Genomic DNA, 72,089 nt, shown 5'->3' with positions numbered 1-72,089 from the left:
CGCACTTCAACCCCTGCCGCCACCCCAGACGCAACAACAACGCTGTGCGCGGCAGCCACTTTCCACCGTAGCCAATTAAACTGAAAGGCGATTGGCGCAAAAGTCGCATAATTAATCTGATTACACGAGCTCTAATACGAGTAAATATGCGACCATTTATGCGTGGTGTGTGTGTGTGTGCGCGTGTGTTTGGTCATATCAATAAAGATTGAGCCGATTAGCAAATTCGTGGCAATATTATTATAGCCTCAGCCATTTCGAAATCTCGCCGTTGTGTTAATATTATGCCAAACATCCATCCGTATGAGCCAAATTGCCAATTCTAATTATGTATGAGACTCATATGCGCATATGAAGTGCATGAGTATGTGTGCGTGCCTCCTGAGTTTATTGATTTCATTGGCAGCGTTCGAATGGCTTATGATTTGCTGAATATTGGACTAGTTTTTACACTCATATGAGTATATATGTACATATTTGTATATATATATGTATATACATGTATGTATATGTGTATAATTATAAGTACATGCTTGTATGATTGTATGTGTGTACATATTATTAATTAAGCGAATATAGTGTGTTGCTGATTTTCCTCCTAACCTAAATTAATTATGGACTAGGCAAGCGAGAATTATTTAGAAACGCTGACGAAGATTGATAAAATAATTTAATGAATTAAATTAAGTGAATTTATTAAATATTCTAATGAAAAAACATTTTGATTAAATTTATTTGACTAAAACTATCCACTTTTCCTCTCTTCCTCTTTACTAGCGTAGACAGCGCTTACGCGTTTACAGCCGAGTTAACAACAGCGCGCCTGTCGTTTGTTCTTTTCGCTATTTGGCACCAATTCGAGGTCCCACGTACAGCCAGGATCTTCTCCACTTGATCTTACCAACGGCGTGGAGGCCTTCCTCTTCCTCTGCTTCCACCGACGAGTACTGAATCGAAAACCTTCAAAGCTGGAGTGCCCTCTTCCATCCGGACAACATGACCTAGCGAGCGCAGCCGCTGTCTCTTGTTTCTCTGAACTATAATAATGTCGCCGTATATCTCGTAAAACTCATCTTTTCATCGACTGCGTATTTGCCCTTGTCATTGTGCAAATGACCATAAATCTTCCGCGAAACTCGCATACTCCTAACATCGACTCATAAGAAGTTGCGCTTGTCCAAGCTGCCGCACCATTTAGAAGAACGGGAATGATGAGGGACTTTTAGAGTTTAGTTTTTGTTCGTCGCGCGAGGACTTTACGTTAGGCTATGTTAATCTGGTAAACCAATGAGGCATACATAGACTAGTTTTAGACCTTTGCGATACCAGATGGAGCTCAATTATTAGGTCCATGACAAGTAGTCATCGCCACCAGACAGTGACCAGTTAGTATTCTGATCATATCCCTACAGTCTCTTCTATCGAATGCCAATAGAAGTTTTGGGTATTTCCGATCCACTTTTCACGTGACTTTTGCAGTTTTGCACCTAGATAGCTCGTCTCATCAGCTTCTGAGAACTTTACTTTTCAATCCCCTACTCAGTCTAAAGTAGCACCTGTTGACAATAATGATTCTGCGTTGGATTTCAAGGCTGATGTTGTTGTTGGTGTTAATTCTGGTTCTAAGATAGACGAAATTATTGACTGTCCACACTGACGTGTGAGCGAAGTCGCGAACTTTGCCGCCGTATTTGAATATTTCGGCCGGCAATCCCTGCCTATTTGTTGTTCTTCTGGCAGTTAATTCCTCTTAATAGTTGGACAATAGTACATGTATTCCATCATAATCGATTGGTGAATCGGGTTTTCCATCTCCTGATGTTACACCTTCTCTGCCATTCAGCTGACTGGAGAAGTATTTCCTCCATTAATTCTGTGTTATCTGGACATCAACCCCTAAGTCACCTCTGTGGTTTCAACAAGAGTATGCTTCGCTCTTGAAACCTTCCTGCGTATGCAATCTTCCGCTATTACGTATATGCGATCGTATTCAATTCTGGGTTTTCTGCGGTGCTAAGGTTGCAGCTCTTCAGCCCTTTAAGAGCTCATAAAAGCATAATTCCTTTTGATCAATACTAATTTGCATAGAAATTTAATTTCTATACCCACCAGCTCGGTGGGATATCTGAAAGCGTGAGCTCACAGCTGTTTAAGCCTTAATCTCGCAACCGTGGGGCAATGAAGAAGAAAGATGTTGAGGCAATTTCTTCCTTTATAGATCTGCAATGGTGTCCGGTTAGCTTCTCAACTCTTCAGCATGAACGTCCTTAGGGCAATGGTCTGTTGGAACAGCCACAACCTGGGGAGAAGCTAACCTTATTGAAGGCAAATATTGATATTTGAGCAAAAGCGATCATGGACTAGAGCTAGCCAAGATCATGAGAAGTGCAGCTATTCAGTGGTAGAACACGCGAGGAGAGCTGAACACACTATTTGTCGGAATCGCCGATATCGGTCAACTATAGCATAAAGCTGCCATACAAACTGACCGATGAAACTCAAGATATAGATATCTTTATATACCTCTATGTTAGAAAAAATGCACCTGTGAAGGGTATTATATCTTCGGTACAACCAAACTCAGTTCTTATCTTGTTTTTCTCAATTCGTTTGAGTTTTATAGTTTTAAACGTCCATTCCCAAAGATTCGCTATTATTTGCTTAGCTTTTAAAATTGTTCTAGCACCAAGCAATGCAAATATGCTTTAAATTAATTAACTTTTCGCTTACGAATAGCGCAGCTTTAAGCGGATTAATTAATATTAACACATGAACCCCGCCCACTCATGGCTGTAGCGTGAACTCATGTTCCGCGTCGACAATAAGCTGTGAAATATGAGTTTGCCGTACAAACAATTAACACTAATGGGGGACAATGAAATTTCATGTGTGCGCAGACGACGGAGGACGAGTGGCGTCAAATCCACGACACATAACCATTTGTCAATACAATTGGATTGGCTGCCCGACAAGATGAAGACAAATACAAAGCGCGCCACACGCCCGCCCCCCCCTGGCAGGCGCTTAATAGCAAATCTAGCGCGGGCACGCTATGTACTCGTAATATTAACTGTACAAACACACACACACATGGACACAAGTATGTGTGCTTGCGCAGCGATCTGCATAAATCTATGTCGAACAGTTGGAATCAATGCAAATGGAACAGCGATAAACATTATGAATTACATATTAAAAACGTCACGCCACAGCTGCGCGCATCACAATCCACAATCGATGCAATCGAAATGGAAATGAGCTATGAAATGTCACAAATCCACTGGCACACACACAAACAAAGGCACAAACATACTGTGGAAGTGGCTGGTTGATAGCGTGGCATGGCGGGCGTGCGGCGGTGGCACTAAGCCGTGAAGCTTAGCGCCATTATGCGCGGCTGTCAATTGCAGGTGGCGCAGATAATATTCAAAGGATATGCAAGCGTAAGGACATAGCCGTACTTAGGCGCACAGAAGTCAATCAGCCATTAGAACTGCGCTCAAATGTGCGTTGGTTGGTTGGCGGCAACGGGGAGGGGGAGTGTTTGCATGCAAATTGACGCATTTAATGGCGTGTACGCCTAACCAGGCGCGCAATTGCAATTTTACGCTGTCAATTTGCATGGCTACATGTGGGTGTGTGTGAGTGCGCGATTGAGTTGCAAAAATCCGATTGGAGTCGCCAAAATCCGAAATAGCTAAAATTGTTTTTAATTTTGAATTCGCATTAAAGTGTGTCGAATGCGCCTAATGGCTCGAGGCAATGCCAATTGTATGCGCGGTTAACGCGACTTTGGCGAAATTTCGGTGTTAAGATAATCTCCGCTAATTCTTACATATGTAGAAATATTCATTTGAGGTTTATAAAGGGTGAACCATTTCGAGGTGCTCTACTTTTTCAAAGAAAAAACACAGAAACTTCAAATTTACTGGGGAATGTTTATTATCATTCGAAAGCACATTCCTTGGCATTTATGTTTTGAAGATTATCTCCCTCAAATATTGGCCGCGGTTACGCCTCATATGGTCCATCCGTTGAGTTCAATTTTGGATGACTCGTTCGAGCATGTCGACAACTCATTTGGGCACGCGTAACGTTTTGCTCCAAGGCCTGAATCGAAGCGGAATTATCCTCATAGACTTTAGACTTTACATATCCGCTTAGGAAAAAGTCTAACGGTGTGATATCACATGGTGGGATGGATGGTTGCCAATCGAACGGCCCAAAACGTGAAATTATCTGCTCAACGAACTGTTCTCTCAATAAATCCATTGATTGACATGATGTGTGTTAAGTGGCGCCGTCTTGTTGAAACCAAATGTCGCCACGAGCTTTAATTTCAAGAATCAAATAGTCGGTTGTCATGACGCGATAACGGTCGCCATTGACGGTTATGTTTTCACGGGCATCATTTTTGAATAAATATGGAACGATGATTGCACCGGCCCGCAAACCATATGTGCGCTGGTTTTTCTGGATGAAATGGTAGCTTTTGAATGTTTTCAGGTTGTTTTTAGTCCCAAATGCGGAAATTTTGCTTCATTACATACCCATTGAGCCAGAAATGGGCCTCATCGCTGAACGAAATTTGGATCCAAAACATCGGATCTTCTTGGAACTTTTCAAGAGCCCGAACAAAAGCGCCAAGTCGTTCCATACGTCAGTCCGAGTTGCTGCGAATGGCCCCGAATCGACTCTCCACGGTCTTCGTATACACTCTCCGCTACGGCTGCTTTATTTTCTTCATTGCGTGCTGGACGTAGTCTGTTCGGTCAAATATTATCTAGTAATGAATTTTGGGTCTCAAGAACTCTTTACAGAATGCAAATTTTCGTAATAAAATTGAGCGATTCGTAAACGTTGTTCAGACGTAAGTCTTTAAATGATGAAATACCAAACAATACTGAACAAAAATAACATGACAGCTTGACACGACTCACGCGTGATCTGTCAATAATCGGCTGTTGAAAAGAGTACCTCTACTTGGATCACCCTTTACGTATTTCACTTTTTATTCAATTTGCTCCCTTCCCCTTTGCTTTCTTGTTTCCTTAACTATAAGCAGCAATAATTCAGCGCGTCGGGCTGAGTTATATAACCTTGACGTTATTTTATAGTTTTCTACTTTTTTCTCACCACTATTTTTTTTTATTTTTTTATGAATATCATTTTGGCTACGATTTATCCGCGTCACAGCACAAATGGTAACATGCCTTTCTTGCAGTTGTTGTTGTTCCTGCGCGTCGATTTCCATACGCAATCTAAATAGCGCTATAAATCAGTCGACTGGCAGCCGATTGGTTGGGCGGGCTTGTGGATGCGCCAGATTCGGCAGATTCGCGAAAACAATGCATGAATTATAGACACAGGTTTTTCTCCACGGACGCAAATTCGGCGGCACACGCGTATGAGGCGGTAGAGCAGCGCTACAGGTGCCGCTGAGGTAGTTGGCGAATGAGTCCAGTTGTAAAAAAACCTGATTCTCTTCCACCCTAGCTGCCCAATTTGTCTAAGTTGGAGTATGGAATATATTTCTTTTCATCCGGCTGAAGGCTGGGCATTCGCATAGATATTATGCCAGCGACTCATCATCCTCCATGCATCTTCTGCATCTTGCCGAATCCACTTTTGCCATTTTCTGAAGTTTTCTCAATTTTCGGAAGGTGGGATCTTAAGGTTAGATGCCCTGTGATAACTCCTACAATGTTCGTAAGATCTCTTTTGCCTAAAAGTATGACATGTGGTATGCCCATCAAATGCAGTTCAGTGTTAATACTAGGCTTGGCACTGCAGTGAATGTCCACATAATAGTGTTTAACTCAGGTTTTCCATGTTCCAGTTTCTCTACGTTTATAGTTCAGATATCGTGATGAAGAGTGCGTGAGGGCCGAAGCTCGATTATACTCCGTTGCAAAGTAGGAAGGTTCTTCACTTAAAACCTTTTTAGCATGCCTGTAATGCTCGAAACTATTTTCTATGAAAATTTGTTGTGAAACCGAGGTAACAAATTTTATTTTTTATACGGAAACTTGGACCAAATACTTATTTACATGTTCCCCCTCACTCCACCTCAATTTATTTATGTTTCCTTTGATTATGTAGATTATTTTATTTGCCAAAATTACGCTCCACATCAACGCTGAATACCCACATGAATAACCTCATCATCGTATGTGGAAACAAGTAACACCAAAACCCACTCCCCAACACCATGTACATTGGTTGCGGTATCGCATGATTTCATCATCGTTTTGTATGATTTATTTGAACTGCTGCCATACGTCGACTCGACGCTGATAACTACCCAGGCCTTCGGTACAAAAATGTTACGGTTGGAGCAGCGCATGAGTTACTAGCCAGCCGTCTTCAGCCACCACCACATTCATATCCGCACGCAAAGAATTCAATTTACCATCACTATCCGCCTCAACTCACCACTTTGAGCTGGCGCTAGCTATATTGGTGCCGTTGGAGCATGTGGTATGGCGACGGACCAATGAGCCAGCCAGCGGCTCAAACCACCAGTGCCAGCGTTCGTAGGCACCAGTAGACGTACGACTTACAGCTTTCAGAGATAAGCATTTCCATATTCCATGCAACAACAGTATGTAAATTTCCTTATGAAATGCCACAGCAACCGAAATATATTCCGTAAGAAAGCAAAGAAATCAACGCGACCAACTTTGAAGGTACTGTTATGCCATTGTGTGGGGAAAAAATATTGAAAGTTATATAAATCATAAACGAAAAATTGAATTGTGAATAAGAGTATGCGTGCTGGTACTTTTTTTGGACCGAAGAGAAATGCAAAGCGAGCGAAATGAAAAATTGTGACAGGCCACGGCGATTAAACGGAGAATCATTGGCGCTATTTGTGGAGAGCAGTGAAACATTTACAGGTTTTTATGATTTTTAAATACATACATATAAAGATATAGTTTTATGAGTTATGTTAAATATTGCTCAAAAGTAGTGGAGGCAACAAGAGTGTCTTCAATATTAAGATGTATCTCTATAGTTTTGGAGAAAATAGCGCTAAGCTCACACCTGTACTGAGTAGGAATCGCCGAAGTAAATACTTTAACTACTCATCCATGATCCAGTTTATGTTAGGTTAGGTTACGAGGTCGATCCCTACACGGGTCTCACGTGTACGGCTTATAACGCCCGTTTGCCAAAAACTTCTATACATATACTGGATAATAAGACACTTACAAATCGATAATGCCTTGAACCGTTCAGAAATTATTGCCGAAGGTAAGACTACCGAGTTGTTTCAGCCTTAGTAGTGCAAAGACTGGACAATGGAGGAGAAAGTGCCTAAATTTTTTCACATTATGCTCCTCCATACAACATTCACTACAAGCGTCAGTTAAAGGAGGTGAGAATTTCGACGTGTCCTTGTTCGGACCTCTTCATATTCCCAGCTTCCCTGAGCCTTAGAGTACACTTCGCAGTCATACACCTGCCGGCAATGTCCACGTGTACTAAATGGCATTAACTGCTATTGCTGGTGAGGTCCGTAGTGCACCGGAGATGCCGATAAAAGTCTTTGGAAGCGCTCAAGCGTTTTGGCAAGCGTAGCCTTTTTGAGCGTCTTCCACCAGAGGAATACACAATAGAACATTATTAGCTTGACTACGGTTTCGTAGAGTCAAAACCAGACCTTTTTGAGTGCCACTTCAGGCAAGTGACCGCCGCGGCCAGTAGTCTCCTTGGAGCGTACAGGGTTATGCTAAATGATTTGCGACCTGTGAAAACTCTTAATGAACCTTGATCTAGGTTCCGACTCCGATTATGATTTCAATACTGAAGCTTTTGGACTTGGTTAAATCCTGTGCTGGCGGTCAGAAGAAATGGCTGGCGGTTTAATGCCGAGACTGTCTCCGTCTCGTCAAAACCCTGGCAGACCTCGGAGCACGTTCCTCTCCCGTCATATTCTGTCCTTGAAATGGTCGGCTTTGAACACATTGCTCCATAAGGACGTATGACAACACGCGCCTTGGCCCTTTAAAAGAGATGACCTTGGAATCTTGTGATCATTAAATGCCACTGACTCCATAAACATGAGTAGTAAAAACAACTAAAAGGGATGTGGGTGAAAGTAAGACGGAACCGATATGGAAATCGGTCAGTGTCGCGGGTGGCAATAGCGGGCCCACTGCCTGGGTGACGAAATCGTCCTTCACGAATAGCAATGAAGAAACTTGCTGTTGAAAGCGCGGTCACCAGCTAAGGTTGGTAAGACAGTCAGCAGAAGCCGCCCGCTTGGATGCATAGGTAGGGTTGAGGTACAAAGCGGATTCGCCTGCATCTTTGCAAGGCTCATGGTAGGTTCAGAGCAGGTAGTAGGTAGGCGACAACAAAAAGGAAGTTAAAGTAGGGTCGTCGTATGTCAGCAAAGATAATAGCGAATTGGCGTGTGCTTCCTCAAAGAAGAAACGCCGGATTTGCTTTAAACGGTGCGGTCCGAACTATTATTATAAACCGAGTAAACGCCATATAGTTCCCATATGACTGAAGCGGTATTTATAACCTATAAATATGGAAGAAAACTGCTATTTATTAAAGATCTTCGAAGCGAAGAAAATTAGGTAGGTTGTCTAGCTAATGTAGTGTATACATGAATTACATACCCTTTCCGAATATTTGTAGTATCGGGTTGATAAATCAACAAATCACGTTTCATTCTGTTTTTTAATAGATCTTCGTAATCCGCTTAGGTATCAAATAATCAAGTAGACCACAAGCCCAGCAATCCTCATATGGAAGACTGAAAAAATCTCGAGCTTCCAGCCATCTGTTGAAGGTCTTTTATTAATTAATTATTGCCCGGAACGACCGGGATTTGGTTATTAAAAACTGCAATGACAACCGTTTAACGAGTTTCCGGCGCTACCGTGTGCAACTCAACTACCCCTAATTATATTGCCACAATTCATTTTCATTTTATTTCTACTTTTACGCCGCTTTCGAAATCTTTGTGATCGGTTAATGATGAACACGAAATGATCTGCATTCGTAAAACGCTAGAAATGGTAAGAAATGACAACTGCGCATGCGCGTCGGACTTTCTTGACTTCCTATTGTTGTTGCAGTTGTTTTGTTATCTTTCAAAGTGTTTGATTTGCAAAAGTCAATTGGGAAATTAATTTACGAAACAAACAATGAAATCCTTCCAGTTTACCTAAAGGATATGCGCCTCAGCATTGTTGAATGCCATTGCCAGGGAATGAGCTTGGCTGTTTTTGCGACAACGTTCGTTGATGAGGGACTGACAGTGCATGAAAGGCAATTTGTGCCAGCTAATTCGCATTGTTGCCGATGTCATTAGGGGAGGAGAACGCTGCCAAATATGGTTAAGGAGGAAGATTCATAAATTTCATGGTGGAATATAAAGGATAATTGAGTTTGATGACTAATTAAGGGTGGGAATCGAATATGCACTCAGCGAAAATTCGTCTAATATTCGAGGATTTTGAGTGTGCGCTCAAAACTAGTCAAGGATGGAATGATCACATGAACAATAGCACTAAACTTTTCTATATTAGACTTGAATTGATGCCTGGATACAGTGGAATCGCCGAAAACGGTAAAGCCGTGGACCTTACTAGGGAGAGAACCCTTATCTCATCGATGGAAAGCGAGTCGGTTGTCTGATGTCGTCTTGCGTTCTAGCGTGGGGGCTATGAACCTCCAATGACCTCGATAAACGCTCACCAACAATCAGAACTTGTGTGACTAAGAGATCCTTTTGGCCCGGAATGAAGATTAAGAGGGAGTGGACGCCGAAACCTATTGCTCGGGGTTGGATCTCAGGCGATTCTTCAAGGCTATTGTATACTGCAGTATCTTCCAAGCGGAAAACTTTGCGCCCGAAAATGTGGCTGAGATAGCTATAAGGTGTGGAAGCTGAAATATTTTGTTCAGAGCTGAATCTCAGGCGATCCTTCAAACTCTGGCATATTTCAGTACTTTCCAGGCGAAAGTTTTGCGAGTTCGAAGCAGGATCTCAGGCGATCCTTCAAGGCTCCGGTATACTGCAGTATCTACCATTCGGAAGTCTTTGCGGCCAGAAATGTTGCTGAAATAGCTAACTACGTTAAAGGTATGGGAGTCGAAATCCTTTGTTTGGAGCTGGATCTCAGGCGATCCTTTAAGCTTCCGGTTTTTGAGGTCAGGAAAGTGGCTGAGATAACTAACAACGCAGGAAACAGCTTAGAGAGGATCAACATATACGTCGACAGAGAGCCGGCAATCAAGGCAATAATCTCACATCGCATTCCGTAAAAGAATTTCCTTAGAAGCAGTAGATGTAGCGCTCCAAGAAAGCGACTGCTTACCACTATAGCATATACAAAGTGAACAAGACACCTTAATGCAATTGGCATGCTTTTTATCTGAGGGAAGATGATTCTTTTATTTTTCCTTGACGTCCTAACTCACATTTATTTACAGTGTACTCTCAAAAAAATTGTCTGTTTTCATCCTTTTGTCACCAAATAGAATTAACTGCATTTTCATTAAGCACACACTTTCCACCTTTCATAGCTGAACAGTCCCATTTGGATAGTAGTTAAACGCCAACTGCTGCTCACTTCAGGCAGCCTGGCACAGGATCTACATAATTATGACAAACTCGAACGTCAGTCATGCAATCTAATTAGTTGTTGGTGATCCATCAAAATATGCAGCTACTGCTGCTACTGTCACCAAATCGGTCGGTGTTTGCCAGCGCATCTAGTTTGCCAAAGCCATCCAGCCGCGCTCTAGTTAACATTTGCCGAATTCCTACTCTGTCTCTGAGGGTACTCCAGAGCCTCCTTTCACTTTTTGCAGCGCGTACCACGATTGCGCGTGTGACTTTGTAGCCGGTTTCAGCCGAACGCAGTGCACATACATAATTGAACCAGATTGCTCGCTTCGCTGCGCAGTTGGTCTTTTATTTCCGCATATTTCACATTTTTCGACAAACAATTGGCTTTTATTGCCTGCATGAAGCACAAAAGATCGACTCGCGAGTGTGTGAATGTCGCTATAATGATATGGAGGGTAGGGCGGACAGTGTTGGACGACCTTCTGCTGGCTTTGTTGCTGCGTCTGCGCGCGCTCTACTATTCCGGCTCCCCTTAATTGGCTTTATCCCTGCTAATTTCGCACCTCAATGACTTTTTGTGCAGGAATGAGTGAATGGAGGACACACACTCACATATGTATATAAATATCACTGTTATGCACTGAGTTAGTGCCTCGACAATCGGCTTTTGTGTTATCCTTAAGCGCCTAACTGCGATAGCTGCGATTCATATGTATGTATATGCATGTGTCTGCTTCTTTTGTATGTGTGTATATGTCGGCTTGTGATGTATGTGACTTTAAAAGTGAAGTCTGTATATCAATTCACCATTCCTGACACGGCGCTACAAAACGACTGCTAATTTGCAGCTCTCCTCGTAAGTGTCCTTCTCATCCCTTGCACTCTGCTTTTTATTATTTTCCACATTTTGAATTGCTGCTCAATTATTTAACTGATATTATTGTAATTAATTTTGTTGCAAATGATTTGAGTAATTGATATTTTATTTATCTTTTGTTGGCATCTTTCGCATTACATTCGGGATAGCATAGCTGCTCGGTTAGGTGCCTGAATCGGTGTCGCCGTTTGGGGTGGCCGAGTGTTGATGAGAAAACAGACATTTTGCTGATTCCAATTTCGATTGCGACTGTTTGTTGACTTTGTGGATTAATTGTGTTAGGAATTATGAACTTTTTGTTTGTCTTTTGGATTTTGATATACCGTTATAGCAGCTGTTCTGCTTTACTTTTAAAAATTAGATTTTTTTGTTACACATTTCGATGATAACCTTCTGGATTCCAAGCGAAAAATGACCTGACTGGGGGTACCTTACCTTGCCAGCTAATCAGCTTTTTCAGTTGCTAGTCTTTCCGCCGTGGTCTGGCTCCTGTACAAGCTTTAGCATAAGGGGACTCTCAAACGCTGCTCAAGCAAAAATTTTACACAAATGGAGTTTAGGAAAGCTTGACAGGCCTACAGTCGGATATAAAATTTCAATATTCATGGTATTTTGCACCATAATCAAATGTACCTGAAAAGCTGTGTAAAAAAAGGATGCTCTGAGGTATGTACGTAGTTTCCAAGAAGAAATAATTCCTTATAATTTAATGCTGTGACCAAGAATTGAGCTTTATTATAAAAATGATTACAGGCAAGTGACCGCCGCGGCTGGCAGCAATTGTGATCAGCAATACCGCGTCGAATATGCTCCTCTAAGGCGTCAATCGTGTCTGGCTTCACATAACCACACAATCTTGGAACCCACGCCACAGGCCCACAGCGTGAGATATCAACGTTTTTTCTAAAAGAACTTTCACCGACGGAAAGGGTTGGAGAACATTTTTCTACTAACAAAACTCAGAAAAATATATATTTGGCATTCATTTGAGTTCATTTAGCGATAATAATAAGAATTTATGTATCTACATACATATATGGATCCTTAATATGCGCATTTAAAGTAGTGACATGTACGGTATCTGGCCATAAAAACATGAAAAATATAATGTCAAAGCCAAATGAAGCGTAAAACATTTTGCAAATCTTCTTTGTTCAACATTTTCAGCATTGTCATATAAGCAAAGTAGCAAAAAATTCGCATTCATGCAACATACTTATATGGATGTAGCTGTGTATGTATGCTTGTGCTTCTACATATACATAAGTATATGGTATCAGTATGAGTGCATTGGCATACAAATTCGAACATCTGCAATTAATCCTCATATGAGCAACGCGTCACAAAGGCAAAGGTAAAGAGCAGCAATTTTCCAACTTTCATAAACAGCACGGACAAACATATATGAATGTATAAATGCATGTATGTATAGGATATAAACGACGCAAATAATTTGCCCTTATTTGCTGCCGAACACGCATCAATTGTAGAGAAAGCAATAAAAAGTGTCGCACATATGAAAATCAATTGAATTTTATGCATTCGCTTTGTGCTTGTTTCACGCTATTTGCTGCCGATTATGCGTTCTACTTTGGGGTGCATTTTTTGCGTTTAAATGCGGAAAATTTGCAAGAATAAAAATTGAGGAAAAACAAAAAAAAAACGTTAACTTTGGCTATAATACCCTACAGAGCTTCAATTTTTCTTAGAATAACTTGATTTTGAGCGTTCAGTTTGTACGGCAGCTATATGCTAACGTGGTCTGATCTGAACAATTTCTTCCGAGATTGTACCGTTACTTTCGGCAATAATTCATGAAAAATTTTGTGAAGGACGAGTTCACTTATATATAAACGGAAAAACTTCGTGGCCTGCTTCATATGTATGCCTTGTTTAGGGTATAAAAATGTAGAAAATTTAAGTGAATGTGAAGCATCCATATTTGTGTGTTATTAAATTGACTAAGACGACCATAAAATGCTAACTATAAACACGCATACGCACATACATATATGTATATACATAGACACAGATATGCATGCACACATGAGAGAACTTATAACTTATAGGGCAGCAATATATTAATTTCGTATAAATAATGTTATTGATAAATTCGCAAGTGTACAAGAAAGTTTATGCAAAATTAAATACACTTACATATAAAACACTATTTGTACACACACACTCATACACACAACCAAGTATTTAGTGGATTTTTAGTGGACTGTGCTCGGGGTATTTACAGCGCCAGCGTGTCTAATATAATGAACTGTCCGTTTGCCACCGTTTAACCAACAAAACAGCGAGTATCGCATCACTTACAGACGCAATTAAAAGAGATCTCACTACTCAGCTGCCGACCTACCTAGCGACACAACTACAAATACACGCACCCCGCTCCCTTTACGTGCCTTTGCCATTGTCGTTGGCAGCAATCATTTTTATGAGTTTGCCATTCGAACGAAAACTGCAACTGGAACGCAATAATTCGGCGAATGTGCCATCATTGTCTTTGTTCCAGTCACCGCTGTGTCATTTACTCCTATTTGTGCTTGTATGTGTGTATGTGTGTGTGTTTATATGGGGCGTTAATACTCGAGTATTTTATGCATGAATGTTTGCATGCTTCTACGTCTGTGTGTGTGTGTTCACCCAAACCCAACCCAAACGGCATTGCATGTCCAGAAATATCACAGCCCAACCCATTAAATTAAAAGTCCATAAAGTAAATGGTTTTAATGTCATTGCTTATTATCGTTGCTCGTTTAGTTTTTCCCAAATGAGGCATAAGCACTTACTTTTGTGCAACTGTGTGTGTTTAAGCGTGTTTATATGAGTATATCTGTAAGTGCAGAAGCATTTCTACGTCCCAGATCCAATTGAGGGACCATATATTTCTAGATGAAAGCATTTTATGTAAGCTCCTGCATGATATTCTTTAAACTAATTTTAAGGATCAAAGGTATAAGGACTAAGTCAGAATAAGAAGATCTTTTACGAGATTTGGACGCCAGGCCACACCGGAATAGTAGATAACTAATTATAAGACTGATGAGTGGGGAAGGAAATGCACTTTAGCCTCACTATCAGTCGAAATGGGTCGGAGTTCATATCTATTTTTACGTTTTAATAATGGATATCTGAGCCTTATTGACATAATTGCCTAGCAGACTCGACATTTTGACTAACCATGGAGCGGCTATGCACTACGTTTACTCTTGTGGACAATGTGCATACCCAGAGATGTAGTACAGTGTGCAGCGAAGACGCTATTGCTGCTCCGCCTAGAAGAGTAGAAGACGAATACTCGAATGAGTTCATCCGCCATCGGTCTCTGGAATTGGAGCTGTGTCCATCCACGTTATGGAAGACTATGCGGAAGGATTGTGAGCTTACAAAATTCCAAATCGATTAAGAATTAAAGCCAAAGCCAAGCCATCCACGTTCATCCATCGATTCATACGAATATATTGTTCAGCGCGGAAGCTCACTCTTGGTTGAATGAGCAAATCGTCGCATTTTCAGTGATGATAATGTCAAGCCATTGTTGAACCGACATCCTAGAAAGTCACTGTTTAGTGCGTTCTATGGCCAAGAGGAACCCTCCGTTCATATTTTTCTATTATGGCAGTTACAGTTTAATGACTTTTTCATGCCTGATTTGGAGGAAGTTGATGTGGACGACCTTTGGTTCTAACAAGACGGCGGTACATGCCATGCAGCCAACGAAACAATCAATTTATTGCAGGAAGCTTTTGTTGAGCGCATTATCTCGCTTCGCGGGTATGTGTTGTGGCCGCCAAGATTCTGAGGTTCAACACCGCCACTTGTCTGCGCAGATACGACGAGATGACAGCGCGTTATGATATACAAGTATTATGATATACGGCCCCAATTGCAGAAAAATGTAATCGACAACTGCCTCTCAGCAGGAAATTATTCGAGCAAGCCGTGGACATCGTCGGAAGGTGTATGGCTGTAAAAGTTGTTACCAGACTTATAGAATCTTAAAAGAACACGTATCTGAACACTCGGACGCTTAGACTTCATATCGGAATACTTGGATCATGAAGTCGTTAAACCGAACTCTGGCGGCAGTGAGCTTTACGGATTGGTTGGGGTGATGGTTGGTGGTATCACCTCCAACCTCAGACTTCCAGACTATTGCAGTATCTTCCAAGTCAAGGTTGCAGACATTAAGGTAGCAGCTGATCTACTGCTCTGGCGTGCAGCTTCCTTCAGAGAAGTGTCTATTGCCTCAGATAGCAGAGCGGCGATACAAGCCTTGAACTCATTAACAGTACATTTATGGTTGGTCGAGGAGTGCCTCACCTCGCTATCAATAGCATCGAGTGGCTTTGTGATAAGACTGGTATGGGTGCCAGGCCATAGCGGAATCGCAAAAATTGCTGATGAGCTGATAAGGAAAGGCACGTTAGAATCACTATCGATAGAATGGGAGCGGGACGGAGCTTCCGCATCCTCTTGTGTTCTACTACTAGATAGCTGGTGTTCGCGGAAGCTTCAGATGATATAATATTTGGCAGTACAGGTTCGAATTAAGAGATTTGGTCGTAAGAGGGCAGCGTATAATGCCTGATTCCCTGCTACACCCACTAAACACATACCACAACCTTTGCGTCTATCGATTCTGGTTTGACCACGAAAATTAGTTATCTGACCTTTTATTTACCATATAACCCGTAAGTCTACATAAATTCATGTATACAAATACATTTTTCTATGCCCGATCGCCTGATAACCTCCATGCTTCATATAAATACCTTAGAATTGAGCCTTTATTTGTGAAGATAGCAATATAGAAATGTGTATATATGTGTTTCCTTGTGTGTATATGTATATATGTACATACATATATAGGAGTCAAACAAATACCAAACGAGATCTCTTGAAAATACGCAGCAAAATAATAACGGTAAAAAAGAGTTATTAAAAACTGCATAAAACAAATACAAATACTTGCAGAACAGGAAAAGTATGCAACAACTATAAAAATATAAAAACAACAACGCGCCAGCAAGCACATGAAATAACAATAACAGCAACAAAGCAACACGAAAACATATAAAATGTTCAAATCATCAAACAATAAACTCAAAATGGACTCCATCGTCGCCGATGTTGTTGCCATTGTTGTTGTTATAGCCGTTGCACCAGTGTGTGTTTGCTACTACTAACTACTACCACAACCACGGCTGGCTGTTGTTGCTTACACATGAAAATGAAATTGTTGTTGTGCGTTTATTGCCTGTGGCTTTTGTTGTTGCTATTGTTGTTGTGTAAATTTTATGCTCATTTTCAAGCACAAACGGACGCACATGCCCCTTCCAACTAAAAATTATGCCATTAAAGCAACAATATGCTTACAAACAACAACAACAACGAACTGAAGCATGCGCAGCAGAACCTGCTCAATTGCCACAAAGCCTCGCTACGCTGCTGGCTAAAAGACTCTTAACCAAACAAGCCATAGGAATGCAGTGGCAATGGAACAGCGCTGAGACCTGCGCATTTCAAGCAGCAACAACAAATTGATTTTGTGCGTTTTTTAGCGCAAAATGTTTTCCATCTTTCAAGTGTGGCCATGTCGTTTGCCACGTAGGCGTGGCCCCGCTCACTCACTCAACTCACTTGAGTCGGCACGCCACTCTGGCACCGAGGAGTCACTCAAGCTGTGCAGCAGTGTGTTTTGCGTCTGTTGCTGCGACTGCAGTCGGCTGGTTGTTTATGATTGTGTGGCCAGCGGTTGCGTAGACTCTTCTTGTTTGCTTGCTAGCTGTGCGCCCCGCTGTTTCTCAATCCACTGCCGTGGTGGTGTGGTGAATTATTTTATGGCCTTCTGGTTACTCCAAACAGTTCATGGCTGCCGGCGATTTCCTTGGTAGTTATGGACTCGCTGCGGCTGTGTGGTCGGGGGTCTTTGGAGTGTTTCATTTTGAACTTATTGTCAGCACTTTTAATGCCACTTGTCTCTCTATGAAGTGGCAGGGGACATGGAATGTTCGACATGCATACATATGGACATAATAATTATAGTCATACAAGTTTTATAGATATTGGTAATGGATGAGTGTTTGGAGTATGGATAAGTAATGCTAAGGTACGTTGTTTGCCATTCTATTTGTATGTGTGTGTATTTACAATATTGTAGCTGTAATCTTATAGATGCTGTTTTTTAATAAGGATTATTTATTTTTACTACTACAACTACAAATAAGGAAGAGCTAAGTTCGGGTGTAGCCGACATTTTTTACTCTTGCTATACTAACCAAATGTTCCTTGGGTTTCATTAAGGGGTTACATAGGTTTACGGGTTTCAAAAAATCGAAATTGCCTCTAGAATATTGTCCTATGTTTTCAACTTGATCCGAGTAATAGTTTCGGAGATACAGTCTTGAGAACTTATGCACTCGAGGCTAGCTAAGTTAAGCACTGTCTTTAAACGCTTTTTTCTCGAAACTGTATTTTTGAAGTCGGTTGACGAGATTTCTCGAGAACTACTAAACCGACAATCTTGAAATGTTACACAGATCTTTGAGATACAATTCTTAAGGACTTGGACGAAAGATTTTTTTTAGGTTACAACTATTTAAAAAAAAAAATGTCGCGAAATTTTCATTGAAATTTTAATTTTTTTTTGTAAAAAATCCAAAACTCAAATTTTCGGTTTTTTTTCCTTCGTCCAAGTAGTGAGTTAAGGTTATAACAAAAATACGTATTTTTTCAGTTTAGATGATCCTGTAAGGAGTTATTCTGCCAGCGCGGGCGCATCTTTTTTTCGAGGAGTCACTGGAAATGGCGGCGCAATGGTCGAGTTTAAAATATTTTTTCCAAAAATTTCAGAATTTCTTTGTTAATAGTGTATATTTGTAACAATAAAAAATTTTAATAAAATATATTAGTTTTTATATGAGAAAACGTTGTTGAAAAAATGCTGTTTTTTACCCAAGGAAATTCATGTAACCCCTTAAGGTACCTCACATGCAATCGCCAATCAAATGAAGTAAAGTCAATGAGATGTTCGAAAAGCCTGATATTAGTTCTATGGTACGGATGTAAAGTTTTAAGTCTTTGTCGCATTTAGTAATTGATTTCTCGCAATTTTAGTAGTTTTTAACAGTACCCTTATATGGGGAGTGGACGTGGTTATCTTTCGGTTTCAACCATTTTTACAGTGTCGGTAGGGGTGCTTAAAGGATTTATCCTGAATGAGAAAACTTAGAGTTCTATATCTTATTTTAGTGCTTAGTTATGGACTCTATAAATTTTCGGTTAATGCTGTTTTGTGGGCGTGGCACTGGTTCGATTAATCCCATCTACGAACTCCACCTAACTTTTTGCCAAGGAATATGTACAGTTGCAGAAGGATACATATCTTCATTTTTAATAAAATTAAATCTTGCATAAAGGACTGCCGGACGGACAGACAGTCACCCGGATTTCAAATCGTTTCATAGTTCTGATTATTTTATTATACATATTGCTACAGAGTAAAATATGTAGTTTTAAACTAATTTACTCCGCAGCAGCATTTCACGCTGTGGCAACATGTTGCAGGAGTATACAAACAAAGAGTATAGTGAAGTATTGTTGTTTCATATAACAATAAAATATTTTCTTGATTGCCTAATGAAATTTTTAAACTCAAAAAATCTGCATTACCACAACTCATTGCTTTAAAATAATTATTAATCGATATTCACTGGTTATTGAAGATAAGAGGCTAACATCAATGTATACAAAGTAATGTAGCTATTGAACTTCTAATGTATGTTGATTATTACTAAACGTAAATTTAGATGAATTAATAGTCAAAATGTACGAAAAAAAGAAAAACTTAACTTCGATTGCACCGAAACTATAATATCATTTAAGAATACAAAAGTTTCTATACAAGAACTTGATTTTAATATTTCAATTTGTATGGCAGCTATATGCTATAGTTAACCGATCTGAAACATTTCTTCAGCTATTGTAGTGTTGCTCTGGGTAATAAGCTATGTTAAATTTCGTGCAGTTATCTCGTGAAATAAAAAAGTTTTCCATACAAAGATTGAATTTTGAACATTCAGTTTGTATGACAGCTATATGCTATAGTAGTCCAATCTAAATAATTTGCGTTTCTTTCTGAAATAATTTCTTGAAGATATCTCTTCAAATAAACAAGTTTTCTATACAAAAACTCGATTTTGATCGTACAGTTTGTATGGCAGCTATATACTATAATATTCCGATATTAGCGCTTCCGACAAATGAGCAACTTCTTGGGAATGTACACAAAATTTCAGATCGATATCTCCAAAACTACGGCTCTCCGACGTCTACTTTAGCGGCAGACTGAATATATCAATGCACAAAAATAGGGGTTATCTGAGAATTTTAAGCCTATAGCTGATATACTGTTATTTATTATTGATTATTGTTGTTTCGTACAAAATTTTGATCTGTATTTTATTTAAAAAATTTATCCTGCTTAAATTTGATGTTCGGGTCGGCAACAAGATTACTGCTCATATTAAATGGTTGGTTGCTTTCTAAGCTTTCAAAGTACAGAATCATGACAATTTACTACTTGGTTCAATAATATAGGCACAACTAGGCAAACATAAAACATTGATTATGCTCTTGAAATGTAATAAAACGCTGATAGCATAATAAAATACAAATAAACCAAAAGTGTACGAAAACAGGCGATTTCGCCAATGACAGACAAACATAAAATCGAATGCCATAAAAATCCGTTTTATAAAATACAATCATATAGTGGCAGAATGAACGAGCTGCGACAAAGAAACACACTTCCAGAGAAGCATAGACAGCGCGGCGAACAAATAGACAGAGCGACGAACAAGCACAATCTAATCCTTGGACGAGTGCTCACTTAAAACAGCAGCAGCAACTAACAGCACGCAGTGCTTTGCAAACACACATGCACAAACATATGCACACATATACCAGTTTAAGGACATAGCGAGTTGTTGTAACTCTGTTTGGACTTGGCTATCTGCGCCACTTTATCCGAATCTATGGCATCCATACTCAATATTTCAAAAGTTATCCACCCCGAACGAGTTAAAAGCAGGCAAAGCAGCGGCCCGACTGCCAATAGCCAATGTACGAGCCAACGGTGGGGCTAACAGCTATTACAACAGTGGTAGTAAGTGGTAGTAGCCAGGCAACAACAAGAACAACAACACAAAGTTTTATAGCTATTGTTCGAACATTTGGCGCAGCATAGAAGATGGCGTCAAAAGCGCCCTAAAAGCGCTGTGCATACTTGCTCACACACACATATATACATACATATATGTATATACAAACTCACACATGTAAACCAGCGCCGATAAATTGTAGCAGTAAGTAAGGCGTTTGTGGCTCAAACAGACTACAACTACAGCTAAGCTTCGCTGCTGCTATGTATGCATACATATATGTGTGTGTGTTTGTGTGTTTGCGTGCCTCAAAGTGCTTTGGCGAGTATATGAAGTGGCTCTGCAGCCACTCCTGCTGCCGTTATTATGCCGCTATAGTTGCTGTAGTTGTTGTTGGCTGCGCCACAGACTATCAAACGCTTTATGAACGTGCGCGTACAAGCTGCCAGCCATGAACCATGATGTTTTGCTCATTTTTATCATTTATTGATTTCGAATTTGCAGTTTCTTCACCGCCAACCAATTTTCCGTCCCCAACTCTCGAAGTGCTACAAACTGGCAGCGTCAGTTAATACAAAAATCTCATTGACTCACAATTACATGTACATATGTATGTATACATGTATGTATTTATACATGTATGTCTGTATGTATTCGCAGCAGTTACACGCGTTCTATTTGCTGTTGATGAGTGTTGCAATCATTGCTGTTGTTGTCGTTATTGCTGTAAATGTTGTTATTAAATGGCATGCCGTGCTGTCTCATCAACAACTAGCAACATTGAAGCGTGCAGCAGCAGCAGAAGACGAAAACACTGCTGAAGTATCTACATACATGTACATATGTATGTATGTACGCGAAACACACTTGAAATCTAATTTGACGCACTAAGCAGTGCTGCGCCAGCAGTTCGAAGGACTGAAGAGGCGGGCTTGGAAGCCGCTCAGCCTATTTTGGCTGCAATTTCCGCTAGGCCCGCGTAGCCAGCGCTTGTACCGGTTGCCAGAGCATATTTACACATACAAACATTTGTATATACATACATACATACCCACCTCTGCATATGCCTCCTGCAAAATATGTATGTACATATGTGCCTATGTATGCCGGCAATCGCTTGTCATTGTCAGATAAATTCAGCTCAATCGCTTCGAAAGTGTAGTAAATGCTAGCAGCGGGAATTTACGATGCAAATTCCACTTCACTTCCGCAAACTTTTTGCCGCGCGACGCTCGTCGGCCCTTGCCTAACCTAACACTGACTGGCTGTCTATCGACAAAGCTAATAGACTCACTACCAAATTTAGTCGCTATATTCGAAGCTATACTTAGTATTGTTAAGGTTCTTGCTTTGTTGTTTTGCTGAGGTGGCGTAGAGCAACGAGCGCGTTACAAGTGTATGAATTGTCTTTTAGTACAACTTTTTGATACCCTGAACGGGGTATACTTATTAAGTTTTCCATGATGATCAAAATCATGTCCTTATAGGTAAAACGTTTTTATTTGACAAGCTATCTTCACAAAATTTGGCATGGTTTACTCTTCAATGCAACACTATAATATCTGAAGAAATTATTCAAATCGGTTCACTATAGCATATAGCTGCCATACAAACTAAACGTTCAAAATCAAGTGCTTGTAAGGAAACTTCAACCTGTGTAGGGTATTATTGTTTCAGCTATTTGTATTTAACTTTTTTTTTTTCTTGTTTTCTATCCATTTTGACACTCAAGTTGGTAATATGTAGGCATTTTGCGCTTTCATTTGTAGTTTTTATTTGGATTATCGATTTTGTTGTATTTTGTCACACACAGATTTCGATATTCGGCAAATGCGGTAATTTACATTCATTTCTCTTGAATTGTTATCGAAGCGAATTTATATTGCCTTGTATTGTTTAATAATTTTCATGAGCGCTAAGTAGTTTGGGATTTTATGTTGGGCACTCGAGAATTCTCTCATATATTATATGCATACCAATAAGAGTCAAAGAAAGAGTTTGTCTTAGCAAGATTCTTGTTAGGATCGGCTTCTACGCCGAAACTATGGTAAGTCGGGAACTTTTTCATTGATCTGTTATGTAGTCTCATTAAGAGCGCAGAATAGGCTGGATATAACAATGAAACGTGATAAAAAGATATAAAGTTCCTACGCCGAAAGAGCTGTACACTTACCTACCTACCTATAAAAATGCCTTTAGGTTATCAGAAAGTTTGACTGGACTTTAGGTCGCTTGAATATAAAAAAAAAAATTTAATTCCTTCCTCTAAATGTATCTACTGTCACCTAAAATGCAAAATAATGCAACATCGCTTTTCATAAGTTCACAGGCAAAGGAAAAACGTTATAATAGAAAACACTCATATTCAAAAAAAAATTTGAGTTTTGGTTATAAAATGGTTATATATTGGTTATATTCGAATTATATACTAGTTATATCTGACAGCGGCGATGTTTTTGATTATACGTAGTTTGGCATTTCACGTGACCATGTCTATGTAATTTGTGTTCCTTAGACGTCTTCACAAAATTTTTATGCAACTACCAAATCCGCTTAGCATATTTCAGTATTGTTCCTTCTTCTGCATATTCGCATGCATGTTTGTATAATCTTTTGACTTTGCGATGATCCATACAGATTAGTGTCAACAGTGAATGCAAATGAACAATAAAACAATTAAAAGCAATTAATCAACGTTTTTCGCATGAACTCACACTAAAATAACAAATACCAAGGCGCACAGACACACACGCACGCATCCAGGCAGACAAAGTGCCAAAAACTAACTAATCCAAATTAAACCCAAACGAGGCACAACAGCAAGACAACCAGCTGAGCTGACAAATCACACAAAAGTGGCACACAGACACACGGAGATAGTAATACAACAAACACATACACGTATAAGAATCTGAAAAACCAAAATAAAATAAATTCTCAAATCGGAACTGCATTTTGTGGCAGTTAATTGGAATTCGCAACCAACAACACTTATACACATACATACATACACAGGTAAGCGGACCGAAGCTAAGCTGCGCTGAGTTTTGGTAAATTTCTGTTGTTGGCTACTCACCAGCGACTTGCTGACTGTTCACAATCCTCATTGATGGCTTCAATGACTTCAACAGCATTGTTATGTCTGTATATGTATATGTTTGTGCACAATTGTATTATTGTGCGCTGCAAATCTCTCGGGAGGCACGCACGCACGCATTTCGCAGAGCACTCGCACCTTTGTCGAGCTGCGCTGAGTGGCGAGCGAGCGAGTGACGCAGCTGGCCAAAGCGAGTATTGGCAATTTTCGGACGGATTTACAAGCGGCTGTGAATTGCATTTGTTTGCCAGCAACTCATTTGTTTTGCGCATTTCTCCAGTTCATTACATGCTCGCACTGACAACGTGTTTATGTGCTCCTGCTTGGCGTCCTGCTGCGCCGCATGTGTCCAGGAAGAAGGAAGCACAGGAAATGCGTATTAGAAAACATTTCAAACACACACGCTATTAAACTATAATGCACACATATGTACATTTTGTTAGAATTTATGTGCTCTAAGGCTTACACGGTGAAGATGACCAAATGAAAATTGTGCAAAATCATTGGAAGAGCACGTCGCCGCAGTTAAAATGCGCCTAGTGAAAAGATTACACGATCTTAGCGCATTATAAGCGATTTGTTATGGTTTTACATGGAGTAACTTTCATGTATATTTATAGATATGTTTTTTGTATGTACAAGTATGTATGTGAATTTGTGTGCTCTGCGCAGGCGCAACGTGCTCTACAATTTGAAGAATTGGATTAATTGCTTTCTAAATGACTTTTCAATTTCAAATGAATGAGAGCATGCTCGATATTTAATGTGTTCGATTTTTTAAGGGCAATTATGTACATACATATACTAGATCGGAGTAATATGACATATAGTAGCTGCCATACAAATGAACGCTCAAAAACATGTCTTTGTATGGGAAACTTTTTTACTTGAAGAGCTATCATAACGAAATTTAGCATGAATTATTTTCTAAATCAACTTCATGATCTCTGAAGAAATTGCTCAAATCGGACAACTATAGCATATAGCTGTCATACAAACTGAACGTTCAAAAACATGTTCTTGTATGAAAACTTTTTCACTTGAAAAGTTATCTTAACGAAATTTGGCACAAAATATTTTCGAAAGTAACAACACGATCTCCGCAGAAATTATTCAAATCGGACAACTATAGGATATAGCTACCATACAAACTGAACGTTCAAAAACATATCCTTGTATGGAAAACTTTTTTAATTCAAGAGCTATCTCACTGAAATTTAGCATTAATTCTTTTCTAAGGCAACAACAATCTCTGAAGAAATTATTCAAATCAGACAACTATAGCATATAACTGCCATACAAACTGACCATCAAATCAAGTTCTTGTATGGAAAAAATCTTCTTTTAATTAAAAGATTTCTATAGAGACTTGACAAGAATGCAAAGTTGCATAATTTCTCGAACACATTAGTACTTACAGGTCCTCGGAATACCTGTTCCAACAATTAAACACCGGAAATCTGCTTTGGTAAAGTCAAAAGGATTAAGACAAAAAGTAAAGAAAAAATGCCACACAAAAGCAACCAAAGGCAAGTTAATCCTTAGAAGACAACAAACACAAAAGCGGAGCAAGGCAACAGTCAAGTCAATAAGGTGCAAGGGGATTTCCCAAACAGTTGAGCGAGCAGCGAGTGCGTAAGTCGCGCACACCAGCCGAAGATTGATTGAATGTCAATCAAGTGAGGCAATGAGATAGTCAAAGCGCAATGAATGAATGGATTTCAGGCGTTCAATGAATATGCTGAGCATAATGGATGAAATGATGTGGAATGAATGAATGTATGGACATATACATATGTACGAATATGTATGTATGTATATATGCAGTTTTAGAAAAGTATGAATGAACCCACAATGCCTTCTTATACATATGTACATACGTATATGTATATGATGTTGAACAATAATTTTGTAGAAGAATTGTTCAATACTTACAGGCATATGTATATAAATGTATACATACATATTTATAATATTCTGGTACCAGTCACTACAGACACTTTGGAGTCACTTTAATAATCAACAGCAGCAACAAGTATCCATGCAATAATAACTGAAATAACAACAATAATCAAATCGTAATAACAAGACACATAATCATCAAACTATTAATGCGCATGACGTACGGTTACGCCTGTCAAACGGCAGCTATGTCAAAAGTCGCAGAGTGAAAAGGTCTGAAAGTCGCTTATTATTGTGCCACCAAAGTCGTTTGAAAGCATTTATTACTCAGTAGAAACACAAAAACAATTAAAAACGTTGTAGAAATAAAGTTCGAATACATGTGTAGAAATGAAAGCCTCAATATAATTTTAGTGTTGTGAAAGACGTCGGAAGGCATGCGCTGCTTAGCTGAATAAGTATTTCTTTGGCTAGTGAGAAAATATTACTTATACATACATATCTCTTTTATCATAGCAAAAATAATAATTTTTGTAGTTAAAAAATTTCGGGATCCCGTAATAATTTTAATTGGATCTCGAATTTTTAGCTAGTGAGGAAATTTTTCTCATACATATCTACTTCATCTTAGCAAACATAGTAACTTTTGCAGTTGAAAATTTTTCGGGATCCCGTTATTATTATATTTTTATCCCGCAATTTCCGGATTAACTAATTGGCATTATAGAGCAAATACACAAAATTCATACATATGTAAATAAAACATATATTTATACAGTACAATTTTATCAAAAAATTTAATTTTTGAACTGAAAATATTTCGGGATCCCGAAGTCATTATTTTTGATTTCGGCATTGAATACTAACGCATACTGAAATAAAAACAGAAAATGATACTACGTCTTCTAAACAAAAAAAATTAATTTTTGAGCTGAAAAAGTTTCGGAATCCCGAGAAAAAAATATTGTACAATCGGGATCGATGTACGGGATCCCGAAGTCATTATTTTTTAATCCCGAAATTTCGGGACTAAATAATTGACACTGTAGCGCAAATCTTAGTAAGTTTACAAGTAGATACATATTCATAACAGTATATTATTTGTCAAGCTTAAGTCAGCTGCTGTCAGTAAGCAAATGTTTAAGCTACCTTGGCAGCTTCGTAATTATTTAAGGAAAAAAACAACAACTATTTTTTATATAAATTCGTAGTATTTTAGTGTTAGTGAAAAGTTATTGGCTAATGATTTGAACCAAACCACTGAAAGGGCTTAGGCTACTTATATACATTGTTGCTGTTGCTGCCATAATGCCACCGCTGTAGGTACCTGTTGTTAACACTGACGAGCGAGCGCGCACATTTGATGGACATTAATCATGCCAACGTTGAACAATGGCCGAAAATGCTAATGGTGGCTGCTGCGCGTATTTGTTTTTGTAGTTTTTTTTACTTTTTAAAATGTTTGCTTAATGCCATCAACACGAGAAATGGGCAAATATTCGTTGCAGACAACACCTCAGACCCGGTGTCTTTTCTTTCCGCCCGCTAATGTTTTCATTGCTTCCAACTACTGTTTAATGAATCTCAATACGCATGCCATTAGCGTGTTTGTGGTAATTGAGGCCGATCGCCGATGAGCATGTTCCGCTGTGAGTGACTAATGCGTGGGTAGATACAAGTACACATTTACATAAGTACACAGATCTGTAAATAGCTATGCGTTCTGAGAGAGCAGTTAAACTTTTATTATGAACGAGTTACTAGAAGCTAATATATAAGTATATGTAAATATATTTCCACCTAACTTATAACCCTTCATATCGGTTATCAATTTCAGCATCAAAATCATGCACCTGTTGATGGTTTGAAGGCACACACCATACGCCCTCCTACCTTTTGGGATTAGAGACAATTTATATCTATATACATTTGCCTGCGTTTAAGCCAATTGTCAAAGCACTTTTGCGAGTCTAATCGAAGTATCTCTGAAACATACGTTCTGAATGCATCAACCGTTCTCTTATTTTATTTTTTCGTATAGGAATAAAAAGAAGTCATTCGGTGCCAAGTCGGGGTCCATACGGAGGTTGACTCATCAAATCCATGCTTTGGATGCTCAAAATTGCAGTTGTTCAGTCGATATGTGAGCTCCAGCATTGTCACGTTGAAGAGTGATCCATCTTCGGCGGCTGATTCTACCGATTTCTTGTAAGACCACTCAGAATTTACTTGGAAGTGCTTATTCACGTAAAAATGTTTGCGATTTAATTTAAGTTTTTGGTCGAGATGAATATTTTAAGTAACTGTAAACAGATGAAGATTTTAAGTTGCTGTAAACATCTCAAATAACGCTTATATGCCAAAACTTTCTGAATACGTATAATAATATAAATGTCAAATTTAACGATAAAGTTGTGAGTTGCCTGTTGCAACACTACGGTTGCCAGATTCCATAATAGATTTCAAAACTCTAAAGTGTCTCTGAAATGCAGAGAGATGTGATCTCTTTAATCAACATTTTGGTGACCGAACTTTTCTTGCATTGTGTGCACATTATCTACCATTATTTTCTGCAAAATATGGCAGAAACCGATGAAGGCACGTAACTAGTGAGTGAGGTCTTGAAAGTGTACTATCATTACTTGTTGCTGAATATATCAATAACTCTCCGCAACATTTCGTGCTTTTAATTGTACATTTTGCTAAGCAAGTTTGTTTAATAAAATAATTTGCTCACATTTGTATATGTGTATTGATTTATTTATTTATATTTACGTGTATTCGCATTAAATACATAATTTTCAGTTTTGTATATCGATTAAATTTTAATTTAATTACTTTAAGTAGTTATACATACGCATAAATTTAATTAAGTATTATAATACATAAAAGACAAGTTAAGTTCCTTAGAATAGCTATCAAAGATGAAATAAAGCCATATACATACATACTTATAAGGAATAATAATCAAAATATGTAAAAGAGAATGGGAGAGAGAGAGAGAGTGCAGGAAGTTTTGAAAGTTTTTGTTGATGCAGTTTCTTAGATATCGATCTGAAATTTTGCACACGTTCATTGCTTGCCAAGAAGCTGCTCATTTGTCGGAACTGCCGGGATCAGATCACTATAGCATATAGCTGCTATAAAAACTGTACGATCGGAATTGAGTGCTTGTATGGACAACTTTTGTATTTATGGAGATATCGTCACGAAATTTGGTGTGAGGTATATTCCAAAGTAGGGGTATCCGGAGAAATTATTCAGATCGAACAACTACAGCATATAGCTGCCATATAAATTGTACTATCGGAATCGAATGTTTGAATGGAAAGCATTTTGAATTGACGAGATATCATCACTAACCAGTCAAAATCGAGATAAATATCATTTTATATCGCATTATGCTAGAAGAACTGCAACTGTGCAGGGTATTATAGCCTCGCTAAAGCTGCTTTGATCTGACTATGCACTTAACCTTATGTGTACCGTAATTTAGTGTAGTTGTGTATCGAAAATCATTGAAATTTGTAAAAATAAGCGTTGCACTCGCTGCCAAACTGCGTTGGTAGCGAATTTCTCTCAAAGTAACATTGTTTAACCCTATGATTTGCCTTAACATATTTACTAACTGCTAAGCTGCATTGCCGCCATTTATTAAATTTATTTCAATTCTTTAATTTTTAATTTTTTTATTTAAAAATTAATTTTTTTAATTTTTTTTTTGTAATTTAAAAATAATTTTTTTTAATTAAATTTTTTTTAATTTCCAACTCAATTAAATTTTAATTGCTATCATATTTATGCTTAATTTTGCTATACAAATACACAATTTACATATTAAAAAAGTAGTTTAAGAGTACGCACACATATTTACAATTCAAAAAAGATGCTTAAAAACTGCTAATTTACACTTAATTATGTAATGAAAAAATCTAAGCCTTAAAAAAAATTTAAATAAAAAAAAATTAAAAAACAAAATCAAAGATTTGCTTGAAAACTACTAATTTACACTTAATAATGTAATGGAAAAATCTAAAAATTAAAAAAAAAAATTAATTAAAATTAAAGATTTGCATAAAAAATGCAAATTTACACTTAATTATGTAATGGAAAAACCTAAAAATTAAGAAAACTTAAAAAAAAAATTAATTTAAAAAATAAAAAAAAAATTTTTTAAATAAAATTAAAAATATGCTTAAAAACTGCTAATTTACACTTAATTATGTATTACAAAAATTAAAAAATAATAATTAAAAAAAATTAAAAACAAAATAATTAAAAAAAATTAATAAAAGAGAAAATTAAAAAAAATAAAATTAAAATTAAAGGTTTGCTTAAAAACTGCTAATTTACACTTAATTAAGTATTAGAAAAATTTTAAAATAAAAAAAAATTAAATAAAAAAAATATATTAAACAAATAATAAAATTTATATTAAAGATTAGCTTAAAAACTGTTAATTTACACTTAATTATGTGATAGAATCTAAAAATTAAAATGAAATTTCTTTTTTGCTTTATATTTGTAACTATTTCAGTGTAGACTAACTTAGTGAGCCTTCAGAAGACTGCTTTAAAACTCAGAGATTTGCTGCTATCACCATTTGGCGCCGTTAAGTAAACGTTAGGAAAATAATTAAACCGTTTTTTCATTAACTATTACAGTGTTATATCTAATTTATTTATATATTAGTGGAGTGGCCTTCCACGTGCGGTGCTGTTTACCAAAAGTGCCGCAGCAACACTTGGAAGTCTTCCCCGCTGCCGCATTTAACGGTAATTATCACCCATGCGACAACGTTTACTCTGCGCCGGATTCTCGCCCATGTCCAAGCTCTCGTTGTCGCTGTCCATTGTCTCGCTGCAGTCGCCATCGGGCTCGCCACCGCCCATAATATCCTGTTTCCGCTTGGCGGTGGCCATTTCCGCAGCATGTTTCTTGCGCCATTTGGTGCGCCGATTCTGGAACCAAACCTGCAAGCATAACATTAAGCAAGAAATTAGTAAAAGTTGAGTGAAAAAGTAGATTTGTTGTTGTTGGCATTTAATTTTCACTTAATTACGGCATATGTGTAAGGGGTCAGCGGTATTTTACAAAACTCGGTAGGCAAATACTTAAACTTTTCTATGTGTGCAATTAATTAAAAGTGGGTTTACTGGCATTTATTGCGCGTCTAAGTGACGGCTCAACCTTTTCGAAGTCGAAATTGCAACTTTAATGCTTAAACTCGTTGATGACTCGGCTGAGTTTCGTGCCCGACGCCGTCGCTCGTTGGTAACATGTGTAAAGTCATTAAGTCGCTGTCGGCATTAAGGCGTTCACAGACAATGGTGTTTACCTAATACGGCATAGAAATCCAAGCAGCTGCTAGGGCACGCATGTAGCGCGGCACAAGTGGCACACAGTTGGCCTTGTGGCAGGCATAGTCGCCACCCCATAAGCAGCATCATCAACGCCGGTTAACCCTCAATTAAGAGAAAATAAAGCACCAAACGCACGGCAGACGCTACGAGAAGCGGGGGTGGTGAGTGCTGAAGGCGACGTGCAGCAGTATGCGGCAGAGTGCGAGGGCGTAGAGTGTGGGCTTGGCGCAAACCATGACTAACGAATTTGGTGCGGCAAGTGAAGCTACATTTTGCAAGCGGAAACATGTAAGCAAGCAGCGGCACAAAAATCACTGTCATGCTTAATAGTGTGGCATGCAACATATGTTGCCAGCAATACATACATACGTACATTGAGGTGCGTGTGACTGCAAGGCGCAAACAGGCTGAGCGCCAAAAGTCGGGTTTGTCTTCGTATATCACTACTTATTGGCTCAGTCGTTAGCTATGTTTGTGTGTGTGTGTCTTATTTCCTCAGTCATTAGGCATGTATGTATATATGCGTCATGTTTTTGTGTGTGGCCGCCACAATGAGCTCGCAAAACAGTAACTCAAGCAGCAGCCGAGTGTGTGCAGCACATTTTCGAGCTCATTGAGCGCTTCGAATGACAGCGTTGACGACATAATTTGCTTAGCAAAGCACGAGCAATGGACCCAACCAACTTTTTTTCCGTTCATCCTGTGCTCAATGTGGCTCTTACATGCATGCCGCATCGTGTAGTGTTGGCAGCTTTTGTTTTGCTAGTCGCTTTACTGCTGGCTACTGCTGGCTTTTGGCGGTCATTAACACACTTTTGCGCCAGACAATTCACTGCCCTTGCGTCATTAGCCAGCCGCTCCAGTGCCACTGCCACTTTCATCTGAGATTCGACGTTGGCTTTTGTCGGGCCTTGGCTGGCTTGCGAGTTTATGGCCGACAGCTGTTGTCTGTTGTGATGTGGTTACAATGCTACGGTTAATTACTTTTCGAGTTTTTAAAATTTTTGTGGCAAGCTTTTTTTGAAGGTGGAGAAATGTTTTTAAGGAGCGGTCGCTCAAACAGCTTTTGAAACCTTTAAAGCATTTCATAATATCCTCACGTGGATTTTCAAGCAAAGTAGAGCTCTTCAATAAGTATGATACAACCTTCGCTATTTCCAGACTTCTAATTGGATCTTTCTGTCAAAGCAGAGCTCTTCAATAAGTATGGTCCAAACTTCATATTTCCAGACTTCTTATTGGATTTTCTTCAAAGTAAAGCACTTCAAGAAGTATGGTCCGACCTTCACTATTTTAGAGACTTCTAATTAGATATTCCTCTCAAAGTAAAGCTCTTCATTAAGTATGGTCCAACCTTAACTGTTTCCAGACTTCTAATTGGATCTTCCTATTAAAGTAAAGCTCTTAAACAAGTATGGTCCGAACTCCATTATTTTACAAACTACTAAATGTGTTTCCTGTCTATTTTGGTAACTGTTCTGAGCGCAGCGAAATGTAGTGCTAAATTCATCATTACTTATTGTCCAAATTCTTGTTTTATGGGTTGTTTTGGTATTTGTTGTTTCCAAGAAGAAAATGGATAGATGACAAAAATTGTTCTGTGGACCTTAAAGTCTGCTTAAGACACCCCGTAGCAATCTTAAATTCCATAGATCTGTGCAAATTCCTTCTTTTTCTCCGTTTTTGGCATTTTCGCAGAAGAAGTTAGATAGTTGAGAAAAATTGTTTTGGGAACATTAGACGGTGTTTAAGGGAACCCATAGCAATCTTCACGTCAATAGATTAGTGATAAATTAACTGAGGAAGAAGTCTCCAATCGAGATCTCTGCGAATTCTTATTTTTTGCTCTGTTCTTGGCATTTTCAGTTTCGCAGAAGAAGATAGATAATTGAGAAAAATGGTTTTGGGAACATTAGACTCTGTTTAATGCCGTAGCAAACTTCACTTCCATAGATTAGTGGCATATTAACTTATGAAGAATACTTCATTCGATACGTTTTGATTGCAATATCCAATAAATGTTGCCTGCTTAAGAGCCAGCCTCACAAATGCCTATAACTTAGATCTGGCTGGAAAAAACCGTAGAAAATCATGCACACGATTGTACAAACCTGGCCAACAACAATAAAAACATATGGTCACATCACTTTGATACAAAAGGAACACTTGGATAAATACCTAGAGATTGGATTGACAGTCGAGATTAAGTTATGATATTTCAAGGAAAGATACCAACAGCCGAGAAGTAAGTCCAAGAAGACTGTCAACAAAAAAGCGATTGAAGTTAAAATATACAACTAAAAAGTTAACCTCGGCCGCACCGAACCGATTCGAACCTCTCACAGGTGCATTTTTTATAGCACAAAAGGATATAAATTGACCTTTATCATGATTTTGTTCGTGCAATTTGTATGGCAGCAACATATTATAGTCGTCCGATCTCAACAATTTCTTTGGAGATTGTGAGAATGTCTCTGATGAAAATCAATGCCAAATTTCGTGAAGATAACTTGTCAAAAAAAAAAGTTTTCGATATAAGGACATGAGCTTGATCGACCTGTTTGTATGACAGTTATATAATATGTTACAGTTGTCCGATCTCAACAAAAGGGTTGATAGCGTTACTTTATGCAATAACCGTGAAAATATCTCGTCGATTAAAAAAGTTTTCCATACAATGACTGGATTTTGTTGGATTAATTGTATATACATATGTATGTACGTGTATAGAGTCTCTGGAATTTCTTTTTGACTAACTTAATATGTGAGCCAAACTTTGATGTGCTGGCTTATCTATCTATATCAGCATATACAAATAGCATATATTTTTATGCACATCACAACAAATATTATACGAAAATAGTGGCGAAAAGCTTGCGTTTCGGCACCACTGTGGTATGTCGGTATGCATTTTTTGCTGGCTCTGGGATATTTTGGCCACAGCTGTTGCAACAAAATAATGACCATGAAAAGCATCCTTAATGATGCCATCTAATGGTGCGTTGCCTGCGAGTATTGCTTCCGCCGCTGTTTTACTCCAACGCACTGCCAGCTGCTGCAGCACAATGCGGGTGTGTGGGTGTTGTAAAGGACTGTTTGCGGTGGCGTCGGAAATATTTTGACTCCTCGTAAAATCTGCTACACTTATGTGTATGGGTGTGACATGCCGAAAAAGCTGCTGCTTCACATTACTTTTGGTTTTTTTCGAGTCACATGTGCACTAATATAATTCTTAGTCAATCTCAGTGCCTTTCTCACTTCATTTTGTTGTTGTCATAAAGAAAAATTAATTACATTTTTATTTGCACATAATGCCACCGATATAATAATTACACAAATGTGCAAATGAAGTTGTAAATTATGCAATGAATGTGTTGCAAGGGCTAATTACATGCAGGTTGTAAGGATTTCATCTGCAGTTACAGAGTTTTGGCCCATTCGATCATTGATATGAAATTAATTGGAATGAAGCTGCATGATGGACTGAGCATGAAGTGTTTTAGCTTTAGATATAAAGTTGCAGTTGGTTTTTCGAGCAGAAATCTACTAATCTCGGAATTGTCGATATCGGACCACTATTGCATATAGTTGACATACAAACTGATAGATCAACTTCAAGTCCTTGTATATAAAACTTATTTATCTGATGAGATATCTTCTCGAAATTCATCACGTCTTATTACCTAAAGAAACAACACAATCTCTAAAGAAATTATTTAGATCGGATTATTATAGCAAATAGCTGCCATACAAACTGAACGGTTAAAGGCATGGGCTTGTATGAACCACTTTTTCATTTCATGAGATATTTTTACGAAATTTGGCATGGATCATTACCTCAGACAAAGGTATAATCTCTTAAGAAATTGTTGGAATCGGACCACTATAGCATATAGCTGTCGTATAAAGGGAATGATTAGAGACATGGCTTTGTATGAAAAAATTTTTTATTTGAAGATATATTTTTACGAAATTTGGCATGGAGTATTATATCAGACTACGGTATAATATCATAAGAAATTTTTTAGATAAGACCATTATAACATATACCTACCAAACAAACTGAACTTTGAAAGACATATCTTTGTAGGAAAAACTTTTTCATTTCATGAGATATTTTTACAAAATTTGGCATGGATCATTACCTTAGACAAAGGTATCATTTTCAAAGAAATTGTTGAGATCGGACTACTATAGCATATAGCTGCCATACAAACAGAACAATCAAACACATATCTTTGTTTGAAAAACGTTTTTGTTTCATGAGATATTTTCACAAAGTTTGGCATGGATTATTATCTAAAGCAACAGCACAATCTCCCAAGAAATTGTTCAAATCGAACTACTGTAACATATAGCTGCCATACAAACTTATCTATCAAAATTCAGTGCTTGTATCGAAAAAAGTTCGAATACAAAGATAAAAATATACACACGAGCATTATATGCTCAAATCTCACATATAACATATACTGTATCCAGCATAAATTTACATGCACATATATAACAGGTTTGTGTCCAATTGTGCACTCAATTGCGCAAGCGACGCACCGGTCCAAGGCATTTTATGACAGCAACATGTCAAAGTCAATCAAACATTGTCGCCGGCTGCAATCAATTCGCTGCGCTGCCATTTGAGCCGCAACAAGCAACCGAATTTCGATAGATTTATGACCAATGCACAAAAAAAATACGAACAAAGCGACGCAGGACCACATGTCTAGCTGGCACTCAATTGTAGATAAATGCATGGCATGGTGGATACCTGGAATAAACGAATTGGCCAACAAAAGCGGACGAGCGCACAAAAAAAAAAGAAATAAAGGGTGCAATAAAACCAAAAAGTCAAGTATTCAAATTTTTATGGCTTTTCGGCGGCTCTGACGGGCTTGTAGTGGTTGTGGTGGAGTTAGTGGTGGCAACGGCCGCCATGCTATGCTAAGAGGCGTAAGAAATAAAGTCAAAATATTGTTGGTGTGCGTGTTTTGGTGGCATTTAAATTGTGGCAAAGCGCATGCGTCGCAAAGCAGCAAGAGCCCAAAGCTGAGAAATCAGTCAACACAAATGAAATGGCTGACGGAATGTCGCCAGGTGGTACGAGTGCCAGGCAGAGAGCTGCCAATAAAATGTTGCTGTTTTTGGTATTTCGTGTTTTTTTGTTGTTGTAGTAGTGTTGGTGGTGGTATTACTTTTGCTGTACTCGTATGTATGTGTATGTGTGTAGACAAAAGGATATCACACATGCGTACACATAAATGTACACACTGATATGCAAATTCGCTTGAAAGCAACACGCCAGCAAAGATGCTTGAAACTAAAGGTCCAAATAAAATTTTTAATTCATATCCGTGCCCCCGCTGTGCTGCGAATATAAACTGATACAGCGGGATATGATAGACACTACATATGAGTTTGTAGCATGAGGATATATGCATATGTTATATTATCATATAATATATATAAGATATGTAGCGTTGAGATTTTTCATCCATCGCGATCTCATGAACGTCCTTGTATGGAAAACTTTTTTTATTTGAAGACCTAACTTCACAAAATTTAGCATTTATCATTATCCAAGGCAGTGTGACAATCTCTGAAGAAATTGTTCAGATCGGACTACTTTAGCATATAGCTGCCCTAAAAACTGAACAATGAAATACATGTCCAGGTAAGGAAAAACTTTTTTATTTGTGCAGATATCATTATGAAATTTGGCGATAATTATTTTTTCGAGGCCACATTTTAATCTCTGTTGGAATTGCTCAGATCGGACAACTATAGCATATAGCTGCCTTACAAACTGGATGATCAAATACTTGTCCTTGCATGGAAAACTTTTTTTATTTCATGAGATATTTTCACAAAATTTTACATGAACTATTAGCGAAGATAACGGTACAATCTCCGAGGAAATTGTGCAAATCGGATGACTATAGCATATAGCTGTCATACAAACTGACCTATAAAAATCAAGATAAAGTGCTTTTAACACCCTTTTATGCTAAGAAACGCAATTGTGTAGGGTATTATAGCTTTTTTTATTTCGTTTATAACCTCCACTATGCGCTCAGCTTAAGCCTTCATTGTTTATTTCTACAAATTCCAAACTATGCTTGAATGCAAGTGTGAGTATATTCTCTCGGCTTTAGTATTTCGAAAAGTTATGTTGCCTCATAGAAGCCATTAATTTATTTTATAGATGCATGCAAGCTCATATACATATACGTATGTTTAGATTCACAAGTATATATGTATGTATATTTATATTCACAACTATATATGTATGTATAGGTTAAAATAAACGAGATTCTCCGCATATAAAAGTTGAGTTATTTGCATATACGAGCAACTATACACTTTCTCACTCAGTTTAAATTTTAGTTGTGTATTCACACATATTCGAATACAATACACACATATGTACATGCATCCAAATAAAGAATACCTCAGTTGTGTTTTGACTGATTTACTGCGGTTTTGGTAGTAATAAACTTCATGGAAAAATCGTAAAGATTGACAGCAGTTGACTAATTTTGTGCAGAAAGTTGCTCAGTAGGCGATAGAGATAAATTTTTCGGGCTTAGCTGCTGCTAAATAAAAACGCAGTTAAATTAGTTTTACGAGCGTAAGGAGCAGAGAGATTGGTAAGGGCGTTATTAAGCTGAAAAATTGGTTGTAAAATATGATAAATGCCTAATTGAATGGCAGCGGGTTGAGTTGAGTTGAGTAGCGCTAAGTGGAGCAGAGTAGATACTTTTTTAGAGTTAAAAAATATATATAGTGGAAGGCAAACCATTGGAAAAGGAAAATAAAATAACAAAAATTAAAGGATAAATAATTTACTGGCGAGCTGCGTTCGGGAAGAGGAAGGTGAGGTGCGTGGCACAACGGCGCGTCTTATAGAAAAAAGTGATATGGCAGAGTTGCATTTTTTGCGTTTAAAGTATTAATTTTTCACCTAAAATTGGACTCTGTATTGAAAAATAACTCTAATTTCCTTTTTCTTCAATGAAATCTCTACTTTCTGATGGTATGGAAATGGTCTACTAAGGTCTCTAAGAGTCGGTATCCCCAATTAACCGAAACTTCAATCAATTAAAGAAGCATTGAAGACGACCTTTTATACATTATTGACAGCGGTTGCTTACTCTCCAACTTTTTTTCCACTCTAAACCCCCTCTAAAATACGTGGCTTTTCGCATCTCACAAAACATCCATTAAATCTCGACAATATACAACTGTTAATGGCTGTCGATAAACAATAAATTCTGTGATTGCCATATAATTTAAAGCTCAGCTGTGCCACAGCACAATCATTGCTTGAAAACTTTGTTTATGAAACAAATTAAACCGAAATTTATAATAGGCATTCATTAGCTATTAATGCAACAGATTTCCTTTAATACTTGTTGTTGTGGCCAAACACAGAGCGTGAGGTGAGAGGAAGCCATAAAGAAACGAAAATGTGAACATAAAGTAATTCGTTATAGAAATAGCAAATAATAAGTTGGAAAGTAATTTTTAAGTTCAAAAGCAGCAACAACAAGAAGACTTGATAACAGAATTCCGCTTTTGTTTTTAATTATGGTAATTTTTTTAATGACTTACATTTGTATAATGGCATTTGACATTTGCCTAAAAGCTTTTTTGGGGGTATGATAAATTATTTTGAAGCATTAATTAATTTTATTAATTTATGCGTCAATCGCAATTAAATGTATTGTTACTTAGTCTTTGAGGGTTTTTTGAAGCTGCTTAAATTTTATAAGGACAATTTTTTTTAATTACTTTTTAAAATTATTATAATTTTTTAAAATTAATTTTTAATTAAATTTTTTTACCAATTATTTTAATTATTTTAATTAAATTTTTTTTTTAATTTTTTTTTTATTTTATTTTAGTTAATTTCATTTTTAAATTATTACATAATTTTTAAGTCACCGTAGAGCAAAATATTTGTGTTAATTTTTGTTAATTACGGCAATTTATTAATGACTTATAAATTAATAATAACACTTGATATTTGCTTAAAAGCTTAATTTTTACAATTTTTTATAATTAATTGTTTTGTTATTAACTTTTTTATAATTTATTACATATTATTATATTAATTTTTGCAATTTTTTAAATTAGTTTTAAAATTATTACATAATTTTTAAGATACTTTTGAAACTACTTGACTTGAGTGTGGTAAAAATTTTTAAATTAATGCATTTTTACAATTATTAAAAATTAGGAGATTATTTTATTTTGAATTGTTAAACACATTTTCATAAATTTTTTTTATGATTACAGTTTTCCATAATTCGTTTTTTATTATTATTATTTTTTTGTTTAATTTTTTTAATTATTAAAATTTTTTATAATTTTTTTAATTATTGGATTTTTTGCTTAATTTTATTAATTATTAAATATTTTATTAATTTTTTTACTTATAAAAAATTTTTAATTATTAAACTTTTTTTAATTAAACTTTTTAGAATATTTTTTGAACCTGAGTTCTGCATGCTTAATTTCAGTTTTTCCTGCACCAAAAAAAAGCGAATACTTTTTTATGTTTGTGTTTGTAGAATTTTTTGGCGCATTTCTTGTATGTTCATATATATACATATGTTCATATGCATAAGCAAATCAGACTCATTCGTATCAGACAAAAGCAAACTTTAACAGCTAAAAATAAAAATTCCAGCATTTTTCAATATCTAGAAAGAGAATTTGAGCATGAAAACAGAAACAAAAAATGTTTTTTGTTGACCAGTGTAATTAGAAATTATTAATTATAATTAAAAAATTCATTTCTATAAGCAACTACATATACATTTTACCGTTATCTGACACTTTTAGACATTTGCATGGAAAGCGCAGTGCATCCACGCCTAAAAGATGACAACACTAATGCAATGAGACACAAATGCACACATACACTCAAACAAAACAGCAAACATTTGGCGATTATGATGAGGAAATGATTAATGGCCGAAGAATGAGGAGCACGAATGTTTATGATTTTATGAGGAATTGAATCGAAGCGACAGTTGCACAGCGACGGCACTCAGTGTGGCTGCAGCGCAAGCGGAACTAAGTATACATACATATATGTACAAATATGAGTGCATGTGTGCGTGTGCGCTGATGGATGGCTAAGTGAATGGCTTAATGGCTGGCATGGATGAGCATAGCGTTAGAGTCGAGCAAATGACGAAGATGGGCTAAGTGCGACAACTGCAACGACAAATGGAGCTCATTGCAGCCAAGCAACTAAGCATTTATGGTATGTATGTATGTATGCTATATGTGGGTGTGTGTTTCAGAGAGTTTACGTGTCACAACATAATGAGTGCGTTAGGACGATGGCAACAATTTGGCTGTAAATTAAGAATTCGGCAATGGCAAGTGGACTCAACACACGCACAACTGCATATATGTATGTATGTGTGGGTTTATCTATTAGCCATGCTTGCCTAATGGCAACACGACGCTTCATACATATTCAATTAGTAAGCGAATAAGCGCGTGGCCAGCAATGAAATCGACTACCGAACACACACATACAAACACGCGTAAAAAGTGGTGAAACGGCAAAGGATGTTCATGAATGTTTTTTTGTTTTGCTTTTCAGATTGGTTGCATGCTTATAGATTAGACTGTGTAACGGTATCATGCTGCCTCATGCGCTAGTATGCAAATTGTGGCAAAAACAAAAACAACAATCAGGCACATCAATCGGTCGGCTATTGCCCGGATATGGACAGCTTGCATATGCAAATTAGTTAATATGACAGCGAGACGAGCACACAAACACACATACGCACGCACATACATAGTTGTATATTAAGCAAGCACTATAGACAGCACAAAAACAATGTGACATAACAAAAAACTAGCAAAAGCGTGCGTGTATGGGTGCAAATGGTAGCCGTGTTTGGCATTGCAACACACATACATACATGTAGTGACCTCCTGTGGGCGGCAGCTGTGCACACCGCACTACTAACACCACCACCAAACACTAGCAATGCAACTAACGGTTGTGTGGCGACCTTTCATAATATGAGAAATGATCTTGACAAGAATAATTGCATGTTAGCATAATTAAAAGCATTTGTAAGCACGCACACACACAGACATCAGTTGTTTGGCCACAAACTAAAACAACAGCAAATGCTATTAGACATCAAAGCGCCATACAATGAAAATAATGGTGGACATAACGTTGTGATTTGATGCCAAAGCTGAGATTTTGACACAACAACATATATGTGTGTGTGTATTAATGTATGTATGTATGCATATATGCATATGTACGTTTGGATATGTTTCTTTTATGTATAATTACGAGCCATTTGTAGCTTTTTGCCTTGTTTTAGCTGTTATTATTAATGACTGTCGGGAGTTGTGTTGATGATATGAATTCTCGAGCACGTTTTGAATACACAAAATACCGTTAGCTAGTGCACAGCGCGCCACTGCAAAGCTCGCTTGGAAAATATGACATTTGCGTTTGTATTTGCTTTCACTGCTAACTTAGAATGTTATTAAAGAAATGTGCTTAAATTTGAGTTTATAAGAAAGTTTTCTTGGCAAAAATGATGCAATTAATATTTTTGTAAATTTTTTTTTATGAATTTTATGGTTAATTAGTTCATTTTTTACTATGAATTTTAACTATTTTTTGAGAGATATTATACAAAATTTAAGAATTATTTTATTGATAAATATTAGTGAAATTTTTAGATTAAATTTTTTAATAATTCAATTTTTTATTATATAATTTTAAAAATGTTTTGATAAATTCTTTTAATTATTACAAATGTAAAATAATTAAATTTTTTTAAATTATTTGATTAATTTTTAAAGAAATAATTTTTTTTTTAAGTTAAGTTGTAAGCTATTACATAATTTTTAAGACACTTTTGAAGCTACTTGAGTGGCAAGAATTGTTTAATAAGTCTAACTTTATCAATTATTAAATTTTTTTAGAGTATTTTGATTTATTAAAAATGTTTCGATTCATGTTTGCCATCACTACAATTTTTCATAATTTACTTATTTTTTTTAATTAATAACATTTTTTTATATATATTTTTTTATATTTATATAAAGTTATAATTGATATTTTCATTAAATTTTTATTATAATGTTTTTTTTATTGATTAAAATTTTTTAATTAATTAACCAGGGTTTGTCGGTGTATACGCAAACAAGGCGCTCAGTTTCTGAGCTTATGCTCTGAAATTTGGCACACAACCTTTTCTTCTCAATAAGCTGCTTATTGGTCAGAACCACCGTTATCAGACTACCATAACATATAGCTGTCATACAAACTGAACGATCAGATTCTTGTTCTTGTATGGAAAACTTTTTTATTCGACGAGATAGTTTCACGAAATTTGACATAAATTTTTCTCTAAGACATCGACACAATCTCCGAAGAAATGGTTTAGATCGGATAACGTTCAAAACCATGTCTTTGTATGGAAAACTTTTTTATTTGAAGAGCCATCCTTATGAAATTTAGTACTAATTATTGCCAAAAGCAGCACCATGATATCTGAAGAAATTATAGAAATCGGACAACTATAGCATATAGCTACCATACAAACATAATGCTGAAAATTAAGTCCTTGTATGGAAAACTTTTTTATTCTGCAAAATAATTTCATGAAATTCAACATGCATGAGCGATCATAATAAAATTTTAGTAAGAAAACTAAAAAAATTGAACATGTTAATGCTTCTATACAGTCGAAGTTAACGTTTTTTCCTGGTTTTTTGTTTTGTTTTAAATATTTTTCGCCTTTTTTGTTAAAATGTTTGTCTCATTTGCATATAAAATTTATTGAATTCCATGTTCGTACCATTGATTTCAAACTTTTTTAAATTCAATTTATTTTTATTTTCTTCTTATTTTACTCTTATTGCTTTAAACTTACATTTAGCTGCCAAACTTTGCATTTTATAAAAAACTAAACTATTGGCCTCACCCTAATGCCGTGCAACTAAACTAATGTTGGACCGCTCAAAATGCTGAAATTTGGATTTGATTGCAGAAAACGCCTACACTCGTTGCAATTAACGTTGATTTGCGCAGAAACCCGTCAATTGCTGGATACAACAATTATTAGGAATTTCGCTTTAAATATGGGTACATGGCATGACCGCTAAATTTTCGTACAATAACGCCTAGACTTTCGAAAATATGCCATAATTGCAGCGCAATTGAAGTTGTAAATGTATGTACACAATGAGCTTTCAACTCGTTTATATGAAATATAAATTATATATACGACTGCAACGACAACTACCTCTAGCATTGACAAAATACGAAAAGACATTTTCGACTACCCAATATGTGTGTACACATATACATATGTACGTACATATGTGTTCGTATGTCCCAATGGCAGCGAAAGCCGGACCAGTTAAATGCGCGGATTAGGACTAATTTAAATAACGGTACACGCGCGGTGGCGAACAAGAAGAAGTCAGTAAATAGTTACCGCCAACAACACCAACAACTAACGACATGCAACAAAAGCAGCTCAAGCGCACAAAAGCCCGCACACGTGTGCCACACACACACACATACATGATGTGCTACAGTATCTCTGACAAGTCCCACAAATCAGCAACATTTATAAAGCGACTGACATGCCCACAATAATGCCCAACAAATTTGACGACAAAAGGATTTGTGTTTAACGGTATAAAATGCGACAACACATATCCCCTTGAAATAAATGAAAAAAAAATTACATATAAATGGAAATACATTGAAGCATTTTAAACTTCAGTCGCCGAAGCTCGTGGATTTCAACATTAAGTGGCAAGCGACGGCAATGTCTGCATGGATTTTAGATTTTAAACAAAAAAATATAACAACAACAAAACTTAACTTTTGTTGCAAAGAGGGTATAATACCCTTCACAAATACAAAAGATTCAACACAAAAAATTAATTTTATACGGTCAGTTTGTATGGCAGCTATATGCTATATTGGTCCGATCTGAGTACTATCTCAGGAGATTTTGCCGTTACTTTAGATAACAATATGTGCCAAATTTCGTAAAGATATCGCAACGAATAAAAAGTTTTTGTTATTAGGACATGATTGTGATCGGTCGGTTTGTATGGGAGCTATATGCTATAGTGATCCGATCTGAATAATTTCTTAGGAGGTTATATCGTTGTCTTGGAAAATAATGTGTGCCGAAATTCATGAAGATATCTCGACATATAAACAAGTTTTTCATATAAGGTCTTGAGTTTTATCGTTCAGTTTGTATGGCAGCCATATGGTATAGTACTCCGATATCAACAATTTCTCTGGAGATTACACGGTTACTTTAAACGGTAATTCATGCCTTATTTTGAGGAGATACCTCGTCCAATAAAAAGTTTTTCATATAAAGATTGAATTTTGATAGTGCAGTTTGTATGGCAGCCATATGCTACATTGGTCCGATGTGAACTATTGCTTGGGAGAATGTATGTTTTCTTCAAGCAAAAGTATGTGCCGAATTTCGTAACTCTCTTTCTACAAATAGAGAAGTTTTTCTTACAAGCACTTTATTCCCAACATTCAGTTTGTATATACATACATACATATGTATATATATAGTATATTCAGTTTTCGGATCTGAACCATTTCTTAGGATATTGTATTGTCGCGATGAAAAATAATCTGTGTAAAATTTCAGATCGATAACTCAAAAACTGAGGTCTCCCACGCTTCCTACTGCTTCCCACAAACTTCGTGACAAACTGAAGATACGCTGTGCAGGGTATAAAAATAAAACAAAAGTCGAGCAAAAAACCTTTTGCAAACTTAGACATGCGGCGCGTATTATGCGGTATTACGCGTATAAAGCGCGCACCCGCAGCAGCCACAGCGACCCGCGTAATCCCAGGCGACAGCGACGGCGAACCGCATACAAGTTAGCAGCCAACAACCACAGCAAAAAGAGAAAAAAACAAGATGAAGAAATGAAAAATGTAATAAAATGCACATAAAAGGTTAGCGCAAAATGAAGCGCTCGAAAACGATGAAGCCACAGCCAGTCACAGCAGCTTCACCGACGTAGTTGGGGCTTGAGTGGCACGAGTAAACACATACAAGCGTGTATTTGGACGATTGGTTGTTGTGACCGCCATTTTCACGGCAAATACGTGCGATACGAGTAAGTGTGAGTGCGCTGTATGCACAATATTACACACCACCCCTGCTCGGCGTACACTGTTAAACGCCAAAACTTTTGCGAGCCATACTTCATTCGCTTTATACCCAGCGAAATCCACTCGGATTTGCCTTTCAATAAAAATGCAAATTTTTCAACGCCTTTCACGCATTTGCTTTTCACTTGCATTTCCTTGCCCACTTTTAACAGCGCTTACGAGATAGTACATATGTATGTATGTGTGTTCACCTTAACTGCTTGGGATCCCGAATTTCAACTTTGTTTTCATGTTCGGTGGTGAATATTTCGTTTTATCTGTGTCTTATCTCTTTTAAATGTTAAAACTGCATTTCTTCAAAAAGAAAAAAACAACAAAACACTCGTTTATAAAAACACTAAAAAAAAGTTTTGCTTGCTTTAATGTGCTGCCTTGTTAGATAGTAACCGAGCTGCATTTCTAGTTTTCATATTTCACTTTATATACTTTTTATCACGGACGAAGCTGAGTAGTGCTTAGAGTCTAACAAATGTGTACATATATATATACCGAGTCTATGTATGTATGTATTGACTCACCTTCACTTGCGATTCGGTCATCCCTAAGGCATAGGCGAGTTTCGCCCGTTCTGGTCCGGCCAGATATTTGGTCTGTTCGAATGTCTTTTCCAGCGCGAAAATTTGCTGACCACTGAATGTTGGGCGGGTGTGCTTCTTCTTGCCATCCTTGTCGTTGCTTTGATGGTGTTGATGCGCCTGTGAGAGACTCGCCGACACTGGAAAGCGGAAGAAAATAAAAATGTTTAGCTTGTATTAAGTTAAAATTAACTTTCTGCGTAGACTGGCGTTGTATTGTCTCCCAACTTGTTTTATTAAGTTGGGGGGAGTTTAAGAGAATCATGCATATATAAATGACTGATTTAAGATAATATTTAGAGAAACGTGGCGAAAGCTATCTTACCGAGAGAAAAAAGTTTTTCTAGACAGAATTTAGACAAATATTAATATAGCAAGACAAGAACGTTAATCGAAACTGTAATACCCTTCACAAATACAAAAGATTTCATACAAGAACTTGATTTCTTCGGTCGGTTGTATGACAGCTATATGCTAGAGTAGTCCGATCTAGAAAATTTCTTTGGAGGTTGTGACGATGCTTCGGGCAATAATCAATGTCAAATTTCGTGAAAATATCCTGTCCTTTTCACAAGTTTACTATACAAGGCCTGCATTTTGATCGATAAGTTTATATGGCAGCTATAGGTTATAGTGGTTCGATCTGAAGAATTTTTTCGAAGATTATAGCGCTGACTTGGGAAATATGCTATGCCAAATTTTGTAAACATATCTCCTCAAATAAAGAAGATTTCCATACAAAGACACTTATACGATCGTTCAGTTTGTATGCCAACTATATGCTATAGTAGTCCGATCAGAACAATTTCTACGAATTTAGTCGTGAATATATCTTGTCAAACTACAAAGTTTTCTATACTAGGACTTGAGTTGGATCGGTCCGTTTGTACGACAGCTATATGCTATAGTAGTCCGATTTGAACAATTTCTACGGAGATTATGAAAATATTTTGGGTAATGATCTATATAAAATTTTGAGAAGATATCTCCTCAAATGCAAAAGTTTTTCATACAAGCACTTGATTCCAATCGTTCAGTTTCTATGGCAGCTATATGCTAAAGTGGTCGGATAACGATGGTATCGGCAACTTCTTTGAAGAAAATGAAGTGTGGAAAATTTCAGCTAGAATATCTGAAAAACCTTAGGTAGTATTAAGCACTTATACAGACTGATGGACAATCAGATCGGCATGGCTTAAACGACTCAGCTCATCATGCTAATCATCTATATATAAATTTTATAAGGTCTCCGACCTTGCCTTCTTGGTGTTAGAAACGCACTGACAACAAGTGTGTGCACCTCTTGCTGCCACCAGCAGCAAAATTTTTCGAAAATCCATACAAATAAATTCCAACGTTTTTGCTAGCCCTAACCTAAAATAATAATTACATACTAATTAGGCATTTACGGTAAAAAATTACATGCAGTAAATCGAATCAATGCAAATGGCGCCCACACACATACACATGCACAAACGGAGCCACATTCGAGGCCGGAAATGACAACACAGGCAATTACAGGCAACAACTCGCATAATGAGCCCCAAAGGCAGACCTAGCAATTGGAGCCAATTGCCCAGCAATCCGGACATTTAGTGCCGCCCAATGGCCATCAAATTAACAAACGCAAATTGTCTGCAAATTAATTACGTTGCTCGCATAGAAAATAAACATTTTGGCAACAGAACCGAGAGAACACTCATTTATATATATTTATATATTTACAACAAATGAAATTACAACAAATTATGTATATAATGTAAGCCTATGCCGCAGTAATTTGTAAAAGCGCCCTCTGGCGTCATTTTCATTTTCATGAACACAACATGAGAATCAATTAGCCAAACAGGCGAGGTACAAATCCGCACGGCGCAGCGCACCAAACTCCCCTGCCAAAGCAGGTGGTGTGGCGGTTGAGTGCTGTAAGCCCACTTTTATGCGAGTGTAAGCCAATAAAACGAGTATAAACAAAACGCCCGTCGTGCCTTTGTCGTGGCCACACCGACCACCGGCTCTTGCCCGGACCGCGCGTCGCACGTACATAAATCCCAGGACCTGTGCGGCTCCCTGGTGTGGGTTGAAAGGCAATCATTACAAGTGGGCTCTAAATGCCAGCGCTACCTTGTTGGCAAGTGTCAATGTGTATGTGTGTGTGTGTCTGGATGGTGGTGGCAATCACCCACAATGCCGCAACCAAATCTCAAAGGTCTGTTTTAGTTGCCTTACAGCGGCGCTAAACCGCACTCATAAAGCTGTGACACCGGGGGTTGTGCTCGGCAACTAGTTGACGGCCCGGACGTTCTCATGCCAGCGACGCTTTGTGGCCTTCTGTGCTCGCTTTGTACCGTGCTTTCGGCCAATTAATGTCACCCCATTATTAAATGATCCCTAATTATGTGAAATGATTTTAGTTGGGAGTAAATGCTCAACACAGTTATTTAAATTGCTGCGCAGAGGGTTGCGTTGAGCTGGAGTTGGGCTGGATATTTTTTATGGTTCAAGTATTTATGTACGGCTTCCGATTACTTTCTTATTGTTGACATTTAAATAAAACTAGTTTTATGACTGTGGTGTGAGGCGGTGGCGTTATAACTAGGGGGTGCCGTCGTCTAGGTTAGATTAAAATATTAGTAGAAGCTCTAAAACTCATTGCATAGACTTTGTATGGAGCTAAATGAAAGTAACAAGGAGTACTAAAGTGTGAGAATAAGGGATGCTATCAACGTACGAGGATTGTACGTTGGCCAGACCAACCTTTACACAACAACTAGCTGTAGAAGCTCCAAGATCTAAAAGACTTTGTCGTCTTTTTCGGTAAACTGTCCGTCCATCCGGTAAATTACTGAAGATTACGAGCTCTAATGAAACCTTCAAACAAAATCTTTTTGTTGTCTGAGTAATAACGATGTTACACACAATTTTTTTCAGTTTTAACTCCCTCGGAGTCTAGACTTATCGACTTTGTCGTCTTTTCCGGTAAAATACCAAAGATTACGAGCTCTTATGAAACCTTCAAGCGAAATCTTTAGGTTGTCTGAGGAATAACAATGCCTCGCTAACTCGCTCGGAGACTGCGACGTCCATAGTTATAGTTATACACTGAAGGGAATATAGCGTATTAAGTTTCCCACGGAGTTCGTAAAACAGGAAACTTCGGAGACCCTATAAAATATATATGTATATGCAAGGTCAGCATGAGTCGAGTTAGCCATGTCCGTTAGTCCATCCCTCCGTCCGACTATCCGTTTCGCTTTATAAAAACAGGCTAGTCGCTCAGTTTTTGAGATATCGATCTACAATTTTGCACACGCTCATTGCTTTCCAAGGATCTACACATTTGTTGGAGCCACCCATATCGGATCACTTTAACATGTAGTTGCCATACAAAGTGAACGCTGACAAGCATGTCCTTGTATGGAAAACTTTTTTTTTCAACAGTTATCTTTACTAAATTTGGAAATTACTACTGTTAAAGATAAATATATAATCTGTGAAGAAATCGTTCAGATCGGACGAATATAGCATATAGCTGTCATACAAACTGAACGATCAAAATCACACTCTTGTATGAAAACTTTTTCTAATGAAAAGATATCGTCACGAAATTCGGCAAATATTATTGCCTAAGCTAACGGAACAAGTTCTAAAAAAAATATTTAAATCGAACTTCTATAGCAAATAGCTGTCATACAAACTGAACGATTGAAATCATGCTCTTGTATGGAAAACTTTTATATTTGCCGAGATATCTTTTTAAAATTTGGCAAAGCTTTTTGCTTTAAGCAATGATATAATCTCCCCAGAAATTGTTCAGAACAGATTACTATAGCATATATGTAGCTGTCATACAAATTCATTTTTAAAAAACCCAGTCCTGGTACGAAAAACCAAAAGGTTCAAGACACTTTTCAAGCAAGAAAAAATTCTTACGATTTTCTTTTATTTTTTTTATAATATTCTACACCACCAACTCTTGAACAAAAAAAAAGCCGAGACCCCTATTAGCCAAGTGTATACTAACAAGTAATAAAAATCTTATAAACAAATCATCAACTTTAAACAATTCTCCTTTTTAGCAGGCAATCAGTCATTAATGTTACATAAAAACACCATTAAAATCTGGCGTTCGTTGCCATTTCCACTTAATTGTCATAATTTTAAATTGGCTGACTTTCACCTCATTAGCATATCAGACTTGGAGTCCAAGTCTTAACAAAATGCGTGGCAACCAGTTTCGTTGTCTTCCAACACAGCACATTGCACCAACACTACAGCTACGACGCGCTGAGCGCTTGAAAACTTGTTTTCAACTTTATTGTCCGTCCATTGCTGGCGTTGTGCCGCCTCTGTGTGCTCAACTCAACCCACCAAGAAATTGAGATTTTGGTGACACAAACAAACAATTTAGACGGCTACAAACATCTCAACTCTGTATGTTAGCTGCCGAAGTCCGCCTGACCCGCCACCCCGCGTAAATTAGCAGCTGTGCCAGGCATTTATAAACAATTAATAAATGACAAAACAAACGACAAAGTTTCTACATGCATTGCCTTGTTGCCTGGCTTGCCGACTTGCAACAACAACAATGGTACATTTGTAGATTTAGACGTGTCTTTTACGCCGCCATCCGTTCCGCTTGAGCTCTGTGAAATTTCGCATAATAAAATTTATAATGAAATAATGACTTTGTGAAAATTTCGAAAAGTTTTTAAGTAGCTTGTAAACATGGGCCTTAAAGTATGCTCCGACACGACAATATTGGAAATGTTTTGGTAGTTGAATGCTGAATGGATTGCACAAAAGTTATGGATATGTCTTTGAGAGCAATTGGTAACCAGTAATTTATTGTTGTAGTGAATTTTTCGGAAATCATAATAACTTCAATTTATAATAGCAATGAGGAAAAGTACACTATAAACGTTTTTAAAAACACCCTAATCAATATACTGGATCTGCTCGACTCAAAATTAAAGGATGCGGTCTTCTAAAGTAGGGCCTTGTAAAGTCGCTAGTGCACGGCTCACGTGGCGCTAACTTATCTGAGTATAGGCTTCAATAAAACAAGAGATCGAGTCGTAATACAGCGAGTATCGCCATACAATTTACCACAATGTCAGATTAAGTTAGATCCCTTATACCTCAGAATTGCGAAATGATCGCACTTAGATTGTTATATTCAGTCCTTTGTAAAGTCAGAGGAAAAACTACAGTAGTTGGATACTAGCTATGGGAAATTCGTGTTGAATCTAGTAGAAATCTGTTTAGCACCTTTCATTCTGTTTTTTCTATTTCACCTCAGTGACTAAAAGCATGATATCCGAGGTATTTTGGCCTGATCTGGCAAAAGCGGTACATTTGAGGAGGAAATGTTGAGAAGATTCTATCTCGTCCTCTTGGAAACAGCTAAGGCAGCCGGCATGTAGTGAGATGTCCAATCTGTCTGCTTGGATTCCGTCTAACTCCACTAAGAACTCCCAAAACGATTGAAAAGTGGATCTTGCTGAGAGCCGAGAGCTCTCTAGACCTCTTCCGATTGACTCTGGGCAAGAAGTACCTCGCAACTGCACAGCTCCTGGCTTGACCCACTCTTGCTGAGCTGGTTTGAGATCCAGCAGTTAAGAAGAAGTCACACAAGAAGTCAACATAGCTCCTATCCAATTCCATTCCGCAGTTTTTGAGACTGAAGTACCTGTCCGAGCTAGCTCATCAACCATACGGTTTCCTGCAATATCGCTATAGCCAGGAGGTAATAAGTCTACACATCCTTCTTTAGTCTTGAACATACAGTCAACGAACTCAAGCTCCTACTATCGGAGTCGATTGTCACTACTCTGAAAAAGTTCGAGCTCTGCAGTAGTACATCTACAGCTACCTTTACGACAGGCACTACAGCTTGAAAGACGCTGCAGTGGTAAGAAAGTCTAAAACTGGAGCCGATGGATAGTTGCCGACAGTTTATTGCGCCACCAAACCTCGTCGCATGCTTAATAAAACGTAATAAAGCTCCTCTCATCTACTGAGTTCTTAACTTCGACGCTTCCTTCAAGCTTAGATCCGTGTATCCTCCAGTAAATTCTTAGCTAACACGCCACCCTCAAAGGTAAATAAGCAGAGAAACGACAGCTAGTCACAAGTGTATCACAAAATAATGAGAACAGCCCTTGGAAAACCGATAGTTTTTACGTGAGTGTAGTCTTTGCTATCGTCTTCCGCCATAAAACAATACCGTAGACTATTATTGATTTAATTATTGTTTCATAGAGCCAAAGGACTATATAGCCTAAAAAGTTCAGAAGTGTAAGAAACACGGCGATACCACGACTTTATCTCACAACAGTTTGCTATGGTAGAGAGGAGTTCCAGTACAAGTATTTCTTAAGGCAGTTTCATATTTTGCTGCAGTTCAAAGTGAAAACCTATCCAAAGCCTTCTATAGTTTCATATTGACAGCACATATTCTTCCACATCATATTTGTTCCACTTCATTAAAACGATTAAATTTATTATGAGCAATGTAGACTTTATCAGCAATTATACCAGAATATAAAAATAAAATGGAAAAAAGTTTAAATGCGGCTCACCGATGCTATAATACCCTTCATAGGTGCATTTTTTATAGCATAAAAGGTATAAAGAGGTACTTAACTTGATTTTGTTCGAGAAGTTTGTATGTTGGCTATATGCTATAGTGGACCGATCTGAACTATTTTTTCGGTGATTATACCGTTACTTTGAATAATAAGCCGTGTCAAATTTCATGAAGATATCTTGTCAATTAAAAAAGTTTTCCATACAAGGATTTCAGTTTGAGCGTTTAGTTTGTATGACAGTTTTACGATATAGTGGTCCGATCTGAACAATTTCCACATAGATTGTAGCGATGCTTTGAAAAATAATTTGTACTGAAGTTCATAAAGATATCTTGTCAAACAAAAAAGTTTTCCATACAAGGAGTTGATTTTCATCGCTCAAACTTAATATACCCTGTTCAGGGTATAAAGAGTGCGCTGCAAATATACATATAAAGATGCCAGTATATAATTACACAGCAGGAACTCATTTTATGCGCGGAGGAATGACATTTAATCCTTTCGTTTACATGTAGCAATCAAAATCCAGCCAAGCTCTGAGCTAAGGTGCAGCCAGACCGCGCAATTAATTAAAATTCCAAAAGATATACGCGCAAGTAACCATAATAAAACAACAACAAGCACATAAAAATCTGCTCAGCAAAGAATTCGACCCACATTTGAAAGGGCTCATTAAAATGGTTGGCGCACAAACAAGGCGCCATACAAACTTACAAATAAACACACATGCGAGCATAACGTGTTGACTAAGGAGGCTTGAGGGTGCGCATGAGTTATGTAAATGCGGTTGAAAAGGTAAAACGACTTAAGTGCGTGCAATAAATGTTTCCCGCTCTTGCTACAGCAAGTTTTTAAGCGCTGGTGAATCCTTTGCGACTCATAAAGACATACATATATCAAGATATAATTACATAACATATTGAAATATGAAGGTATGTATGAGTAGGAAAGGATTCACCAGCGATTAAAAATATGTTTATAGTAGCTATATTCATATATAGCGGAAGCTCATGTTTTATCCACATATACCAACTTTATATATATGTATGTACATATCCACCCATAATAGTATGCACTCACATATGCGTACCCTCGGCATAATGCCAAAGCTAATTGCCGAGTATGATAATGATATTTAGTTAAATGTGCGTCAGCAATGCCTCAATTAAAAGAAGGCGCAGCTTAATTATACACACTACAAGGAACCAAATGAGCGAAAATTAGACTCATGTGACGTCCAAAGGGTTCTTTACGAAGACACCGTATCCCTATCATTTACAAAAACAGTTTGTAGTACACGGTCACGCTAAAGGTCGAACTTAAAGCACGTTCCCAAATAAGCAAGTAAATTACTTTGAGCGTATGAAAGCGAGCATAAGCTCAAAATTTCAGCGCAGCCCGTGGGTGCATAAGCCTATCCATTAGGGTGGGCAAAAAAACAATTGATTATTTTTGTGGGTGCATAAGCTTATACATTAGGGCGGGAAAAAATTAATTAATCTTAGTTAGTGCATAAGCCTATACATTAAGGTGGTTGAATCCTTTTTTATGTTGGTACTCTAAAAATAGGTTTTTTCATGCCTTCTAGTTAAAAATTTCCATACAAATTATTCCTTTAATTTTTTTTGTAGTTTTAAATATAAAAACAATATTTTTTTTTAATTTTTATAATATTTTGACTTAAATGCATTTTTCACTTTTCCTTACATTTTTTTTTAATGTTGTTTCATTATTTTTTTTTGTTTTAAGTGTTTTTTAACTTTTTTTAATTTCGAATTTTTTTATATTTTTAAATTTATTTCATGTTTTAAAAAAATTTTAAATTGAGCTGTTTTTTCATTGGCTTGAATGCATATTTTATTTTTCATTTTCTTTTAAATTTGTATAATATTTTATTCAATATTTTTTTTTGGTTTTATATATTTTTTATGAGCTTTTAAAATTTTTTTTAGTATCTAATAGTTTTTAAATATTTTACATTTTTTTCGTGCTTTACAATTTTTTTAAATTATTTTATTTTATTTTTCAATAAATGTTTTTTGTTACATTTTATTTTTTGTTTTATTTTATTTTTAATTTTTAATAATTTTTATTTTATTTTTCATATTTCATTTTCTTTCTTTAAATTTGTTTCAACATTTTTTTGTTTTTTTTTTAATTTCGGATTTTTTTATATTGCTAAATTTATTTCATGTTTTAAAAATTTTTTTTAATAACTAATTCCTTTTAAATATTTTACAATTTTTTTAAATTATTTTTTTTCATTACATTTTTTTATTTACATTTTTTATTTTATTTAATTTTTAATATTTTTTATAGTTTTTGTTTTCTTTCTATTTTTTTTTTTTGTTTTATTAAAAATTACGTTTCAAAATTTTTTTAAATAACATTTTTTATTCAATTTTCGTTTGTTTATGGTTTTTTTTTAATTTTTTAAATATTTGTTGTACTTTTAAAACTTGTAAAATTTTTTTATATTAATTTATAATATTTTTAGTTATACATAGTTTTTTTAATATCTAATTTTATATATATTGAAAATATATCTAGTTTTTTCTGACCCACCCTAATATACATAAATAGGTATGAACCTTATATTCATACATACATATGTATGTGTTTATAAATGTGTTTATAAATGTGTGCATTCCTTGTCGTTTTTTCAATTATTTGCCTCCTTAACGTGCAGCGCTGCGCTTTCACACACGCCATTCTCTCCGATTGGCCCGTTTCTGCGGCATTTGAAAATTTTATTAGGTTTACGTGTTACACTTTCATTATAATTTTCGCAAATTTTATTATCACCAACATGACTAATAAAAAGATAAAAATCATTTCAGCAACGACATGTGAACATTTTCCACTGCTACTCGCATATGTTCGCTCTTCGTGTTCGCTCATTTGCACGAGGCACTTCAAGCTTATGGTTTATGGTTTATGGCTTATGTTGCTCGGCTGTTTTAACGGTGCATTGCATATCGTAAATGTTTTAAATTTAATTGTGTGAATTGTAAAGGGAACGAGGCGTTCGTGGCTTGCCGCATGCGAAGTGTGTTAAATATTTAATTGCATTGCTTTGAGACTGGAGTAATTGAATTGATGCTTTCTTGTGGACTAGGACTAATGAAATCAATTCATTTCTTTATTGTTTACATCTTTTATGAAGCAGGCAGGTTAATTGGGCGAGTGTAGAAGCGGATTTAGTATATTTCAGTTCTACATGCATGTTGCATTTCAACGGCCTTTTGATGTTATAATTGAATTAAGCGAAATTTTGCTGGATACTAAACGCTAATTGGCGAATAATTAGGATTAGAAATTTTGAAAAATTTTTACATGAAAAAAATTATTCAGGAAGAAATATTTTCCAAAAAAAAATTTATATAAAAAAATATTTATGTTTCTTTGAAAAAAGGTAATTTTTAAGTTTTCTGAAAAAAATTAAAAAAAATGTATAAAGTATTTGGAAGGATCAACATTTGAAAGTTTAACCTTTTTTTTAATTTAAAATAAATTTATTTACTTATAATAATATATTTTAAAAATTGTAAAAAAAAAAAATTTGAATTTTTGATATTTTGAAAAAAATTGAAGAAATTAAAAAAAATTAAAATAAAAAATTTTGAACAAAGTATTTAGAATTACAATTTTGAAAAAAATTGTTTTCAAACAATTTATAAATTTTAGTAAATTTGTCTAAAGTTTAATCTTTTTTACTAATTTTTTATTTAAAAAAATATATAAATCTAAAATTTATAGAAAAAATTTCGCATAAAAAATTTTTAAAACTCAAATTTTTGAAAAAAATAATATTATGAAAATTAAAAAAAAATTGGTAAAATATTAAAAATTTTTATTCATTTAAGCTGTTATCGATAGCGCTTTTGTTAATTACAGAACAAAATATAGAATTTTTTAATAACTCTTTCTTCAAAAAAAATCTTTAAAAAACAAACATTTTAGAATTCAACAAAACATTTTTTTTTTCAAATATTGTCAAAATGCTATTGATTTTTATTCTTGAGAAAAGGTGGAAACTCCAATTTTTCGAAAAATATGAAATATTTTTGTATAAAATGTAGGAAATACGCAAAATTAAAAAATAATAATTTTATAAAAATTAAAAAGTTTCGTTTCTAATGAAAAGCTCTTTTTATAAAAGATTTTATAAAATCTAAAAAATTGTATTAACATTTTCAAAAAGAAAAAAAATTTAAATTGTCCATTAAAAGTTTTTAGTTTTAAGTAATATATGTACAAAAACTATTACTATTTTTTTTAGAGGTGGTAACTCCACTTCGGAAAATTGTGCTTCCAAATCAAAGCAACACCCTTTGATTTACAAGGCGAGTAGTTTATCAAAGAATATACTTTTCAGCTTATCAATAACCGCAGAATAGTCGGCATATGTATGTATGCATATACATATGTTTGGTAAAATATTGCCTTGTTCAATCATTTTTCATGTTCAATAAAGTCTGCTGAGCTTGTGCCACAGATTTTTGCGGCGGCAGTCATAATCCCCTAGCTGCGTGTCCCATTTCAGCGTTTACACTGATTGAATTGCCAACACAATAATGTATATATAACTATTTATATGTCACACTGCGCGTCAATGTGTGTGTGTGTGTGTGTACTATAATTAATTAGCCTGCAATGAAATTTGCAATGCAAACATGCAATTATACCGACAGTTTGGCGTAAAATGCAAATTATCGGCTTGCTTGATGAACACCGCGCACACATACAGCCACACGCAGCAAAACATACACACGCACGCATGGTAGTTGTTGCTTTTTTACGCTTTTCCCAAGCGCATTGCACTTCATATTTATTGCAAGGCAATTAATTGCATTTTTGCAACGAGATTAAGCAGCACACACACACATAAAAATATGTTTTCCACGCAAGTATGTGTATATGTGTGAGTGCACAGTGGTCAGCACGTGCCGACGCGTGCGCGAAATCCATACAGGCGTCAGGTCGTCAGGGTGTTAAAAGGCCTCCAATCACCGCGGCAATATTTATGTTTATATACATGTGTGTGTGTTTGTGTATGTGTAGGTGTGAAAATATGTGTTTTTATCAGTCTGCCCTACGTTACAGGTGGGAAAGTCAATCAAAGCATTGTCGTCCAACAATAAAAAAAATGCCAACAACGCGGCTTAAACAAACAAATATGGCTGTGAAATAATAAACAGTCTTTATTAATATTATTATTATGCGATTTAATTGAATTTTATTATCAGCACTTTTGCGCGAAATCACAAGTAAATAAAACCATAATTATTGCAGTAAAAAGATAAACATTAATGGATTTGCTGCGGTTGCAATTGCAATTAAATTTCAGCAGAAGGATTATTATATAACAATGCAGATATACTAGAGACTCTAATAGATAATTAATTTATGCAATGGGAAAAATGGCTAACAAATGCGTTAAATAATCGAAGAAAAGTAGAAAAATTAAAAATATTTATACAAAAAATCAGCATGACAACAGATTTCGACTCACCGCTATTTAGCCATATTCGCCTGTTTGTATATACATACTTGAACTTGGGAGCTAGAAGATTTTGAGATATCAATCTAAAATTTTGCATACGTTCTTTCCTACTCATAGTGCTGCGCGTTTGTCGGAATCGCCGATATAGGACCTGTGTGCCATAAAGCTGTCATATTACCTAACCGCTGAAAATCAGGTCCTTGTATGGGAAACTCTTTTATTTGAAGAGATATCTGCACGAAATTTGGCACAAATTAATCCGGAAGATAACAGTATAATCTCAGAAAAAATCATTCAGATCAGACAACTATAGCATATACCTGCTATATAAACCGCACAATAAAAATCTTGATTTTGTATAGCGAACTTTTTCAATTGATAAGACATCATCAATTAATTTGACATATAGTATTCTTTCAGATAACGGTATAAGCTGCAAACAAAATATTCAGATGGAACCGCTATATCATATAGCTGCTAAACAAATTGAATGATCAAAGTAAAGTTCTTGTATGAAATCTTTTGTAGTGAAAGGTTAAGAATTTTTTCCTTTTTGCAAATTTTGCGTTTTTATATAGTAAACAAATATTTTTGCATTTTTTGCTAGAAAATAATTTTAAACTGGTTTTCTAAAAAATATTTTTATTTGTTTTTTCTAGAAAATATTTTTTTCTAAATAACATTTTTGATATTTTTTCTAAAAAATATTTTAATTTTTTTTCTAGGAAATATTTTTTTAATTTATCTTTTTTCTAAATAATATTTTTGATTTTTTTTTTCTAGAAAATAATTTTAAATTTTTTTTCTGGAAAAGATTTTTTTTAGTTTTTTTCTAATTATTATTTTTGATTTTTTTCTAATTATTATGAAATCTTTTGTAGTGAAAGGTTAAGAATTTTTGCTTCTTTCCAAATTTTGCGTTTTTATAAATTAAACAAATATTTTTGAATTTTTTTCTAGAAAATAATTTTAAATTGTTTTTCTAAAAAATATTTTAATTTTTTTTCTAAAAAATATTTTAATTATTTAAAAAAATTTTTTTTTTTCTAAATAATATTTTTATATTTTTTCTAAAAATATATTTAAATTTTTTTTTCTACAAAAGATTTTTTAATTTTTTTTATTATTTATGAATTTTTTTCTAATTTTAATTTTTGAATTTTTTTTCAAAAAAATTAAAGCTTTTATACTTTTTTTAACATAAATAACATTTAGCGTTTGTTTTTTTATTCGTTCACCATTATTTTACGACAAATTTCGATTGTCTATTACAAAGATTTCAATTACCTTATTCAACAGCTCATAAAAGTGTAAGGATATAAAATTTATGCTTCCATTTACACGGCAACAGCGTACAATAAAAAACTGAAGCGTAAAAACAGGCGTATATAGGCCTACACAACACAGGTTACACTAATACACAAGTAAAAGAAAATCAATAACACACTACCGCGTTGCTGAGGCTGCTCACATATACATATGTACTATATAAATATATATTGGAAAATATATGTGTGTATGTATGTGTATATGTCTAACAAATTGTAAAAGTAAAGGAAATATTATGTGACCCTTGCAAAAAAAAACCGTAGCATTGACAAATTGAGCTGGCGCTAAGTCGCCAAACGGCCAAACGCTTCATCAATAGACAGCCACCTATACACTCGCAGCCAACGCCGTGGCAAGTGCTGCAGTCAATTGGCCTTTGGCACGAGCTACATTGCTTTCGAGCATTCGAAGTAACGAAAAAAAAATAAAAATAAACGCTTTAACAAAGCTAATCCGGCGCGAACACAGTGCAGCAAATGAGAGGGGGAGGCGCTGTGTAATGCAGCGCTTCTCTGTTTTCATCAGCATTTTTATTATTTTTTATGAGTGAAAATATTGTTTAGCGACGCACAGCTGAGTCCCAATGCACTGCTGGAGGTAAACGCGCAGAATGTACATACATACATACATACACATATGTACGTGTTTATCATTTTGTGTGCGCGATTGACTTCGGCTGTGTCTCACTTCCCTCATAAATTATGACAAATATGAAGCGTTTATTTGTGTTTGCCACCTCAGCAGCAGCACAAAGTCGAACTGATCAACTCATTCCGGGCGCTTGCAGTGTTTGCCGCCTGTTCTCGACTGCGCTGGCGCACATAATGCTCGGCCGCCCGGCTGCATCAGTTCCAACTTCAGCGCCAGTTATTCAAACTGTGTCTGTAAGCCTCTCTGTTTTGTGTCTCTCATAATCGCTTAAGTCACCCTCACCGCTGTCTCAAAGCAACCTCTGTCCATCCGTCTGCAGTTGTTGCACTACCTTTTTTCACTTCGGTTTGCGCGCTCGCAATTTTCCGCCTTTTAATGGGTCTCAAATGTACGTAAATTATTTGAAATATTGTCTTTTTATATTGTAGCTGCACACACACATACATATATATGTAAGTTTTTGTATAATATTGATGCGCTTATTATAAATGTGTGCAAACAATGGTGTGGCGCCTGCAGCTATGCCTATACAGCAAAGCAGAACTAACGGTATTGCTTTTGATGGTGGTAAATTAACACTTCGCATCCTGCAGCTGGGACACTCCTCTGGCATATTAGTGAAAATATTAAAAGTAAATTTGTTACCTATTGATTATCAGGCATTATGAAGTGCGTATTGCTTTTGCGCGGTGGGAGGGAGTGCCGTATGCAGAGTAAGCGGTGGAGAGACTAACGACAAAATTGAAAAAAAAATTATGTATATAACAGAAAAATACAACTGAAAGTAAGCATTACTTGTAAAAGTGTATTAAAAAAATATTTTAGGGTTGCCATATCACAACTTTCGAAATAAAAAATTTCAAAATTTTAAAATTTTTTATGTACATATGTATGTATGTGCTTCTGTTTGGAAAAAAGTATTAAGTATTAAAAAAATATTTTAAAGTTTGCCATATTAAATTTTGTGATAAATAAAATTTCTAAACTTTTACTGATTGAAATTAACGTACACACATATGTATGTGCTTCTACTTGGTAAAAAAAACATTGTTATCATTTTTATAAATAAAATATTGTAGGGTTGCCATATTAAAATTTTTGAAATAAAAAATTTCAAAGTAATTATGTATGTATGTGCTTCCATTTGCCAAAAATATTACTAAATATTTTATAGAGTTGCCATATAAAATTTTTCGGATAGATAAAATTTCCTAATTTAAATTTTAGAATGGGCTTCGACTTGGTAGAAAGTATTATGAAAATTTAAAACAAAATTAGGGTTGCCAAAAGAAATTTAAAAAAAAATTCTGTTATTTAACTTTTTTTGTAATATGCAAAAATAAAAGAATTTTTCTAGTATTTCAAAAGCTAATCAAAATTGAGTTCCAGGCGCGCTCTCCACCCAATTTTTATGCCTAGAACGGGGCAAAACTCTTATCAAACATTTTTTAACACCTAGCAGGAAAAGTGGCAAGCGCAAAATGCAACTCTGTAAGCATGAGTTAATCAAACAGATGTGAGAACGCAAAATATTCGGGGACTCTATAAATTATAAGCGTATATAAATGTTCAGCGAGGCAAGCTGAAGCGCTTTAACCATGTCTTTCTATCAGTCTGCCTGTCGGTTTGTTTGTCTGACATTATATACGCAAACTAGTCCCCCAGTTTTTGATATATCCATCTGAAAATATGCATACATCGTTTTCTCAGAAAGGCGCTTGTCATTTGTCGGAACCGCCGATATCGGAACAATACAGCATATGCATAGCTGCCATACAAACTGTTACGTTCAGTATAAAGTGCTTTCAAGAAAAACTTTTTAATTTGGTGAGATATTTTTACGAAATTTGTCTTAGATTAATATCCTAAATAGCGCTACAATATACGAATAAATTTTTAAAATCGCTCTACTATGTATAGCATATAGCTGCCATAGAACTTAACGATCCAAAATCAGTCTTTGTACAGGAAACTTTTTTATTTGATGAGATATTTTCACGAAACTTTGCACAGCTTATTCTCCAAGACAAGGCAATATTCTCTGAAGAAATTATTTAAATCGGATTACTATAGCATATAGCTGCCATACAAACTGAACGATCAAAATTAAGTCCTTGTATGGAGAACTTTTTTATTTGAAGAGATATTTTCATGAAATTTTACACGTATATTTCCTCAAAGCAAGACTATAATTTCCTTAAACATTTTTGAGATCGGACCACTAAAGCATATAGCTGTCACACAAACCTTCTGATCAAAATTAAGTTTTTGTAAGAAAACTTGAACTTAGAATAGTTATTTTAGCCTTCGTGCAAACAAAATTAACGTTTCTCAATTTCTAATCATTATTTTTTCAATTTAATATTGCTTACATTTCGTTATTTCTAACTATTAAATACTGTAAATAGATAAATTGTTATGAAAACAACTCTTTAAGTGCAATTTACGTTTGCCTGTATGTATTTTAATTTAAATTGCCGACCTTCACTTTCCACATCATTGCATTTTGTTGCTATTTGTCTATGCTTGCCAGCCACACCACATAAAATAAAAAAAAATAACAAAAATCAAGCAATGTTTTATTTGCTGTTAGAAGATTGTATCATTGTTTCCACATCATTTTGCAGCAAATCGATTGGGCGACCTACATTTGGCGCACTTTGCTACTTACAACACTACTATAACAACAATAACATGCGTGTGGTGGATGTGTATGTAAATGATGATGTGTATGAATAAATATATAAAGAATTTCAGTAACATATACTTGATAATAGTATATACCTACTTACATATGTATATACATATATGTGTGGGAATTTCACTTAGGCACCTTTAGTCAGACACTTCTCGCGTCTATTTTGCCAACGGAATTTCGCTATTCATGCGCGTCAGCTGTGCGACCACAATTGTTTTCGAAAAATCAAATATTGTACACGCGAAATTATATTTTACATATTTTATTTACCGTTGCAAATGGATTTGGCACAACTTATTTTTGCCTTTTGCCAAGCATAGCTTCGTCTTTGCAACTTGTTTTCAACAGCTTCTAGCTTTTTAATAAACAAAATCAAAAAATAAATGCGCAAAGCAAAGCAGCTACGAAAATAGACAGCGCTAAAGCTGGCTGGCAACAACAGCAACAACAACGAATGGAACTACTTGCAGCCGCTTATTTGAAATTTGTCTGTGATTCGCATTTACTACATGTTAGTAAGTGTGTGTGTATGTGTATGTATGTAGCTGTAAGTATGTATCAGTGTCTGCAACTATAAGAATGTATTCATGCATGTGTATATGTATGTATATATATTTGTATATATATATATCTGTATGTGCATATGCAACACTTTATTTTCGTTGCCACATCCGTTTCCGTTTTATCGTCACATTTTACAGTTTACTGTTACTTTCGCATTTCTCATTCGCCTGCCAGACAGATAGTCAGCCCGGCCATAAGCCGTCGGTTGCGTTGGCAACGCAGACATTTAAAGCAGTGCCTTTGTTGTCGCTTTGCATAAAAAACCAGCAGAAAAGTAAGCACGACAACAATAACAACAGCAAGCACTTGGCGCGGCAGCCGTTGCGCCGTTACGTGTAGCGATGAAGTGAAATTCGCTGCCACATTATTATACAGAAGTACATATTTATACATATGTTCTTCCTCCACACACAGCCACACACACATACTTACACAAACCCAAGTTTATGCATGTGTTGGCATTTTATTTTCATTGTTGTAGTATTTCCCCCCTTTAACGCTTGCTTCGTATACCCTTAAAGCAGCATTTGCTTGCTCCACACGGCAGACATTTTCACTTCAAGCAATCGTGTAGCCTGCTTTTAGGGGTTGCTGCCGCATTTGCAAACTTTGCAGCTTACAGCTTTGTCGTGCTCGTCCGTCTGTCAGTCAGCAAGTAAGTCCTTCTTATTCTTAATGCCATTTTCGTACAATAAATCCGCAAACGGTACATGCCCTGCCTGTCACACACACACAAATATGTATGTGGGTGCGTTGATGTGAGACTTGTAGTAGATGCTATTATTTGTTTGCTGCTGGCATTGTTTATGCGCATGTTGCTTGTCATGTCGTACACGCTGCTAACACACCATCGCATAAACGTTTATCAATTTGTTTAAATGTAAATATATTGCTGTTGACGATGATTGCTTGCTTGCTTGTATGTGTAGCAACCCCAATGGGGAGTAATGGCGTGCTTAGAGTGTGGATGTGAAGTGGGAATGAAGGATATTTTTATTTATTTTACGAAATTTGTTGAATTTTGTATTTAGTATTTCTCAAAGAATTTCAGAAAAACAAGACAAAACTTTAAATTAAAAAATGAAAATAGTTTTACATGCAAAAACTTGATTTTGACTGGTCGACTTGTATGGCAGCTATAAGCTATAGTGGTTCGATCTCAAATTTTTTTTCGAATATTATGTTGTTGGCTTAGAGTGTAATCTGTGCCAAATTTCGTGAAGATATCTCGTCAAATAAAAAAGTTTTCCATACAAGAACTTGGTTTTGATTATACAATTTGTATGTCAGCTATATGCTATAGTGGTCGGATTTGAGAAATTTATTGAGAGATCGTACATTTGGTTTTGTCAATAATCTCTGCCAAATTTCATAAAGATATCTCGTCAAATAAAAAAGTTTTTAATTCAAGCACCTGATTCCGATTGCTCAGTTTATATGGCACCTATATGCTATAGTGTTGCGATATCAGTGATCTGGACACTTAAGCAATTTTTTAGGGAGATAAAGATGTGTGCAAAATTTCAGATCGATATCTCAAAAACTAAGTCATACAAGCAGATATAGAGTTAATTTAGGTATAATTCAGGTATAAACCAGTTAGCAAGCAAGCTTGCAGGCATTTCCGTTGACAAATACATGCAACAATGGCAGCGTTGGACTAGTTAATGATGCTGCAACAATGTGAGAGTAAAAAACAGCAACAACAAAAACAACATATTTAAAGATAATTAAGGAAACTATGTGTAACAATAACAACAATAATTTTTAAGGCATTGCACAATACAAATTGTATATGAATATATGACAATTTATAAGTATGTTCGTGTATATATGCATAAGCGTGTTGCAGCTGCGTGTGTGAGTGTGTGGTTAATGATTGCTGACACACTGTGCTGACAATTGCTGCTGCTAATGATCAACACCTGTCAACAACTGTGAAATTGTATTAATAACACATATTGTTGTTGTTGTTATGCTTCGCACACGCATTCGCCTTGCATTGATTCGTTAATGCGTTGACGAGCTGTGCCTGATGCGATGACTTGGCATTTTGGTCTTTTGTCAGCAACGAAATTTTCAACGCTCTGCATATAAGTCAATAAAATTAATAAATAAATAACTGAAATAACATTAACAACCGTTGGAGCAGCAGCAATGTGCGTCTGACGCATCTGCTGCATTGTCACAATCATTAAAAACGCAGCAACCGCACACAAACACACACACAAGTAAAAGGCATTGTCCACAACTTAGGCATGCGCGATCACTACAACAACAACAAACAATAATAACAACAACGGGAGCAGCACGAAATTCTGCAGGTCATCAGCGTGCATTTGTTTGCTTTAGCGCTGGCAAGATCAACAACAGCAGCAGTAACAATAACAACAGCAAGTTGCAACACAACAACAATTGACTGAACTGGCTTACTGGAGCACTTGCTCTGCCATGGCGAACTGCAAGCAGTCAACACTTTAAAATGATGCGTTCAACATTTGTCAGCTAAGCATTGCTGCTGTTGTTGTTGCTGTTGGCTGCACTTATGCACGATCCGCTTTCTGGTCGATTTCACTTCGGTTTCGCTTGGAGGCATTGACAGGCATATGAAATATTAATTTACTCCTTGCCAACGGAGGCGATCAATGACAAAAGCAAAAATCAACAACAACAACAATAACACATTGTGAAAATATTAAACGTAAATCGGGTTTGACAACAACACACACTTGTTAATGAACTGTGGGCAGTGAAACTGTGGTTAGCAACGTCTCAAGTGCAGAAGCGATTTTGAAGTGGCTCTCGGCGGTTAGCTCATTAATTTTGTGAGCGATATTTTTGTTGTTTTAATGTCAGAGGTATTTTGATTGTGTTAGCAGCATATTTTATATTTTGTTGTTTCAGAAATATTTTCAAATTAATTTGGTACAATTACGATGAACTACTTCGAAAGTGTTTAAAATCGGTAAATGAACATGGTAATATGCTGGCCATCGCCTCGGCGTTACGCATGTAAAACTGCTAACGATACTAATTTATAGACTTAGAGTCAGCAATTATGTCCTAATATGTACGAACTTAACAATTTTTATGTCAAAAAGCAAAAGAACACTAAAAGAGGCGACTCAGGCATCAACTCGTTTAAAGAATATAAACTTGGTTGCTACCAAAAACAAAAGAACAAAGAAAGTTGACTACCCAGGCATCTACTCGCTTAAACAATATATAATTTTGCTACCTCTTTCACACTATGAATATATAACTGCATACGATACTCAGGGTAAGCAATTGTGTCCCAATATATACTAACTAAACAAGTTTAGTACCAAAAAGCAAAAGAACACTATAGGTGGCTCTGCAGACGTCAACTCGCTTAAATAATATAAAATTGGTTACCACAAAAACACAAAAGAACACCAAATTTGACTTCAACTTGCTAATTTATTGACTCAGTGCTGCTAAAAAGCAAACGAACATTTAAGGAGGCAACTCAGGCATTGACTCTCTTAAATTGTTTAAAATTTTACAACCAAAAAGCAAAAGAATATTAAAGGAGACGGATCAGACATCAACTCGCTTATTTAGTATATACCTGGTTGCTATCAAAGGGCGAAAGAACACAAAAATTGGCTACGCAGACATCGACTCGCTTAAATAATATATATTTTCCTATCAAAAAGCAAAAGAACACTAAAGAAAACGACTCAGTCATAGACTCGCTTAAATTATATAAAATTTTGCCACTTAAAAGCAAAAGAACACTAAAGTTGGGTACGGAGGCATCGACTCACTTAAATTATATAAAATTTTGCTATCAAAAAGCAAAAGAACACTGTAGGTGGCTGCTCAGGTATCCACTCGCTTAATGCGATTTAAACGAATACTACATATTCGTGTTATTGCATAATTCATTATTAAAGGTTATTAATATTTTCAAACTCACTCGTATTCGACAGTCTTTCACGCCACGCTATTGGGTTTGCGACCAAACCTTGCAGACCGGGCCAATACAGATGCGTTCTTTCCACAATATGGCCAGCATGCGTCTTCAAGGGTCCACCTTGACTTTGCGATAAGTATTGGGCCATACCAGCGGCGGCGGCGGCAATGGAGAAACGCGGTATGCCACCTGAAAGTGAGAAGAGCATATTAGGTTCTATAAATATGACATTATTTGGATCAAAAGTGAGGTGTGTGAGAATTCTAGGCTTCAATTATTATTTCTATTCGATTAATTTCAATTTATTAATATTTAATATTTTTTTTTTTATAAAATCAGAGTTTTCCAGATATAAATTAATACATATGTACATATACCAGATATTTGTGCAGTTTACAAAATATTGAGACCACTGAAATGTCCATCTCCATGTCCATCAATATTTATTTTGTTGCCTTCAAAGTTATCCCCACCAGATGTAATACACTTATGGCACCGATTTCTCCAGTCCTGAAAACACTTTTCATTAGCACTTTATGGGATGACCTATAGTTCCGTCAGCAAAATTTTGTTTTATCTCTTCGATCGACTGAGAACGGAACGGATTACACGGAGCGGCAGTTTCAGTTTGGAGAACAAAAAAAAATCACACGGAGCCAAATCTGGTGAATACGGTGGTTGATCGGTTGTATGCAAAGCCTTTTTGGACCAAAGAGACCTGTTTATGGTACTCTTTTTGAAAAAAAAAATCAGCTTTACCGGGACGAGTCGAGCAAGAACGTGTTTCATACCCAAAATATCCACCAAAATCATACGAACGGAATCGCGAGAGTTGTTGAGCTCTCTTGCCATCTCTCTAACACTTGCCTGACGATTCCAAAGCACCATATGCTTCACTTTTTAATATTTTCATCAGTTGAAGACGTCGAAGGTCTTTTGAGGTATTACTTGCAATTTGGAACCTTTCCAATATGTTAGTATTTTAGTTGAGTTCAGAAATATAAAAAATTCCTATAACGCACCGTTTCGGACTTATAGGGTTTTTCAGTTTTTCTTATAACAATTTCATGAAACCAAGTTCGACAGAGATACCAGATCTGATTCCGTGTTTCAGACAGTTTTTTCTACTGCTTCTAACTTGCATAGATTTTTTGTTACTGGGTAGATTCAGTTTGTCAAGAAGCTTGTAACACTCACAAGGAAACGTCAGGTACGAACGGTGCATTAGTCCCTCAGATTTTGAACTTTCGCGGAAACGTCGAAAGCCTTATAAAATAGTTTAACAGATGACCAGCCTGACGAACGTTGCATTAGTCCCTCATGTTTAAGTTATCGCTCTGAAATTTTGCATACGTCCTACTTTGAGCTTGTTCGTTTGTGGAAAGCGCTGATATCAGACTACTATAACATATAGCTGCCATACAAACTGAACTATCAAAATCGAGTCCTGGTATGGAAAACTTCTTTGTTTGATAAGGGATCCGCACGTAATTCGGCATGTATATTTCTCAAATGCTTCGCTATAATATCCGAAGAAATTGTTTAGATCGTAATACTATAACATATAGCTGCCATACAAACCGAACGATCACAATCACCTTTTTGTATAGAGAACTTTTTTGTTTACCAAGTTATCTTAACGAAATTTAGCACGTACTATTTTTTGAAGCAAAAATACAATCTGCGAGAAAATTGTTCAGATCGGATGCCTATAGCATATATCTGCCGTACAAACTGACTAATTACGCTAAAGTTCTTGTATGGAAAACTTCTTTATTGATTGAGATAGCTTCACGAAATTTTAAACAAATTATTACCTTAAACCATGCTACAATTTTCGAAGAAATTGTTCAGATACCACCACTATAGCATATAGCTGTTATACAAATTAAGCGATCAAAATTAGACTCTTAGCATCAATACGATACAAATACTTGATATAAAATTGTATATAATGTACATGTTGATTTTTATATAGCATGTATATATGTGTACATACATACATCAACAAATATTTGTACATATATATATATATATGTTTGTAATCATATGTTAGTTAACACCTTGATGTAATCGATTTGATCTGCTCCGCTTCGTCTCATTTCGCTTTTGTTGTAATTTAATTTGTTGTCATTTATTTAATTAGTTATGAGTTGTAATCAAAATAGTATTGAAAATATGTATGCTGAACGCACTGTCATGCAGCAGCCGTCGCGCATATACAATAAAAACAATTTGTCACCCGCCTGCGAGCGCCCTTCTTCTTCGGCGCTGTCGCTCAATAACTCCACTTAATTAAGCTACAATAATTTAGTGTACAAAAACGAACTAGTTGGACAATACCAAATGCGACAACAATAAATATTAGATAATAAGTCGTGAAAAAATTTAATGACTTCGGTTTGTTGTTGTACAATTCGAAAAAGTATTAAATAGCTTAAGCTGGCAACACAAATGCTGGTAATTGAACGTTTAAAATGATTGCTCATGACATATTGGTAAGTGAGATTTTCATGTGTCTTTGGCATGTACAATTTTTAAGTGAAACCGGATTTGAGCAAGAGCGACGCGGGAAGGAACTCAAAATTCGTAACTTGACGTATTTATAAAAATATTTTGGAGCTTGGGTAAACTAAAATTGTTAGAAAAACGTCTAGAGTAAGGATAAAATCAGTCGATATGAGATGATGAGATGAGATGAGATGAGATAAGATGATATGAGATGGAATGAGATGGAATGAGATCAGTTGGTAGCAACTCAAGCGCTATTTCAACTTTTATTTCGAAAGTAGGAGCTTCAGAAACCCTCACTCCATCAAGCTAAAGGCCTAAACTTAAGTTTATCAGGATCAGCAATGAAAATTCGACGGTTTTGAGACCCTTACTTACATAAATATTTGGGAACTTTTGTAAATTAAAATTGTTAGACAATCCGCCTCACTAAGAGTTGCGTTGAGGTGAGATAAGATGATATGGGATGAGATGAGATCAGATCAGATGAGATCAGATTCGATGAAAACAGATGAGATGAGTTGTTGACGTCTAAGCCGCTATTTCATATTTCATCCCAGAAATATAGGCTTCGGAAACACACACTAAACGATTTAAAGGCCTTACTTACAAAGATATTTGGAAGTCTGGAAACACACAGCCTTTCATAACTAGCAAAAACTATGTGAAAAAAATTGAGAACCCCAAATATTACGGACTCTAGTACAACTCACCTCCCGTTAAAGCACTTAGACCCGCCGATGTAACCGGCGGCGGTTTCGACAATATCGTATCGATGCCGTGCGGATTAGCCGCACCTTGTGTATGTGTTGTTGTTGTGGTCGTCATGGAACCGGATATACCGCTGCCCACGACACCAGCGCGACCATCACCGATCAAGTGCTGCGTCTGCTGATTATTCGCATAGCCGTTCATCATGCTCGCCGCACCGCCGCCAGTCTTCATTTCGGTCATTGAGTGTAGCGCCGCCAGCGGTGGCCCCAGAAAGCTCAATGGTAATTTGTGTTCCAGCATATTGTTATTGTTATTGTGATGCACACCCAATGGATGCATACCGCTTATGTTGTTATTATTGTTATTATTATTGTTGTTGTGATGCGCTTGCAATGCATTGGCATATTTGGCGCGATTGGCGGAGAGATTCTCCGGACTGTAGTCCGGCGGTGGCGGACTCGACTCGCTATTATTGCCCGCCTCATCGCCAGCACTGCCGCTACGCTGACTCACCGGATACGATTTGGAGCTATCCACGCCGGGACTGGAGTTATTGTCATAGCGATTGCGTTGATGCAGCGAGTTGGCGCAATTATCGGGCGATTCGGATTGCAGGCGGGACGATGAAGCGACGGAGGAGTGATCAGCACCGGCGCCACCAACGCTACCCGCCGACAGTAAAGGCGGCGGTGTGGAGGAATCCTCAGCCGAACGCGTTGACTTTGTGCCACCGGTCTCGTGGCTGTGCTGCAGTTGCTTCGACGGCGCTTTCAGCAGCATAAGTGGGCTGGCAAGATTATTATTGTTGGCGGCATAAGCGGCCGCAGCCGCCGCATTATGATAGTCGAGTAAATGATCGCGACTCGCTGCTGCAGCGGCCAAATTCTGATAGTCATGATGCGCAGCTGCCGCAGCGGCGGCCGCTTCGGCGAAACCGTTCGTCAAGCCGGCGGCATTTGGTAGGTGATGATGCAAGCTGGCCGCGCCAGTTGGTGGACTGCGACTTGCCATAGACGCCATAGCCATGGCCGACGGTGAACTGCTCTGGCTCGTGGCAAAGCTGTGATGACGCATATAGGGGTTTATGAGATCCATGTTGTCTGTGTTTGTTGTTGGTAGCTGCAATTGCTGCTGTTCACTACCGTGGCCGCCACTACTGTACGTGGAGAGGCAGTAGTCGTGGGATGAGTTGCTGGTGCTCTCACTTGCGCCGGCAAAGCTGTTGAGGCGTTGATAAAAAGCGGCCGCGCTGTTGGGAAAACCCGCGGCACCAGCGATCGCTGTGGCGGCTAAATTGAAAGCGGAGTGCTCGGAAAGCTGGAAATGCTTCTGCGGCAACAGCGGGTGTTGGCTGTGGTGCGTTGCGTCGTTGTGGTTACCGTTGTAGGCATGTAGCGTGGGCGGCAGCGGCTGCACGGCGGTTATGTGTGCAACGGCGGTTGCGGCATGCGGACTCTCAGGGCCCGCGGGCGTCGTTGGCAAATAAGGGCTACCCAGTGTGGATGTTGGGCGCCAGTTGTTGAGGAATACTTAATTTAATACTTTTTTGGGACTTTTTTTATGGTTTTTTTCGAGTTTCCGTAACACTTTGCACTTTTCCGGAGAAAAATTCACTTAATTTTTCAATTAATTTTTTTTTTTTTCAGTGTAAAATAAAATTAGCCGACGAATTCGAATCCAATGCCACTTTTTGCACAAGAGTAATATTTTTTATAAAAAAATTTTGATTTTGATTATTTTTTAAAAATTCGCGGCGTTTACTCAATA

General features: G+C 36.6%; 1 protein-coding gene across 1 annotated transcript; it reads right to left on the bottom strand.

Annotated features, from left to right (window-relative positions):
- Window positions 1–30,230: 30,230 nt before the first annotated feature.
- On the bottom strand, window positions 30,231–71,417 carry LOC120777916 (homeotic protein Sex combs reduced). Its single transcript, XM_040109500.1, has 4 exons — window positions 70,322–71,417; window positions 67,101–67,286; window positions 45,763–45,959; window positions 30,231–30,619 (listed from the first exon to the last, which is right to left on the bottom strand). The coding sequence occupies exons 1-4, from the start codon at window positions 71,415–71,417 to the stop codon at window positions 30,416–30,418; spliced, it is 1,683 nt and encodes a 560-aa protein (XP_039965434.1). The 3' UTR covers window positions 30,231–30,415.
- Between the last annotated feature and the right edge of the window lie 672 nt (window positions 71,418–72,089).

The sequence above is a fragment of the Bactrocera tryoni genome, chromosome 5 (assembly GCF_016617805.1).
Source record: "Bactrocera tryoni isolate S06 chromosome 5, CSIRO_BtryS06_freeze2, whole genome shotgun sequence".
In the NCBI taxonomy this organism is placed as follows: Eukaryota; Metazoa; Arthropoda; class Insecta; order Diptera; family Tephritidae; genus Bactrocera; species Bactrocera tryoni.
The sequence above is the reverse complement of the archived record's forward strand: the minus strand, read 5'-3'. Positions and strand labels throughout refer to the sequence as shown.

Bases quoted from the DNA above. Each gene is read 5' to 3' on its own strand.
- LOC120777916 (XM_040109500.1), bottom strand. From the start codon at position 71,417: ATGGATCTCATAAACCCCTATATGCGTCATCACAGCTTTGCCACGAGC. The intron at 67,287-70,321 runs GTGAGTTGTACT...TCTCACTTTCAG, and splicing joins TCTAAGTGCTTTAACGGGAG to GTGGCATACCGCGTTTCTCC. The intron at 30,620-45,762 runs GTGAGTCAATAC...TTATGCTTGCAG, and splicing joins TGACCGAATCGCAAGTGAAG to GTTTGGTTCCAGAATCGGCG.